The sequence below is a fragment of the Mesoplodon bidens genome (genome assembly GCF_964165515.1).
Source record: "Mesoplodon bidens genome assembly, chromosome: 4".
Lineage (NCBI taxonomy): Eukaryota > Metazoa > Chordata > Mammalia > Artiodactyla > Ziphiidae > Mesoplodon > Mesoplodon bidens.
The window spans coordinates 38,030,663-38,102,751 of record NC_138160.1 but is presented as its reverse complement, the minus strand read 5'-3'; positions in this window follow the sequence as shown (position 1 = coordinate 38,102,751).

The following is a 72,089-nucleotide window of genomic DNA, read 5'->3' as shown; positions in this document are numbered from 1 at the left end:
TGTAATCCTTATTAGGATAGTGGTATTAGATACACTTATATTTCTCTTATGAGTTTATTTTGTGAATTTAATGTTCTTAATAAAAGAATAAAGTTCTACCACTCCATCCTTTAACTCTCATCTCAACTCTTGCTGTCCCTAAGAAGTGTCATTTAACTTTTTGGGCTTATTTATTTTTCTGAGCACCCTTTATTAGATATTTCTTTTACAATCTCCCTTACTTTCTTTTTGTAGCATGTAGTAAACTAGAGGGCATGTAATATTGTACAAAACTACTACTTGAATTGAAATAGAGTTTTGACATCTTAATGGGTTCTCATAAACCAGTGAATTTTCATATACATATATATGTATACACACTCATATATAAGATTTTCTGAGCAAGATAATTAACTGACCATAAAAGAGTGTGAAAAAAAAATATATATATGCATTTATGCACCTATTACAATGGCCAAAATTCAGAACACTGGCAAAACCAAATGCTGGCAAAAATTTGGAGCAACACGAACTCTCGTTCATTGCTGGTAGGAATGCAAAATAATACAGCCACTTTGGAACACAGTTTGGAGGTTTCTTACAAAACTAAACCTACTCTTACCATATGATCCAGCAGTCACACTCTTTGGCATTTACCCAAAGGAGCTGAAAACATGTCTACACAAAAAACCTGCACACAGATATTTACAGCAACTTTATTCATAATTGCCCAAACATGGAAGCAACCAAGAGGTCTTTCAATGGGTGGTACATCCAGACAATGGAATGTTATTTAGTGCAAAAAAGAAATGAGCTATCAAGCCATGAAAAGATATGGATGAAATTTAGATGCATATTACTAAGTAAAAGATGCCAATCTGAAAAGGCTACATACTGTGTGATTTCAACTATATCACATTCTGGAAAAGGCAAAACTATGGAGACAATAAAAAGATCAGTGGTTGGCAAGGGTGAGGAAAAAGAGAGAGATGAATAGGCAGAGCATGAAGGATTTTTAGGGCAGTGAAAATACACCCTATGATATTAAATTAATGGGTATATATTATACATTTGTCAAAATGCATAAAATGTATAACACCAAGAAATGAACCTTAAGGTAAACTATGGAGTTTGGATGATTAGATGTGTCAATGTACGTTCATCCATGGTAAATAATGGGGTTTTAAACTGTTTCAGGCTCCTTAGAATAAAAGCCTAAGTCTCCTACCCTGCTGAAAATCCTCTGAGTTCTGCAGTGAACCATAGAAATGTTCACAAACATTTTCGCTTTTCTCTTCTGAGCACACAGTAGAATTGCTCTGTCCCACTTGCTTTGAAGTATGTGCAGCCATAATATGTGTTTTGGCCAAAATAGTTTGACCAGAAGTGATGTGACAGGAGTTTTCAAGCCAATGTGCAATTTGCCATATTTTCTTCCCACTGCTTCAGTGATTTTGAAGGCACATGTCAAAAATGACTCCATTGGGGGCTTCCCTGGTGGCGCAGTGGTTGAGAATCTGCCTGCCAATGCAAGGGACAGGGGTTCGAGCCCTGGTCTGGGAAGATCCCACATGCCGCGGAGCAACTAGCCCCGTGAGCCACAAATACTGAGCCTGCGCGTCTGGAGCCTGTGCTCCGCAACGAGAGGCTGCGATAGTGAGAGGCCCGTGCACCGCGATGAGAAGTGGCCCCCACTTGCCGCAACTAGAGAAAGCCCTCGCACAGAAACGAAGAGCCAACACAGCCATAAATAAATGAATAAATAAATAAATAATTTAAAAAAAAATGACTCCATTGGTCCAATTCTTTGAGTAGATGTGGTGAACAAAGAAAGTCCTTGACCAACCCACATTAGACATGTAGCATGAGAAAGTAACGTATTTTTCTCTATATAAGCAACTAAGCTTCTGGAGGTTATATATTTTTTGACGACAATATAACCTGCCATGACACATCCTAATACAATTATTGAATATATTTTTATTAACTTACATCTTGCTTAATTATATAGTTTGTATGTTTCTTACAACCTGACTTCTAATGAGTGACCTCAGACCAGGTGAAACTTTGGGGGACACAGTGGATGCTGACATAAGAGAGTATGATGGCCCTGAAGAGTGCAAGGCCTATCGGGGGTGAGGAAGGGGAAGAGTTGCTTCTAATCACATGCATGGCTTAAAGAAAAGAAAATGATTGACAAAAGTCTCAAAATCTCGATTTCAGTCCAAATACCAGGGTTTTTATACAAGCATGCTAAAATATTATCTTTTGTCTAGAGTCCTCAGGGCTGCAACTGCCAAAACAAAACTTAAAATTTGATTGTTCAGGTTGCCAGATTATCACACTAATTGAATTCACTAGGTCTTTGACCTGGGGAAAACTGGGATTCTGAAAACTGGAATGGGAATTTATAGGAAGAAAACACTGGAATTGGGTTCTCCTTTTTGTCGTTTAGGTCTTATTGGAGGGCACTGAGTTCCCTGACGGAAGGATCATACCAGGTACTCATGACTCCTTACTTAGTCCCCAGACCTATAACCAGAATCAGAGTCAAGAATATTTGGGTAGGGAAATCACACACACACACACACACACACACACACACACACACACACACCCTTGGCATAGAAAGCTTATAAGATATTGATAATTTGTATGATTTATATGGATATAGATGTGGAGAAAATGTGCAAGAATGGAAAATTGTAGATCTAAGAGGGGGAGGAATAATTTTAGAATGGGTTAAATCAATATACACTCAGTTACCAAGCTGATTCTTGGTTCACTGTGCCAGCTTGAGCAGTTGAGTGTGGGTTTTTTTTTTTTTTTTTTCAGTTTGGTTAACTTTACACTGAACTCAAATTCTTTGGCATAATGTAGATGAAAGAATCTAAAGGCTCACGGATTAGCAAATGTTAAAGAAGGTTGAACACATTGAACGGCTCAACTGCTGCCTGACTATGCTCTCTGAAGGTCCCAGTAAACATTCACTACTCCAAGTTTTTGAGAAATATTCTAGGGAATGGAGTCCCCACATCTCTAATAGATACTGCAGGGGGGTGCACTCTGGAGGAAAGTAGTGCTTGTTCAAGATACTGCAGTCAAGGGCTCCCTGACTTCAGTGTGATACTGGATCCCAGGATGTCAGAAGGTAAGAAATGGTGCATCACTGTTAAACTAATCAGGTCATAGTGGCTATAAACAGCAGCAATATGATCAAAGGGATCAGAATGGTGTGTTCAATAAGGCATTTTGTGGTGACATATTGATCATAGGGTCCTTGATATGAACACAGAACTGCATAAACCCTAGACCTGATGAGTAGAGGCCTTACTTAAGCCACCACAATTTATAACATTTCCTCACCCGATTTTTAGAGCTGGGTCAGTACAAATATCTCATGACCCTTCAACCAAGGGAGGGATAGATAATTTTGTTTGGAATCTGTTATATCAGAAGTACATACTCTGACTCTACCTCTTAATGTTTTCCCAAAGAGAATTGTGTCTATTTATTAGAATAACTGCATCTTTGGAAAAGATAATTATCCATAACTTTCAGGAGTTCTTGGACACTTGGTTCAAGGTAGATCCTGGAATAAAGCCAGAATATCACTGTACCTGTCATAAAGGGGTTTATGGGAGTCAAGACCCAAGTCCATCTTATGTTAGGCTCAGTGAAGCCCCAAACCTAACCTACATTTTATTCTCTAGTTTCCAAATGGAATTAATATTCTAAACAACTGACAGAATTCCCACCTTTACTCATAGAGTAAGGATTATCATGATAGAAAATGCTAAAGGGAAACCCCAGAACCTCCCTATCCCATACCAAAATAGTAAAACAAAAACAATACTGCAGCTCAGAGAGAACAGTAGAGATCGATCCTGCTATCAAAGACTTAAAAGATTAAGAGGTGATGATTTTTGTGTGACCACATTGAACTTTCCTCTTTGACTGATACCAAAAATAGCAGTTGAATTACCTTTAGTTTAAGCAGTAATTCTGATTGCAACTGCAGTTCCAGATGTGGTTTCTTTCTTGGGTTGTATCAATACAAACCTAGCAACTAGTATAATCTGGAAGTTTTATACATATATATGTAATTTTTACCTGTCATGGACAGAAGTACATCTTCAATGTCTTGCAAAAGACATGTACTATCTCCAGTTATAGACCACAATTGAATTTGCAAGGAATTTAATCTTCTGAATATCATCTTGGCCCACTACTTTGACAAAATCACACTGTTAATACCAGGGGAGTAGAAGTTTGTTGGTGCTTTATTAGAAGATAGTAGATAAATTCATGAAAATATGTTATCCTGACACCTTGGTGAAGTTTCCAGAGACCCACGGATTATAACGTGTGGAGGTATGTACTCCCTACAGAATGGCAGAGCAATAGCTGGACTCTGCGTTCCCTCCCACTAAGTAGGGATATAGTATTTGGTGAGCCTTCCTGGATTTAGAGGCAACAAACAAATCTGTTTATTGTAAGACCCAAAAGTTTTACAGCTTTAAGTGGGGGCCAAAGAAGACCTTTGCCATGTGGCTCTTAAGACCCAGTGAAATCAGTGATTCATGAAATGTCTGTGGGATACTATATGGAGCCTTCAGCAAACCCTGATAAGGGAACCTCAGTGGAGACCCCCTAATGGAGATGTGCTCCAGCCTCTGCCAAAGATGCCGTATATTGGAATATAAAGTTAATTACACCCCCAAAGAGGAATATAACAAAATTCATTCTGAAGATGAGGGTAGATATGATGATAGAAATTCTGCCCCATCTCCACAGGCAAAGTAATCAAGCATCATTCTTCAAGGGCAAGCGTGTATGTCCCTTTTTGGGGTAGAGCTTACTTCTATCTATGCTGGGGACAGCAGAGGAGATCTGTGGCCAACTGCCGCCCAGACTTATATGTTCTGCAACATTATCTTGGAGTTTTTCCTGGCTGTGTGGCCTCTCTTTGGTCATCTTGCAAACTCTGTGAACTATCCAATTCTTTTAGCATAAATCATTTTCTGCCAAATATGTCCAGAGTTGGTTTCTTTTGCTTATGACTTTGACTGATCACTAAATATGTTATTAAAATACTGAGAATACGCTGGGAAAAAAAAGTTGGCTTATAATACCTACTAGTATGTACATTAGGTGGAAAAAGAACTCTGGAAAAACTAGGACTGTTGAAAACATTAATGGGCCAATAGATTTCAAACTATAAAGTTTAAATCACTCTAAACTAAGGATTTCTCATAAAATTATGAACCATTAGTCTTATAAGGTGAAATCAATAATAGTAAATTACTAATCCCCCTGAGTAAAATCTGACCCCCTTCTCAAGACACGTAAAGCAGAGATTTAGCTTTTATTTATTTTATTTTTATTTATTTTTGGCTGTGTTGGGTCTTTATTGCTGCGCGCGGGCTTTCTCTAGTTGCGGAGGGAGGGTCTACTCTTCATTGTAGTGCGCGGGCTTCTCATTGCAGTGGCTTCTCTTGTTGTGGAGCAAGGGCTCTAGGCGTGCGAGCTTCAGTAGTTGTGGCGCACGGGCTTTAGTTGCTCCGTGGCATGTGGGATCTTCCCAGACCAGGCTTGAACCTCTGTCCCCTGCATCAGCAGGAGGATTCTTAACCACTGCGCCACCAGGGAAGCCCTGGATTTTATTTTTTATGTTTTTAAATCATGTGTCTTCCCTGCTTAGAAAGGTACAATGACTCCCTAATAAAAGATTTGCAGGGCTTCCCTGGTGACGCAGTGGTTGAGAGTCTACTTGCCGATTCAGGGGACACGGGTTCGTGCCCCGGTCTGGAAAGATCCCACATGCTGCGGAGCGGCTGGGCCTGTGAGCCATGGCCGCTGAGCCTGCGCGTCCGGAGCCTGTGCTCCACAAGGGGAGAGGCCACAGCAGTGAGAGGCCCGCGTATCACACACACACAAAAAAAGATTTGCAGTTTATTTCAAGTTTTAACACCTCATTTTTTTTTTGTTTGGCTTCATAACATTTTCTGCACACATTTTCTAGAAAACACTCAATAAAAGTAATATTGTTTTCAAATTTTCCCGACACTTGCTAAAGCTTAAAAACAGAACTAGAAAAAAAAAGCTGTGCTTCGATCAACTGGTCCTTCATCACTTAAGCAGTTAACTCTTAGTAAGTTAACTCAGATTAGACTTTAGCCAAGCAAACATGTTTAACATCACTTACGTACGTACAGTTACATGTGTTTCTCTATTACCCCATCACATACCATTGCACCCATACAAAATTCCTTTACTTTTCACTCTTTAAACTATGATCTTTGATTTTAAAACACTAATCATGCACTTTCTGGATAAATATTACTTACCAGGCATGCATCTTTCCTTCAGGACCACTGTCATCATGGGACATCTGTGGTATAAAGAAAAAAAGGATTGAATTAATAATCAAGTTTTCTTGATTTTATTCATTATTCACTCATTCATTCATTCATCCAACCAACCTTTGTTGAAGGCATCCTGCATACTAAGCACTTTCCCAGGTGCTAGAGGTGTATAGGTGAGTACCTGACTTCAAGGTGCTGATGCAATAGAATTATGAGTCCTACCTTTACCAGGTATTAATTGTGAAATCTTACAAAAGTAACTTTGTTTTTCTGACTCTCATTTTTTTTCCTATAAAAAAGGCAAGAGTAAGGTTTATGGGGTTATCACTGATCAAAGATGTGAATATAATTGGACATAGCAACAGATTGAGGTGGGAATCAGAGTTGACTACATCTCCTCTGTTTGCATCTATTAACTTACATCAGGAATTCGTATAGTATATCAGTTAAAGAATGAGGATTTGACTACCTAGGCTTGAGTTTCAGCTTCTCCACTTATTAGTTGAATGAACATGGGAAAGTGTCTTAATCTCCCTGTGCATTCACTATCCCCTAAAGATAATGAAGATAGTAATATTTGTGACATTTAGTGAAATAGTCCCTGTAAATCACTGCACTCTGTGCCTAGTACTTTGTGTACATTCAATAATAAAGATGATGATGATGATGATGATGATACAAGATTTTTTTTTTAGAGAAGAGGAATGAGTATTTTTGCTGGGTCAGTGGTTTAGGGAAAGATGGGGGGGCAAGGGTATAGGATGGAGGATCATAGATAAGTATAATCCTCCTGTGTGGCCCTATCAAAAGGAGCAGCAGAGGAATAGGAGCCAGACCAGAAGCAGAAGGACATAAAGACATATGTCACACAGTGATCTTGACTGACAGTCTGGATTGAGGGTGAGACATTTTGGGGGGAACTCCTCAAAATAGCTGGAGTATATATTTTCAATGGAATTAAAGCATTACATGAGCAGATGGCACAAGATGAGAAATTTGTGGTTTGGGGAATTAACATGATTTAATATTAGTATGATTTAATTTGAACCACAGGTAAGGCCTGATATTATTTGGTTTATATAAAAAGGAACATTTATACAATAAAGTGTTAAATCTTTGTATGTTATAATTACTATATATGCTCATTTCTATATTTCTTTTAACATATTTTTAATCCTTTTTTATGTGCATTCTTAATTATTTTGTGAACACATTAGCTAGTCTCCTTTTTGAGAGGAAGGAAAAATAAAAGAGTGTGTTTTAGGTTCCTGCTAGAGTACTTAAAACTGCTCCCTTGACAATGATCAATATATATTAACTGATTTATTTCAGAAAAGATTTAAGGCAATTTATAAATATACCTGTGGAACTACAGATTAAAAAAATTAAGTGAAGAAGTTTAATGTGAAAAAGAAAACACAGGCAAGAAAATTAAATTAAAATTAGGATAAAGATTTTACCCAAAATTTCTTGTATATTTCCTAGGGTTATGTTATACATTTGACTCTATGCTTTACAGTAGCCAAGATAAAACTGCAATCTTGATCAGTTATATGTATCAACATCCACAAAATCAAAACTAATTTTCCTGAAGACATATAATTAATCCTCCTATTAAAACCTGAGGGAAACTTCTTCCATAAAAATGAGGCCATGCTGTATAGTGAGCATCAACCATATTGTAAATATGATGATGAGATTCTTAGAGATGTTTATTCTAAGTTTAAGCGTAGGCTGAGAGATAATAGGAAAGCCAAGATTAGTAAACTCTAGTCTTTGAGGGACTAAAAAATGTTGCATGCCTCTCAACTCCCTGCAGGTCTGGCTTCATCCCAGGATAACATTTAGAATGTTTAGAGCAATCAGGCAATCTTTAGGAATGTCTTAATTTACAATCAGGACTATTAAATTTTGTCAGAAAAAGTTTCAGGTTATAGTCCTCAACAATGCCCTAGAAAGTTGAGGTAATTGTCAAGTATACTCCAATAAAAGAACAACAGTAACATCAACAAAAACGTCATTGTTGTCTTAATTAAGATCTTTTTGATTAGGGTTGTATCAGGCAGAATGCTGTGAAGGCCCTACAGTTACTGCCTACAGTCACTTTCAGCTTAATCTCTTCCACTTAAATGTGGGCAGGGTATGTGAATATGATGGATATCACTCCTGTGATTAGGTTATGTAACTTGGCAGGCAAAGGTGAAAAGATTTGCAGATGTAATTAAGTGTATAAACAGGTGATGTTAATATGATCAAAAGGAAATAATTCTGGGTGAGTCTCAAGCAAGCTCTTTTTAAAGGACTCAGAGTACTATTTGGTTGTATATATGTCCATGCCACTCTCTCACTTTGTCCCAGCTTACCTTTCCCCCTCCCCATGTCCTCAAGTCCATTCTCTAGCAGTTTTGTGTCTTTATTCCTGTCCTGCCCCTAGGTTCTCCATGACCTTTTTTTTTTTTTTTTTTTTTTAGATTCCATATATATGTGTTAGCATATGGTATTTGTTTTTCTCTTTCTGACTTACTTTACTCTGTATGACAGACTCTAGGTCCATCCACCTTACTACAAATAACTCAATTTCATTTCTTTTTATAGCTGATCAGCTCAGTGCTTTGTGACTACCTAGAGGGGTGGGATAGGGAGGGAGATGCAAGAGGGAAAAGATGTGGGGACATATGTATATGTATAGCTGATTCACTTCGTTATAAAGCAGAAACTAACACACCATTGTAAAGCAATTATACTCCAATAAAGATGTTTTTAAAAAAAAGACTCAGAGTAACAGCTACAGACCAAGAACCTGCTTTCCTTGGCCATGAAGAAGCAGTTTTCCCTTTTGTGCATCTTGTACATGAAGGTGGCCTGTAGGAGATGAGAGCAATCCCTGGCTAACAGCCAGAAGGAAAACAGGAACCTCAGTCCTACAACCACAAGAAGCTGAATTTTGTCAATAACTTGAATGAGCTTGGAAAGGCACTTCTTCCCTAGTCAAGACTCCAAGTGAGAACATAGCCCACCCATTGATTTCAGTTTTCTAAGACCTCTCAAGCAGAGAACACAGTTGGACTATGGTCATACTTTCATCTAACAGACCTCTGAGATGATAGGTAGGTACAGTTTTGTGGTAATTTGTTACACAATAAACACAAACACAAGGGTATTTAAACCAAAATAATAACTAAACAGAAACTCCCCACCCTCTCCTATATGAGAAAAAAAAAAGCTTATCCCCAAATTTATTTAGATACATTACTAATCAAAATCTGATATAAATTATAAACAATAGGCTTACAGAAGATTAAATGATTGTTAAGCAATTATGTTTTTAAATTTTTAAATAATATTTCCTTGAAATAAATTGATAGAAGATTCAGAGACGTGGCAATGATAAAATACTTTAGATGCTTCCAAGCTTTGAAAATTAAAACAACACAGCAGAGGGACCTTCTGAGGTTTCTGTTTAGATACTGTGGGTTTCAGCAATTGCTATCTCTAACTTCTTGGAAAGAGTGAAACATAGATTAGAAAAAAAGAATGAGGAGTTATTAGATGTCAAACATTTTAAGAACTCTGTTGACCTGATTTAGGGTGTAAGCAAAGCATAACATGATGCATAAAAATACATTTAGATGCATGCAATGAACATATTTAGTGATAACAGTTTGAATATTTTGAAGGATTTCTATGAGGAGAATAGCCAGGAAGAATGAGGATAATTAGGAAGTAGTTCTCTGAAATATCCCAGGGTTATTTTTTTTAAAGGCAGGGTTAGGGGGAGAATAATCTGGTGTCAAGAAAAATAGCAGTAGTGGCTCGATGCAAAAGCCAGACTGACTCAGCCAAATTGTTGAGTAAATGTTGATCAGAGTGAGACTTTTATTCATCATGGTTAATAAGTACCTAATTAAATCAGTTAGGAGGATCTATTGACCCTAGAACTCCCTCTGGCTTTGTATAACCTCTTGCCTGGTCTTTGGGAGGGTGCAGCTTTGCCCTATGGACAGCGGTCAAATGTTAATGGGCCATATGCACTGAGGAGTAATGCTTCCTATAATAAGGAGGCTGCCCGGAATACATACAAACACAAACAAACCCTCTGGTTGCAGGGAATCTGAAAATGTGATTGCAAGCAGTTGTTCCCTCCAACAATAAAAACCTTGTAATTGGGCCCTGCCATGGTCCCCTTGAGCTGGCCAGGCTGTTTGTGGCTTTGTCCTTACTCTACTCTGACAGCTAATATACACATGCTAATGCAGTAACAGAAAGAAAGGGAATTCAGAGGAGAGACATGATACAAGGTGATCAAGCCCAAAACAAGGGAAAAAAGAATTAAAGACAGGGTTTAAGGTACATTTTCTTTCAGACTTCTAGATGCAACAATCCTCTTGACAAGAGGGAATTAGAACGTTATGACCATGTATTTTCTGCTAAAAAAAAATCACACTTATATTATACTTTTAATAATTAATCAGTCTGTCTTCCACTGCATGAAAATTGGCAGCAGAACTGTTTTCACGAGCTGCATATGAATCACGTGTTAATATATATATATATATATATATATTTTTTTTTTTTTTTTTTTTTTTTTTTTTTGCGGTATGCGGGCCTCCCACTGCTGTGGCCTCTCCCGTTGTGGAGCACAGGCTCCGGACGCGCAGGCTCAGCAGCCATGGCTCACGGGCCCAGCCACTCTGCGGCATGTGGGATCCTCCCGGACCGGGGCACGAACCCGTGTCCCCTGAATCGTCAGGCGGACTCTCAACCACTGCGCCACCAGGGAAGCTCACGTGTTAATATTTTTAAGCAATAGTTATTTTTATCGTGGAAAGGGTTGATTGAATCTCTAAGGGCTAATTCCTTTTGATGTGTTAAAGATTTTTACAGTAATTTCTCATTTTTTCTCATAGAAACCTTATGAGATAAATATGACTAGAATCATTATTTTTATTTGAAAGACAGTAAAATTAGACTTAAGCAATTAAGAAACAGCTGAGGTGGTATGGAGAAGCTAGTGAGAGAAGCTAGATTTGCTCCCAAGACAATACTTTTTTGTCACAGGATGACATTTTCTTGCTTAAAAAAATATAAAACATTATTACTATGGTCAAGAGAAAGCCATTTCTCAGGAATATTATTAATTTCATTTCTAACTATAATGCTATTACTGTGATATTGGCGATAAAGCAATTTAGCTTTGTTAGGAACAGTAGAAAAAAAATTACAGGGAGTGAAAGCCATACTGTAATTAACAGTCATAGATTTCTGACTTATTCTCCACCTCTTTCCAAGCACAATTAACTCTTCAGCGTACTGAGTTTTAGTGAAACAAATAGCCTTTTTAATGTAGAGTGCTTATTTAACAAACTGAATAACAATACAGTGAAATACACTGAAACTGAAACAGTATAGTTGATTTTGACATTTGCAGATTTTTGATACTTACTTTTGACTCTGAGTGAGCTTGAAGATATATGACGTGGAATTTCTAATTTCATCAGGTAGCCTTTTGTATCATCTGCATGGATAACCTGGTAAAAGGGTAATCGTGTCTAGTGCTATATTCCATTGACCTTTTGGGATGATATAAAATCACCTTTAAGTATCTTAGGACTATTATTATAAATGCAGTTTTACAGTACTGCAGATGTGTTAAGGCATTCAATAATAATGCAAATGTTAGATAAACAAGCTTTTTCTGTATTAGGGAGAAACAGAAACAATTTTAAATGTTAGTGTAAATTAAGTTTTGGGGATTTGTTTTGTTTTGTTTTGTTTTGTTTTTTGCGGTACGCTGGCCTCTCACTGTTGTGGCCTCTCCCGTTGCGGAGCACAGGCTCTGGATGCACAGGCTCAGCGGCCATGGCTCATGGGCCCAGCCGCTCGGCAGCATGTGGGATCTTCCCGGACTGGGGCACGAACCCGTGTCCCCTGCATGGGCAGGTGGACTCTCAACCACTGTGCCACCAGGGAAGCCCAAGTTTTGGGAGTTTTTTAGTATGTAGTTTTAAAAACTTCACCCTGTGTATTCTTTCTAGGTCACCAATAATATGTGTGTGTATGCAAATCCCAGAGGCCGTTTTTTTTTGTTGTTCTCAATCTCTTTGATGATTCTATATCCTCTGAAATTGGTGACTCTACCCTTCTTGAACTTCCTTACTTCACTTGCGTCTGTGAAATAATGTCCTACTTTGCTTCCTGCTTCCTTGATTAATCCTTTGTTTCCTTTTCTGGCTTCTCTTTAACCACTGAGACATCCAAGTTTCAGTTTTGGGAACTTGGTCCTCTTATATGTATTTGTTTCTCAGCTATGTTGATGACTTTCAAATCTGCATTTCCAGAATTTTCTCATCTAGTCTTTGGCTCTCTCTGTATACCTTCTGATATTTTAAGATGGGTTCTCTGCAAACTCAACATGTTCAAAGGTGAACCTATGATCTTCTTCACTTCATGTCCCTCAATCGGTTCTTACCTGGGACTGAAGATAAGTTGTCTAATTCATACCTTTCTTTGACATATGTAATTAGTAAGTAATCAAAGTGCATCCATATTTTATTGGAATTTTTAATCCAATCTTACTTCCATCTAGATACATTTCTGCACTAGAATTATTTAGAGGAATTCCCTCTTGAAAAACCAGTGCCAGCCTGATTTTTGACCTACCACTCCGATAAGGTTTCTCTTCTACTCAGAAACCTGCAATAGCTCCCTATTTCTTATCAAAGTAGTTTTGACCTGGGTTTAAGGCTTCCTTACCTGATACTACACTACCTGTCCTACCTTCTTCTCTTTATTGTCTTGTATACACATTTCTCTTCTATCAGGAAAGACTCCTTTGTTTCCTCCAGTGAGCAGACCACTCTCATTCTTAACTCTTTGTCATTGCTTTGATGGTTGACTTGCCTGGCATCCTCCTTCATCTTCTTCACCTCTGCATCTGCCATCTATCTTCCAAGTTCCAGCTCAAGTCCAACTTCCTAATTACAGTAGTACTCTGTAAATATGATCTTCTCTGATGTCACTCAAAATTTAATATGATGTAAAGGGTATATCCTACAAGATATCACTGAATCAAGTTGTTTCATGTAGTTTAGTTCAGATTGGGAATCCCTGGAAGCAGGAGATAATGGTTAATAAGTGATGGGTCAGACCCTGGCTCCTAGATTAATGTATACAAAACAGATGGTCAATCATTAATTGTTGATTGAAAACTGGTTTCTCAGATTTCCCAGTCATTCATGTTATTTCAATATCACACCTGGTCATTTGGAAAGATAAAATAGTACCTCAAAGCTTTAAGTATAAATGTAATTATATTCTCTTGTTTAGTTAAGAACATAGCTTTCAAGTTCACCTTTGGGAAAAGAGAATAAACATTAAACCCTTGACTTTTTAATTAATGGAAATTATTTCACAAGTATGGCCCTTAGTTGAGTCTAATTTATTAACAGGAAACACCTGAGACTAATTGCTTTCTGGTCTGCAGAATCCTGCTTTATTATTTTTTTAGACTTTTACATTTAAATACACATATACTTTTGATGAATACGTAATCACTTATGGTTAGAAAATATAGCACTCTTTTTTTCTATGGCTGATTGAAATTCTTTAATTAAAGGTGATTTTAATTTGGAAATTCAAGATGTTATGAATTAAATTCTACTGTATTTAAAGGAGAAGGAAAATATTTGAAGTACTGCTCTGGGTGTTCTACAGACTATGGAAAAAAATGCTCAGTATAATCTTAATTTATTCATCAAACTGAAACTTCTTTTGTGGCTTTATAGAAGTAAATTTTTACTTTGTACCTGTAGCTAAGTAGTTTATGTTCTTCCAGATTTCTCATAAAGTTCTTTTATTTAATGCTTCAGATTTTTTAGGCATACCTCAAAAAATCTTGAGTAGCATATCTTTTATACATCAACATGAGTTCAAGTAGATGTTTTTGTTTAATTCTTGCAAATTCCACATAAGAATAGAGATTCCATCACCAAATGTTATAGGGTTTTGGTGCGGATGCTGTGGAAGCGACTCTTAGCTCTCTCATAAAGTAGAAGAGCACTCCTAATAGAATCCCCAGCTGAGTAAGAGTGAGTGTGACACATTATCTGTAGGCTGTGACCTTACATTATTTGAAGATCAAGTTGCTGCTCAGTGGAAGGGTGACATATTTGGCGGCACTTTAGTGCACTTCTCAGGACTCCCACTTTACGTTTGGCAAGGATACACTCTAGACATACCCAGCTTTTTTTTTTTTTTTCAAGATTTGGTGGTGAGACATTGAGTGAGAAGAGGGGTGGTGAAACCTGAACCTCCCTTTATAGAAGTCTTTGATAAGTCTGATGTAGAGGAACCCTCTATTAGGAAACTAAATTTTGAGAATTAATTATCGTTTACACTAGTAGCACACAAATACATGCTACCTGAAAAAAACTGAAAACATTAAAGATAAAGCTAAAATCCATTTTGAGAATATAATTTTCAGTTGTAGTCCCCTGTGTTCTTCCTCAGATATACAGTTATCAACTTGGCGTGTGAGCTTTCCCAATTAATTTAGGTGCATATATACGCCCTTATAGAAAATATGTAACTTTGTTTTATAATTATACTTCTAACAATTTTATTGAGATATAATTCACGTCATACAATTCACTCATTTAAAGTGCACAATTCAATCATTTTTAGTATGTTTACTGAGTTTTGTGTATATCACCATATCCAACACTAGAACATTGCTCCAAAAAGAAACGCTGCTCCCACTAGCTGTTACTTTCCCAATCCCCAAGCCACAAACATCCCCCTCAGCACTAGGCAACCACTAATCTATCTTTATAGATTTGCCTATTCTGAATATCTCATATAAATGAAACCATATGTGATCCTTTATGATTGGCTTCTTTCATTTAGCATAATTTTCAAGGTTAATCCATGTTGTAGCACACATCAGCACTTTATTTCATTTTATAACTGAATAGTATTCCATTGAATGAATATACATTTTATTTATTCATTTATCAGTTGATAGACATTTAATTGTTTCTACTTTTTGGCTATTACTTATAATGCTGCTGTAAGCATTTGTGTACAAGTTTTTATGTGGACATATGTCTCCTTTTCTCTAGCCTAAATACCTAGGAGTAGAATCGCTGGGTCATAATGGTAACTCTATATTTAATCTTTTGAGGAAATGCCAGACTGTTTTCAAAAGTAGATGTTCCATTTTACATTCCCACCAGCAGTGAATGAGGGTTCCAATTTCCCTTCATCCTCACCAATACTTGTTATCATAATTGTATCTTTAAAACATAACATTACATTTTTGGTTGTTTTACAATTCTCCTTTTTTACTCAAGAATATCTGAAAGATCTAAATGTATACCTCATTTGTTTAATAACTGCAATTTCCTCCATACTATGGATATGCAATACTTTCTTTAGTCCTTCCTTTTTCCACAGACTTTCAATTTGCTTCAAATCTTTCACTGTTAAAAGTGCTAATACCTATACAATGAAGATCCTTGTAAAAGAATTTTTTCTTGTATATGTGAGAGTATTTCTCTAGAATGGGAAACTAGAAGTTGAATTGCTGGTACATAGAATATGCAAAATATTTTCTTTACATTATATACAAAAATGGTCAAAATACACTGTCAAATATGGCTGTTCAAAGTACAGTCTTGCTGGCATCTGTTAACCATGCTTTCACCAAACTGTAACCTTATTAAACTATTTACGTTTTTGTAAATCTAATAGATTAAGATGTATGTTATCTTAATGCGTTTCCCAGATTACCAGCTCTCAAACATCACTCATGTTTATTGGGCATTTCTTTTATGATCACTGTCAGTTTTCTCTATCTCTTAGTGATATGTAGGTATTCAAATACATTTGCATATTAATCCTTCAGTGTAATATATTAGTTTGTTGCTTATCTTTTAATTTAGAAAGAAACTTTAGAAAGAAACTTTAAATTTATACATAACCAAATGTATCAACTTTCTCTTTTTTTGTCTAATTAAAATTATTCCTAACCTAAATTTATAAAAACATTTTCTTACACTTTTTCCAATACTTTTATAACTTTCATGATCAAATCTTTGAATATCTGAGATTAATTTTACTAAAAGGTATGAAGTAGGGATATTTTTTTTTAAAGATAGACTATTCAGTGTAACTAAGAAAACTGTTTTGAGCAACTATGAAATGCTAGGCATAGTTCTAGGTACTGGGAATCCATTCAAAAGTATGACAAGTTGCTCCTATCAGGAAGCGTACATGCTGGCCAGCATTTTTCAGTGCCATATACTGACTAGGTTGTTCTTTCTCCATGAATTTGAAAAGTAACATTTATCACATTTTAAAGACACACACAGATATATAGATATAGATATAGATATAGATATATGGCAGCTATGGGAACACACCACTTGGATCTGCTACAGAGACCATAGTTGATTGACAGTCCCAGCTGCCAACCCTTGGGATCTACCACATTCCTCTGGCTAACTCCCAATCAATCCCTCTCAGTGACTAAGCACAACAATGATGCTAACACAAGCTTGTTTCTGTGAGTCAAGGCAATCCTCAAATGGGCAACTTTGGCTCAAAGACTCCCCATTGCCCAGTCTGAAAATTCACTAGAAAATGTATTAAAAAGGTGCTGCAGTCTGGGCTCTACCTACCAAAACTTCCTTCGTCCTTTCCTTTCACAGGCCTGCACTGCTGTACAAAGTCTTTCCCTGTCTACTCTTGCTTCTTCCACTTTATCCTTCCTATGTGTTCCCTTCCAGTAATTCTCTTGCATGTCTACTCCTTTCTTGGTGTCTGCTTCTCAGGGGATCTTGACTTACACAAATTGAATGACTAACAGCTCTGTCCTTGTCAGTACTGGCCAGAATCATGACAGATTAGCTGAGGAAGCCACTGCTTGAGGGAGATGTAGAAAAGAATTCAGAGCAGTGGAGGATAAGTTCAAGACAATAAATATGTACCTATCCCTGTCTCTGATGATGTTAAATGTCCCCTTTCTATTAAATGAGGGGTTTCTCATTGTTTTGGAATTATAATTATATAATAATAATATATAATAAAATATATTATATAATTAATACTGTCTAACCCATACACAGAGCTACTACCTGGAAGGACCCCTTCATCTCATGATGGTTGAGTGAAGTTCTCTCCACCTGTATCAGGATGAGGACAGCCAGCATAAGGTCTTAAAACACAGTATGCGAACTTGGAAGTGCAATATTTTTTTCAAAGGGCAGAGAAGGGGTCCAGCTCCAATGAGGTGGCCACCAACAATGAATGAGGAGGCAGCAGTGATTTGGGGTATGTGTCCCTCATCCCTAGGCTCAGGGTGAGATCCAGACTTCCCAGCCCCCTGAGAGTCATAGTAGAGGTGAAAAATAGATGTGGTAAGGTATATCTAGACTCAGGGTCCTGACTGCTATTGTGTGGTCCAGGCCTCTCCCTCCTTCCTTACAATGTACTCCTAGATTCTCATCAGACTGCTGACAGCACATGGAATCTGTGATGAACAGTTTTCTTCAGAGCATGCTTAGCATAATTAGCTACAGGCGAACATCCAGGCAGCCTGTCATGGGGGGCAAAACACTGGCCTGGCGAAATATGCCTTTGTTAAACTATTCCAGGGATCTCTAGTCCAGCTGCTCCAAGGATCATAGAATAGCTACCTTATTCCTTGCTAGGGGACCAACGTCTGTGTTGCTTGGGCAATGAAAAGATGTCCATTTTCTAATTAAATATTGTTTGCAGGCCACCATTATAAATGGAGACTACCCTTCAATACTTGAACTGTGTTCAGGGGCATTTGTATTCGAACAACCAATGCTTCTACCTCAGTGGCAGAGTCATCACATGACTAGGTTTTAATAAAAGAACTGGGGGTTGCCCCACTGGATTGGCTTCTTTACTATCCTAATACATCATGAGGGAGTACAGTTATGGCATATCCTTTTCCGTCTTTTCTATGTCTTGAACCCTCTTCAAATATCTTTTAAAGTCTTTTTTTTTTTTTTGCGGTATGCAGGCCTCTCACTCTTGTGGCCTCTCCCGTTGCGGAGCACAGGCTCCGGATGCGCAGGCTCAGCGGCCATGGCTCACGGGCCCAGCCGCTCCGCGGCATGTGGGATCTTCCCAGACCGGGGCACGGACCCGTGTCCCCTGCATCGGCAGGCGGACTCTCAACCACTGCGCCACCGGGGAAGCCCTAAAAAGTCATTTTGATCGTTGGTATCATTCAGTGATCTGAAACAGGGATCCATCCTTTGGTAACTTTTTTCCCTGGTTAATATTTTCCCTTTACAGGCCATTTCTGTCTGGATGACTCATTTCAAAAACTATATAATAACAAAAAACAAGGAATTTCATGGGTAATCTTATGTCATTTTCTCCCCAGTCCTTTCTTTAGCCTTCCATTCCTTAGCATTTTGAGAGTTCATTCCCTCTGTTAATCTGTGATCTGCTATTCCAGTGACTGGCTATGCTGTCCCAGACATACTTTCATGCTCACCAAGTGGGTCTTTCATATCCAGTCCTTTGATTCTCTTCCATAATGGCAAATGATATTGATTGCTCTTTCATATGCTACTTGTTGGATCCAATTTATTAACATTTTGCTGAAGATTTTTGCAATATTTTTATCTGGTTTTTGTATTAGGGTAATGCTGGTCTCATAGAATAAGTTAGAAAGTGTTTGCTGTACTTCTATTTTCTAGAAGAGATTATGGATAATTGGTATCATTTCTTCAATTCACCAGTGAACCCTCCAGTGAAATCATCTGAACTAGTACTTTTAAACTTGAAACTTAAACTTGTGGTCTAAGAACATACTTCATATGATTCCTAGTCCTTTATATTTGGTAATATGTTTTATAGCTTAGAATTTGGTGTCTTGATGAATGTGACTTTTTCCAATCTGTTGCACTTGTCCTTTTTTTCTATATTTCCTCTCTTTTTCTACCTTTTGTGGTTTTAATTGACATTTTATATTCTTTCATTTTTTCATCTTTCTTAGCCAATCAATTATACCTCTTAAAAAAAATTGAGTGGTTGCACTACATTTTGAAATTTATATATTTATCTAATCTAAATCCACTTTCAGAAAAGACTATTCCATTTCACATGTAATTCTGGTATTTATAACAGAATATTCCTAATTCCTTCCTCCCATTTCTTAGAATATTGCTCTCATACTTTCCTTTCTTGCCTCTCTTTTAATTATTAATTACCTTGTTATAGTCACTTGGGTGCACATAGATAGTTATATGCAAATGATGCAGTTTAAAAATATTTATAATTAATTTCTGTTTTTTATCTTGTTGAATTTGTTAAGTATTCCAATAAAATATTACATGGAAGCAATCATGGATACTTATAGCATGAACTTAGAAAGCATAAAAAATTTCTGCTTATCACTGTCTAAAAAAAGGTTTAGGTGTTAAATTTCATCCTTTAAATTTACAAACATACAAATATAACTAACTGAAGAACCAAAACTAGCTATGTAGCTTTATTGGGAGGAAAAGAAAAGAGAGGTATTTTAGTTTAATCAAGCTAAATCTTAATCATTCGTAGCAAAGAATAAATTGATAATATCTAAAATTATAGATAGTAATAGAAACTATTTAGTGGAAGAAAGATACCTATTGAAATAAAAAACAGCAATGGTCCTTAGAAGAAGTATGGGCAAAGACTTTTTAAAGAAATATTCTATAAAAAAGAAAGAAAGAAATATTCTAAGAGCCAATTGGTTAAAAATTCATATGCCTGCATGTATTACTTCAATCAAAAGTTTTAGGGGCTTCCCTGGTGGCACAGTGGTTGAGAGTCCGCCTGCCGATGCAGGGGACACGGGTTCGTGCCCTGGTCCAGGAGGATCCCACATGCCATGGAGTGGTTGGGCCCGTAAGCCATGGCCGCTGAGCCTGTGCGTCCAGAGCCTGTGCTCCGCAACGGGAGAGGCCACAACAGTGAGAGGCCCGCATACTGCAAAATAAATTAATAAATAAAAGTTTTAAAAATTAAGCTTTCCTACAGTACATTCAGTGTAGCTAAATTTACATACTATGTCTATCACTATTTTCCCAGTTACAATTCTAAGAATTGAATTTTTATGTAAAGGGTATATATAATATTTTCACATTATTACTAAAGTGTCTTCAAAGGAATTTATTTTTTCCATGATTTTTCTTTACATCTTTCCCTTTCAACTATTGTTCATAAAGTTTTTGTAGTCATGAGAAAATGTCTAGAATAAACTACAAATAAATATTTTTATAGTATATATCAAAAATCTAATAAAAACTACATTACAGAGAAATAATCATTAAATATCTAAGATTAGTTCACACAAAAAAGATAAGTTCCTGACAATTATATAAATATAGCTTATTTTTCTGTTCTGACACCTAGGAAAGATTTCTCCTTTACTTCTTTTTTTTTTTTTTTTTTTTTTTCGGTACACGGGCCTCTCACTGTTGTGGCCTCTCCCGTTGCGGAGCACAGGCTCCAGATGCACAGGGTCAGCAGCCATGGCTCACGGGCCCAGCCGCTCCGCGGCATGTGGGATCTTCCCGGACCGGGGCACGAACCCGTGTCCCCTGCATCGGCAGGCGGACTCTCAATCACTGCGCCACCAGGGAAGCCCTCCTTTACTTCTTTTATTTGGTTCTTTTTTTATCTATTTGAGTTGAGGATTTTGCATTTACTTCAGTCTTGACTCCACCTGAATATCTTATATTTTGTCCCCTGGAAGGTTAAAAATAATCCAATAGGTAACCCAAACAGCTACAGGAATCTATTTTCTGATGAACTTAGATGTAGCATCATGACAGCACAGCACTTTGAGCATCTGTCAATGCACGGAAATTGGCCCTCAAGGTAAACCTTCGCATTTCCTATGCTATGTTGTATCTGTAGGCAATAAAAAAAGACCTGTATATTTTACTGGAATTTCGAGGTCAACATGTCCAAAAAAAATACTTTAAAAGAATACTTCAATTCTGGTAATGGAACTAATTTTTAAACAATTTTTCAAATTATAATCTAAGTCAATTCTATCACTTCTCTCAACCCATCTGTTCACAACATTCTAATAATAATATCACCTCTTAAATATTTCTTAAGTCATTCCCTCTATGGGAATCACCTTAAAACTAAGCCTTTTCTCTTGCCTTGACTACGAAAAACTTCCCAAACTGGTATGGTTGCCTAGTGTCTCTTCCCCTTTCAATCCTTCCTCCTCTTTTCCAAAAGACTCCTCTTTTAAAAATAACAGATTTGCATTTGATTTATCCTTCAGTGATATTCTACCTGTGTCATAAAGCCAACACTCCACTGAATGATCATTCGTGATCTGGCCCATGTCTTGCTCTCTGGCCTCTTTCCAGATGCTGTTTCCTCAGACTGAATGTTCCAGCAACCCAAACTATATTTTCCCAACTACAACATGCTGTTACAGTTCCACTGCTTTGCACATGAAATCATCTTTACCTGAAATACTATCTCCTTTTGCCATCTGCAAATATCTAATAATGATATAATCTTTAAAATAGATATATGCATTATACTAAATCAAGAAGGAATGAACAATGCGTATGACAAATTAAACCCTATAAAATGGTCATTTCTGCTTTAATGAACTCTGTGAATTACTTGGCTTTCTTGCATTTGGATGACCCAAAATTACATCAATATAAATTCTAAGTATATTCTCACTCTGCCTTCTCCATTATATCTCTAGGTTTCTGTATGAAATAATACCATTAAATAAGTACACAAGTATGGCTTCAAATTGGAAAAAACCTGTATTTGAATACCAGTTTTTATACTAATTCTACAGCTCTAAAGCATGGTTTTCCAATAAAAAAGTAATGTTAATACTAGCTCCTCATCCATAGGATGTGGGAATATTAAATGAGATAATACATCTAGAGAGTTTATTACAGTACCATGTACAAAGTAGGGACCTTATAATGTTATTCGACATCAGAACATGCCAATTTAAAGGCTTATCATTTTTTATTTTACTTTATCCCCGGTCATCAAATATGGTAATTTTGTGCTGCATCAGGCATGAGAAATGTCAACTCTTGCTACTCTAGGTTTGGTCTTCAAACCAGAAACATAAAGCATCTCCTGGAATTTGTGGAGAGGCAGATTCTTAGGCACCCCTAGTATTCCTGAATCAAAGTTTATGTTTTAATAAGATCTCCAGATGATTTGTATGCACATTCAAATTTAAGAAACTAAATTTTAGAGCATGTTTCTTATAAACCTTCTACTTTGTTTGTATGTGTTACACCTGGTAAGATTTACTCCCCTGAACTGCTCACCACATGTTTTCCTGACAAGCTCTATAGTACAGTTGTAGTAATAGGTATTATCATCATATATATCAAATACTGTATGTAGATTGCAGAAATCCTGGGAATATCAGTGGTTAACTGTACATTTGCCACATTCATCATCATGTAGGAGGTTAGGATCACTCTCTGAAGTTGCTCTGGTTGCACAACCTTTGTTCTGGTTTCAGAGGATCCCAGATTTCTGAGATATATATTAATTTAACGCATTTCAGATTCTGCCTTGATCAATATTGTATATGTCTTTTTAACACGCTACTTTCACACATCTTAAGACTTGTTCTTTAAAATCATGCTTTTAGGGCTTCCCAGGTGGCGCAGTGGTTGAGAGTCCGCCTGCCGATGCAGGGGACACGGGTTCGTGTCCTGGTACGGGAAGATCCCACATGCCGCGGAGCAGCTAGGCCCGTGAGCCATGGCCGCTGAGCCTGCGCGTCCGGAGGCTGTGTTCCACAACGGGAAAGGCCACAACAGTGAGAGGCCCGCGTACTGCAAAAACAAAACAAAACAAAACCAAAAAACCCAATCATGCCTTTAGTTACTTTGTTTGAGATAAAGTTTTCATACAGTCAAATGCATCTTAGAGGTAAAATTCAATGATGTGCAGCACAAAACTTAAAACACCCTTAACTAGAGAAGCCCGCGTGCTGCAACAAAGACCCAGCACAGCCAAAAATTAAACAAATGAACAAACAACCAAACACAAAACACTCTTAAGAAGACATTAAAGTATTTTCAAAATACATGTAAACATAATAGTCATTAAAGTTTGCAATAATGTTGATACGATTCACCACTTCATAAGTTGTAAGTTGTAACTATAATTCTGAAGACATTTATGCACTTTAAAAATACCCATTTATCTGTCATGCTTTGAAAAATTACTCACCCAATCAAGAACCTTAAGGATCTTAACTACATAATAAAATTTATTTTAAAAGGAACATCCTTGAAACTACTCTAGCAATACAGCTTTTTCTAAATATCTTGTCATAATTTAAATTCTAGCCATTTAGTTTTCTTCAGACTATGATGATTCATTAAGGTTTTTGTATATATAGATTTTAATATTCCACTCATAAATTAGCACTTATAAAATGTATTTTTTCTTGTTCTTATCTTTTGTGATACAGATTTTTACAGGGAAAGAGACAGAAAATATGTTAGGGATTAAGTTGTGCTCATGTATGGTATGTATTTCTTCTGATTTTTGTGATTAAAATTGTGTTTTGAGGTGATTGTGAGGGATGAGAGACTGGGGAACAATCCTTGAAAGCTGGTCCTTATCACATTTTAAAAATTATTTCAAATACCAGAATGGCACCTTCCAGTGGATACATGGTTTTCTGCAGCATCTGCAGCCTGGAGACAAACTGTTCTGGGTCAGCCAAGTGGGGTGACCATTCTTTGAAAGCCTCAGGGAGGATGTGCCCAAGGCTGTCACTGAGCATTCCACCAGCTTGCTTCTTTCTCTTTGGCTCTCCATCTGTGTTATTTTGGTTTGAGCTCAAGCAGTTCTCAATAACAAGGTAACATTTTCTGATTTCTTTGTAACTACTTGCCATCTATGTTTCTGAGATTGAATGAAGCATGGAAAAAGTGAGAGGCCTGTTTGTTTTGAGAGGGCAGGAGATACCAGAGGCAAGTAGCAGTGACCAATGCACTCAAAACAAGGCCAAATTACTCAGCCATAAAAATAAACGAAATTGAGCTATTTGTAATGAGGTGGATAGACCTAGAGTCTGTCATACAGAGTGAAGTAAGTCAGAAAGAGAAAGACAAATACCGTAAGCTAACACATATATATGGAATTTAAGAAAAAAAAAATGTCATGAAGAACCTAGGGGTAAAACAGGAATAAAGACACAGACTTACTTGAGGATGGACTTGAGGATATGGGGAGGGGGAAGGGTAAGCTGTGACAAAGCGAGAGAGAGGCATGGACATATATACACTACCAAACGTAAGATAGATAGCTAGTGGGAAGCAGCCGCATAGCACAGGGAGATCAGCTCGGCGTTTTGTGACCCACTGGAGGGGTGGGATAGGGAGGGAGACGCAAGAGGGAAGGGATATGGGAACAGATGTATATGTATAACTGATTCACTTTGTTATAAAGCAGAAACTAATATACCATTGTGAAGCAATTATACTCCAATAAAGTTGTAAAAAAAAAAAAAAACAAGGCCAAAAGACCTTGAGTGCTGAGACTTTACTTAGGATGATGCAGGGAGAAAATTCAGATGTGATCTTGGTCTAACATCCTAAGAAGAGGGTGTTTGTTATAGACAGTAAGCTCTGCCATTCAGAAATTCCTCCTTAGCAACTCTTTCATAAACCAGACGCATCCACTTTCCATCTGCAATCACTCCTCTGTGACCACCTGGAAATAGGCAAGCAAACTTCTTTTTTAAAGAAATATAAGAATATATTTTCAAAGAAAGCAATCAATATGAATATAAAGTAAAGGATACAAATAATTTTAAGTTGTATAAAACATTTTTAAAAGAGTGCTTAGTTCCCTAGAAATTGATATTCTCAAATTAGTGGAATGTTTTTTATCCTCAAATTTAAATGGTATACTCTCCTTTTTTCTCTATTTATAATACCTCCAAGGACAGACATATTTTTTAAGTAACACACGACAGTTGAGATATTTAACCTTAAATGTGTGAATGCTTCTTTGACTATCAGAGTCTGGATTATGATTCTAAACGCAGAGAAAGCATGTATAAGAAAAAAGAAGAAATAAAAAACAATTATTTATAGAAAACATTTATGTCCCGCCACAAAAGATAACTATTCATTATATGAAAATGTTCAGGATTTCCCCCAGGGAAGTAAGTCTATGAATTGCTACTTTCACAATGTGCAGACCTACTACGGAGTTCAGAGACTGTAATCCCAAGTGTTCTGCACCTGAGATGTGAAGCAATGACATGAAGTATGGCTAACATATGTCCCATATTAGTTTCTTATTCCCAGTCAAATGAAATCATCCCTTCTAAATCCAATACCTGTTCATTATAGAATAGTTTTGCCAATCTCAGGAGCCTTATGGCCTACATTTATCCAGATGTTTTGATTTTTCCAACAGATGGCCCTCACAATTTTATTCCTATTTCAGTTGCTGTTGCCACTTTAAGTGTTTCCTGAAGATCTTTGGCAATTCCTTCTAAGGGCTTCATGGCACAACAGTTAGGTATCCAGGCCTTTTAGGTTGTGTTACTCATATCGTCGCACAAAACGTAATGAAATACATACTGATACAAAGCACCAGAGATGTAAACTATTTTATTTATAAAAAATGTACTGATATTCATGAGAGGTTTATGTGCTCATGTTAGATCACGTCTACAATGAAGAATTATAGCAAATGCACATTGCAAAAGTGTCAATTATACATTTATGAACATTCAGTATTCCAAACAAGTAGCTTGATTAATGATTTCACTGTCCATTCCACTGGACTTTTAATCATTTTCAGCAGTTTATACTATCTATTGGTGGTTAAAGTCCATCGATATAATGTTCAATTTAGATTTATTTGATGCAGAGAGGTTGCTAGTAGTTCACTTTAAAACATAACATTAGCACTTTTAGCATTTCCCCCAAGTGATAGCTCAGGCTTATTAAAGGCAGAGAGTAATCAAACAATCTATTCTTTGCAGATTAGGTTTAAGTTTGTTAAGGTTTTGCTAATGTAGGCTATATATAATTATGCACATGTTTCTAGTTTCCCGAATTGCTCATGTTTATAATAAGAATTCCTATCATGATATGAGTTTTTCCCTTTTACAACTGTACATATTTTATACTTTTTTTCATTATCTGAAGAGAGTTCTATAATGATTTAGAACTAAATATATTTTAATGCTTTCAGGGATATCAGAAAAATTACTTGGAACAATCTTAACTTTTGAAAATTTCTAGCAAGTATCAAAGTATTTGAGATTTTTCTTACTTTTATCATTCTTTTCAGAAGTGAAGGGCCAAAGTTGTTAATTGATTACTAGTATAAGCAGGGCTTCCCTGGCGGCGCAGTGGTTGAGTACGCCTACCAATGCAGAGGATACGGCTTCGTGCCCCGGTCCGGGAAGATCCCACATGCGGCGGAGTGGCTGGGCCCGTGAGCCATGGCCGCTGAGCCTGCGCGTCTGGAGCCTGTGCTCCGCAACGGGAGAGGCCACAACGGTGAGAGGCCCGCGTACCGCAAAAAAAAAAAAAAAAAAAAGTATAAGCAGATGGGAGGAAAAAGAGAATAAGAGATATAGTGTGAGATAGGCCATTAAGTGTAGGGCTTAAATAATTGAAAGTCAGGTCACATATGGAATGGCTTAATGCAGAATGCAGACAAGAAATAAATGGGGAAAGATTAAGGATACTGAAAGAAATGTTACAGAACGAAATATTGATTTTTTTAAGTTGAACAATATTGTTCGGCACAAAGAGCAAATAAATAATTAAAACAAAAGAAAACATCCACAAATTCAACTGCCTTATAACTGAACGGTTTTGCATTTTTATCAGTTCCTCACAAGTTCTTCTCCACACCTACAATTTACTCATAATTATAATCACAGTGTGGTTATATTTTTACTCTGCCTTTTCTTATTTATCCTCTAGCACAAGATACTCTCCAGGCTACTGCTATTATATTTATATACACTATTATGGTTCTATAACAGGACTTAAACTGCAGCCTATAGGCTAATCAGCCATTTTTGTAAATAAAGTTTTATTGGAACACAGCCAAATACATTTGTTTCTATATTGTCTATAGCTGCTTTTGTGACACAACAGAACAGTTGAATATTTGCTACACAGACCATATAGCCTGCAACCCAACTGATTTAGCAACTTGCTCTTTAAGGAAAAGTTAGCTAATGTATCATAGTATCCTTTTTCTGCCATTGGACATTAAGTTCTTTCCAAGTCTTTTCCATGTTATAATAAAATCTGTATGACCACTTCTTTTTTAAAATGTTATTCCTAATGAAACATACTGAGGGTTACTGAATTAAAACATATGTGCATAATTTTTAATTATAAAAATTAATTTTAGAAAGCTTTGTACATGTGGCTACAAGTACAAATTGCCAAAAGTATTGTCTCAGAGTATGAGGTTTAATAGAATTTTGCCAGTATTAAACATGATTATATATTTTATTTTTTAATAGTTTTGTCATCATTGTACTTTTGATTATAAAAGAAATTCAATGCTGACAATTTTTTAAAAATAAAACTTGGGCTTCCCTGGTGGCGCAGTGGTTGAGAGTCCGCCTGCCGATGCAGGGGACACGGGTTCGTGCCCCTATCCCGGAAGATCCCACATGCCGCGCAGCGGCTGGGCCCGCGAGCCATGGCCGCGGAGCCTGTGTGTCCGGAGCCTGTGCTCCGCAACGGGAGAGGCCACAGCAGTGAGAGGCCCGCGTACAGCAAAAAAAATAAAAAATAAAAAATAAAATAAAACTTGATAAACTGATTCTAAAATTCATCTAGAATAGAAAAAATAGAAAAAATATTTCTGGGAGTTGGGTGAGAGGAAAATTTTACCAAATGTCAAAACCTACTGTAAAACTATATTAACAAAATGGTATGGAATTAGAACAGAATAAGATCAATTAAACCCAAGACTTCTGAAAATATAGACATACATAATTTTGATAATTTTGTATATATTAAATATGTGATTTAATACCATCCTATGAATGATATTTTAATAACTGACTATCTGTTTGGAAAAAAAAGTTAAATCCTTACTTCACACCATATACAAGAAACAAATTCTAGAAGATTAACTAGTTACACATTTTTAAAAAACTATAGAAACAATAATTATAAGGAAAAATTAACTTGGATTAGTGAAGGCCTACTTAATTAATTAGCAAAACATAAAACAAATATATCTCAAAGAAAAAGACTAAGATGTTTGCCTACATTTTAAAAGAAAATAAAACTTCTCTATAGGAAGATAATCATACTCAGAGTCTTAAAAAATAACAGGGAGAATGTATTTGGAACCTATTTATAATATATACAGATTAATAGGTAATATTAATATACACATACAACCATTAAATCAGTACAGATATAAATTCATCAACTTTTTAGAAGAGTGTTTGGAATTACATTAAAATGTAAATGCCTACCCTTCAATTTAATAATTCTACTTCCAGATATACTTACACAAGAAAAGTTATAGGCTTGTAATAATGAAAACTGTAAATAAACTAAATGAATACACAATAATTAAACATAGTTAATGTATCCATAATATGAATTTCTATTAAATACTTTGAAAGAGCAATGTAGATTTATATAAACAAACTAATATGGAAAGAAACTCTCCAACATATATTGGGATTCAACAAAAGCAAATTATAGACAATGTTTAGCATAAGATCCTACTTATATAAAGTACATACATAAAAAAATATGTTTATATTATTTAGCTATGTTTCAGGACTTATTCCAATAATTTCCATTCCATTTTTAGATGCACATATGTACAGATATATATATATATATACAAGCATAGATAAAGCTATTTCTAATGGATTAGGAAAGGCAAATCCAATTCTTCTTTTGGATTAATTATGGAAAGTGTTGGGAAAAAATCTGTCTTGTAAGTCTACGATTCAGAAGAATTATACAATTAAGGACTAAAGAGAGGATGTACAGTCCTCCCACATGATGCTTGCAACAAATCTACTTTATCAGTAATATTCTTTGTGTCCCTCCACTCTGCAACCTTAAAATACCTGTCAAATGACTTTAGAATTAATGTAAGTCTCTTCTGTCCTGTTGACCACTGCATTGCCAAGCAACCAGGATAATGTCTGGTGCATAGGAAGCACTCAATTAATATTTGTTAAATTAGTGCAATATAAGATTTAATCTTTAGATTACTAACATAAAATCATGTTTAGAGGCAGGGTTTATAAAACTAAACTGCAGTTTGGACACTGCACACATTCTTCATCTATCTATTTGTTAAACTAACATGTATGTATTTATGTACATATGTATTCATCACATCTTTATTATACATAAGTCAGTCATGGTTTCTGCTCTCAAGGCACTTATACTGTATTGGTGGCTGGGGGTGGGGGGAATAGACAATAATCAAATAAATCATTTAACAAGAAAAGATTAAGTGATTAATGTGCTTTATGATAGATAAAGATATCTATTTATCTATCTATCTTTATCTATAGATAAAGATAAAGGGGAATAGATAGTGACTCGGGGGCTACCTTTGGCTAAGGAATGAGGACAGGCTTCTCTGAGAAAGTGACCTGAAGCCAGTGATTTCAGTGGTGTGTTTGGGGTGGGTGGTGTGTGATTTTGCCCACTAGGGGATATTTGGTCATGTCTCTTCACAATTTGGGGGCGTGGAGAGGTGTTCTACTGGCATCTAATAGAAAGAGTCCAGGGATACTCCTGAATATCCTGTAAATCACAGGATTCCTGTCCCCACCACAAAAAATTAGCCAGACCAAACGTTAACAATGCAGAGACTGAGAAGTCCTGTATGAAGGTAAAATCTATAGGGCAAAATTTAATCAACCTTAAGTTGCTTGCTGGAAAAGCATCCCAGCAGAGGAAATGGCTATAGCAAATAACCTAAAATAAGAACATTCTTAATGTGCTTGAGGAATGAATGGGAAGAAACCTATCTTGAGAAAGTAGAAGGAAAGATAGAAAGGAAACAGGTAGAAAGGGTTTGCAGGAAGGGGTTTGAATATATTACAAATGCAATGGGGAGATAAGGGAGAGGCTTATTCTGGAGAGCAGCATGATGTGTTTTGCATTTTTGGATGCTTCCTGCAGGAAAGAAAACAGGAAGAGAGCCACAGCATTATGTGAAGAGAAGAAATAATTTCAAAGGGAAAAGAACACATTGGTCACCTGTGTGAAATGCTGCTAAAAGTCCAGTCATTTTGTGACATTAACATTTTTCCTTTTTCCTTTGCATTATCTGGTTCCACCATACACTGAGTTCAGTCTAGTGCTGAACACTGTGCTAACAGGTATACCTACATTATGTAACAGAACCTGTGTAACAACCCTGTGAGGAACATACATATTACTATCTCAATTAACTAATGAGAAATCTGAGATCAAACAAATTTAAATAATTTACCTATTATCCCTGAAATAATAAGTGGCAGAGCTCAGCTCATACCTACATTTCTTCAATCCATGTTCTTAAACACTCTGTATGAACTTCTAAGTGAGTTAAGCATAGGTAAGAGTTACATATTGCTTTAGCAAGGAATCCTAGATTTTTTACATGACATTTTGGTCTCAACCAAATGACATGTAACAATTTTTAGCATTTATTTCTTCAATCAATAATACAGACATTGAGCAAGACTGTATTTTATGATAATCATTGGGTCTTCAAGTTTCCCAGAAGTTTCTTTTTTTCTAGATCTTGAGTAGTACAGGTATTGCCTTCAAGGAGCTGTTACTTTTAATAACACATCTTTGACCACTTTTTCTCCCCCAGTATCCCATTTTACAACTTCTATTGTTCTGTGAGTTCTCCTGCTACCAGTGGTATAATCCTTATCTTTTTTCCTCCCCACTCCCAACTCCATGATGTTACCTATCAGTTGGTCATGCATTTAAGTAGCTATAGCTCTTTGGAATGTTCTACCCTTCATGAGTACAAAATAGAGCTGGATCCTGACAATGCCTCATTTCCAGGTTTTTTTTTAATTAATTTTTATTGGAGTATAGTTGATTTACATTGTTGTGTTAGTTTCTGCTGTTCAACAAAGTGAATCAGTTATACATATACATATATCCATTCTTTTTTAGATTCTATTCCCATATAGGTCATTACAGAGTACTGAGTAGAGTTCCCTGTGCTATACAGTAGGTTCATATTAGTTATCCATTTTATATATAGTAGTGTGCATATGTCAATCCCAACCTCCCAATTTATCACTCTCCCTCTCACCTTTCCCCCTTGGTAACCATAAGTTTGTTCTCTATATCTGTGACTGTTTTTCTGTTTCGTAAATAAGTTCATTTGTACCATTTTTTTAGATTCCACATATAAATGATATCATATGATACTTGTCTTTCTCTGTCTGACTTACTTCACTCAGCACAACAATCTCTAGGTAAAAAAACTGAAAAGAGAGCTACCATGTGATCAGGCAATCCCACTCATGGACATATATCTGGAGAAAACCATAATTCAAAAAGATATATGCACTTCAGTGTTCATTGCAGCACTATTTACAATAGCCAGGACATGGAAGCAACCTAAATGTCCATCGATGGAGGAATGGATAAAGAAGATGTGGTACATATATACAATGGAATACTACTCAGCCATCAAAAAGAATGAAATAATGCCATTTGCAGTGACATGGATGGACCTCATCCCAGCTTTGAGTAACTATGAGAAGTCCCTCCAGGAACAGGGAAGGGAGAATTTGATGGAAACCACCCATTGACATATATGAAAAAAAATTTTTTTTTTCTTGTTAAATAAGAATGAGTCAGTATCTCTGACCACCTTCTACCTCCTGGTAATTTCCTTGCTATCCCTGGACATCATTTTGCTTTCCCCACCCCAACTGTACCTACTCATTTTTTTAGAATAGCTTTCATGACTCTCATTTTATTTATGTTCATGAGACTTATTCCCAGTGTCTCTGGGACCTGCCTAGCATTTATGCATTTGCTGAGATTCTATTTCATTATATCTGCATGAAGTCTAACAAATAAACAGGAATCCTAATGGCCTTCTGATATTAAAAAGTGCTAGAGGGCTTCCCTGGTGGCGCAGTGGTTGAGAGTCCGCCTGCCGATACAGGGGACACGGGTTCGTGCCCCGCTCTGGGAAGATCCCACATGCTGCGGAGCAGCTGGGCCAGTGAGCCATGGCCGCTGAGCCTGTGCATCCGGAGCCTGTGCTCCGCAATGGGAGAGGCCACAACAGTGAGAGGCCCGCATAACGCAAAAAAAAAAAAAAAAAAAAAAAGTGCTAGAAAGATATATGAAAATTAGATCCTCTCTGCGATCTATATCTCAATAGTGATAACCACTAAAAAGTAAACATGTACATTGAAATGGCCACTAAAAAATAGGATATAAGTAATCAATAAAACTAAGCCATATTCCAATCCTTTCCATTTCTATAGCTGTTGATCCTTATAACAAATATTTTCATTGTTATTCAAGAAAGTGATAGACTACATGTGACTCTAAATATTCTAAACAAATTTCCAGACATTATGAAATCTGTTTCTTATGTTACCACATTTACTGCACATAAGATTTACAGAAGGTCTCTAAAGCTTGCAGATCTGTTTCTTCTTTTCGTTTTTGTTTTGTTTTTGAGACATATGCCTAACTACACCATAGAAGTGTTGTGATAATTGAAAGAGATAAAACAGTTGACGGTGCTTTGAAAACTACAAAAAATAAAAACCAGGTTATTCATATATAGGAATGGAAATTATCTGCATATTTGCAGTTAAGTAAAAATAAAGTGTGTATTTGTAGATGCTATATATTTAACAGTTGTAAGATAATCACCATCCAGTCTGAAAAGACAAAAGACACGACCTTCTACAATAAGCGTCCTCACCTAGCAGAGATCAAGTTCTATTCCAACCAGTTTGGCACCTGTGGAAATCTTTGTGTTTGATGATGACATTCTATTGTAAGCATCAAAGTTTTACAGGAATGAAAGAGAAAAAAAAATTAGACATTGGTTTACCTGACACTGAGGCATGTATAAATAAGCTGAACTCCCAGTCTCTAATAAAAAGCTAATGCTTTGTTCTCAAAAGGGCTTGTGACAAGGTTCCTCCTTTCTCCAATACTGAAATAAATGGAGGATTGTAGAGGAAAATACAAGAGATTAAAGGCCTTTATTTCTATATTGTTAAATTACAGCAGCTTGAACATATCGTTTGGTTGTCATCTAATTGAGAAGTTCATTCAATGGAAGTGGTACCCAAACTCACCTTGACACCTGATTTGTCATGGAAGATAAAAATCGAACATTGTTTGGACCAGTTTTAAGAATGTGGCTAAAGAGGATTTCTGTCATATCTTTTTTGATCCTTCCTTGCTTGCAAAATTATACTTCACTATTCACTATAGTTCGGTAAGTAATGGTGATGACATATGAAAGTTCTTCTCTAACAAACCTGATTATCTACTTTTTCCCAAAGGAATTCCTTTGATGTTGCATCATGTAGAGGGTGGCTAGCAAAGGTTAAACACATGAAGAAAATTCTTAACATTTTTACAACTGTAATTGCAATTTGATGCAAAGTTTTGTATAAGATCACTAAACCTAGAAAAGCAATGGAATAATTTTGTAACTCTTGTTGGTCTTTTTAAAATGAAATTTCCTATATCTTTATCTAACACTAATGGAGCAATATATAGCTTACCTCTTCTGTCCGGATTTATTAAGCAGTTGAATTCAAGAGGTACCGATCCATTGCCTATGGAATAGTAGAGGTTTTTGGACCTAGGCTTATGATACAACATAGGAATATGCAACTATATCTCTTTACCGGCTGCATCACATAATATGAACCAATGAATTTAGCAAAGGCCATTTCCATGCTGTAATTGATGAACTAATATTTCTTAGTGTCATATCCATAGCAACATCATAAAATAATCGTGGCTGATCCTAATTTAGAGCTATCTGGGTTAGCGAATTTAGGTATGGCTAACAAAATGTGTTCAATAAAAGCACTTGCCGATTTATTTGACATTCAGTTTACTGTGCCAGTTTTAAAACATTTTAGTATGGAATATATAATATGAACTTTTTAATCATCTATGAGGTAGTCTGAACAGTGGATGAAGAAACAGACTCAGAGAGATGCAAGGTTATGAGCCTGGAGGAAGATATGGTAGCATTCACTCTTCCTGTGCAATTTCATTTCTATACAGTTTTGGTTGCTTATTTTCCCTTATAATGTTGTGATTGAGGATTTCTCTTTCTTAGTGTTTAGCTCCATATAAAAATTATACCTTCCCCTCCACCCCCACTGAGGCAAGTCCTTTTTACATTTCTGTCCATGTCTCCTTTCTTCCTCTCCCTACTTTTTGTTTCCTGGAGGCCAGATCTGGAATGTCTTACTGAAACCCTGGAGTCCTGGGCTGTAATCGTAGTCTGTCAGCTCTTCAATGAGCATCAGATTTTGCACTTGTGGTATGTGGCTGATAACTCTAATTCAGAGGGTTATTGTGAGGATGAAAGGAGCTGGCATAAGTAGATACCTCACAGGTAACATGTAGAAGATTTGACAAAAAAAAAAAATACTCCTCACACTGATATGCAGAATTTACAAGTCATTTGAACTTCCCATACCAAAAGGTTTAGTTGCTTCTTATATAAATACCCTATATTACCAGGTAGATTGTATGCTCAGAGATCATCTGTGTTGTACACACAATCAGTATCCTTCATCTAACAGTATTTTCTATACAGAAGGTAAATAAACAAATGGATAGCTGACTGGATGAATGAATGAAGGTCCTTGTTTTGATCCCCATTTTGACAGTTATTTCAGTGTGAAAGAGACTCAGTGTACATTTGTTGGTGCCTCCATTTTAGGAAGAGTAATATAGAGATGAACTATGTTTAGGATCTACATGACCAAGATAAAGATGATTCCTGTGAAGGCTGTCAGGGTGCAATGAATATCTGGGAAGCTTTGGGATATTTTGAACCAAACACCAAGTATACATTTTAACTCTCTCACTTCATGCTCTATTCCCAACTAATTAGCTTCTGATTCCACTTAAAAACATAAGCAAAAATAATTCCCTGAATGATAAAGGTCAATCAGGTTTTTCCTGGCTAAAAAAATGTCTAATTCTATATACTTTATAATTAGAGGAGATTTTTTAAAATTCAGCATTTCAAATTTGAAATGCAAGTTCATATTCATTTCAACTCTATTTCCTTTTCATTTTACCAAAGATAAATTAATAACCGGGTTATTACTCTAGTAAAGAAGCCATGGGAAGAATTGTTTTTCTCTCTGACAACACAAACTTGAGGTTTATATGTATCTGTTTTCCTTCAATCTACTGCATGCCTTATATCAGGGCCCCCTTCTGTTACCATTCAGGATGTTCCTGAGCCACCTTCTCGACTGGCATTTGGTCAGTTTGGCATTGAGGTCTTTTCTGTTAGTGTGCTACTCAGTGCCTTCTGGCAAAAAAAAAAAAAAAAACAACCAACAGGAAGCAAGCAAACAAACAAAAACCCCAGCAGCAGCAGCAGCAGAAAAAACAACGACAACAAATAATGCCATAGCTTCCAAAGGTCAACAGAGAGGATTTTTGGATTATCCACTATTTGGGATAATTTTCACTCCTGATCTCCTCCAGTATTAGCGTGCCTAATCGAGAATTCCTTGCATGTGACCTGACTTCTCTGCAAAAGAGCCATAAAAATCTCTGGCCCTTAGAGCAGTTTCTATGAATGAAATTAATTAAGAAAAAGAATTTGAGGTCCTGGGATGGGAATCATTGCAAAGCATTTTTAAATTATAGTGTCATGACTGGATATTGGAGTAAATTCTTTGATCTCTTTTCTCGTTAATGAGATGATATGATATTTAAAGGCAATCATTCCATTTTGAAGGTCTGCTGACATCACAAACCATCAGAGCACGGACGGTATGGAAATAAGATACCCACTTCTCTCTGCTTCCTCTTACTGATTTCATGCAATGACCTTGCAGTTATTAAATATAGGCCAACTTGCACTCTCAGACCTCAGGCAACCTCTTTTTTAAGTGATCGCTTACTCCCCAACATTTCTACTAAAATTTGATGCTTAAAGATCACTTAATGGAGGCAACCAATTTATCCCTGTCCCTTGGGTGGTCCCCCAGGGCAGTTTTTGCTGGTTCAATACAATTACAAAATGCTTCCAGGCTCTGTGAACTTGGTTATACAAGAAGGTTATGGCAACAAAGACTGTTTTCTTTGGAAAATTGTTACAAAGTGCTGACCTTCCTAAAGTATACAGCATTCTGAAAAGCCTAAAAGCCCAGATGCTTAACACTGTGAGAGGCAGTGCCAAATTCTGGAACCAGAGACAGGAGTTAAAGTGCAGGATGAATTGAACCAAGACAAGAAGGAAGAGAACGTTCTTTCAGGAACACTTTTTTCAGGTCCTGTAGCCTGGATTCAAACAAAATTCCCTTGTTGACTCAAAAGTGTGTTTAGGAGAATCTGACTTAGGAATGGGTTGAAGTCTCATACATGGTGCAGAGAGTTGAAGAAAAGCCAGGATGATTTTGGAGACTATAGTGAGAAGCAGAAGCTCATTTGATGCATGGCTGCTTTCATGTTAAACATCAAGGGCTTGATTCAAACCACTAAGTATACAATCAAGGCAAGACAATGGATAAGTAAGACAAAAAACATTGGGTATAGCCTCAGGTTTTCTCCATATTCATTACAGGGTGTCCACATGGAAGGCACATATTATTTACTGAAAAAGGCATGTTTCCTAACCTTGCAGACAGCTGTGAGGGAGTATGTTCTCTGCAGGAAGGGAGGGGCTGGGAGGGGTGGAGAGGTCAGTGAGAGTGAGTCCCCCTCCAACCACAAAAGCAATTACTGTGACAGCAACAGTACCCCCTCCTTGCTTACCCAAGGGCAAAACACTATGGGATCCACTGGACACTCTTCTCCAAATCCACAGGGATCTCCCATTTCCATTCAGTTTATTTAGTTCTGTTCTGCCATGCAATGAGGACACATAAATGAATAAGACAATAGCCCTCTCCTTGATACCTGGGGGTTTCATCAAGCACCTTTGCAGAAACAAGTGGCCTAGGCAACACTGCAAGCAATAGACTTAAGGTTAGAAAGTCAATATTTGTAGTGTAGTGATTTCATGATACATGGATTTTACTGGAATTTTAAAATGCATTCAAAGCAGTTTAAGTGGTTATGATGTAACCAGGACTAGAACTGCATCCAGTTAATGTTCTACAATTTACTTAAACATTTCCTTATTAACAGGCAATTTCATTAATTTCTGTCTTGTATTTTTTTATTTTCTTACATTTTATTATGTATAATATGAACTACATTGTCCTCTGTCAAGCATTTTTCTTGTGTGGACTGTTTGTAGGGCAAATCCCTAGGACAGGAATTATGGAGGCAAAGCACATAACTACTCCCAGTGTTCTTGGATATATTTAGATAGCCTAGGGTTAAAGAATAATAGAAAGAAGGTATATTGGTTCTCTTTTTGATTGCTTCAATTTCCTCTTGAGTACAATTTTCTACATGCTGAGAAACATAAAACAAACATTGGTAAGAGAGCATTACAGTTTTAGGAGTTCTGTTGATAATCATCTACCCTTTAAGTGAGGTCAAGCTTTCAAGGTACTTAGAGAATTGCAAAATAGATTGCTAAATAACTGTTAACCGGAAAACTTGTGGAGAGATCATGGAAAACTGGAAATGTCAAAAGGTAAGAGATTGTAACTTCTTTTAATTGGAAATAGAATATTTTTAATAGTTTGATGTTTTCAATGATGTCCACTGAACTTGCCAAATAAGACTCTTCAGAACATTTTTTCTCATAATGAGTGAGGACCCTGAGAATTTAATGGATCCTAATTTCCCGGAGTAAATAAACATGTCCACACTTGAACATTTATTTGAGTGTGTAACATAGTAGTCAAACTCCATGGGATTCTATTGTGCAGAAGCTGCTAAATGTGTCAAATGATGTGGCCATTTTGTGATACAAGGTAACTTCTACCACTGATAACTTGAGACCTATAATGCTTATTTAATTTGTGATCTACTGATTTTGTTTAAAAAAGATCATCCAAGACATTTGTCTTTGTCTTTCTGACTTACTTCACTTACTATGATAATCCCTAGTTGCATCCATGTTGCTGCAAATGGCATCATTTCCTTCTTTTTTATGGCTGAGTAGTATAGTATATATGTACCACATCTTCTTTATCCATTCATCTGTCAATGGATATTTATGTTGTTTCCATGACTTGGCTATGGTGAATAGTGCTGTTATGAACATAAGGGTGTGTGTATCTTTTTTTATAGATCTTTATTGGAGTATAATTGCTTCACAATACTGTTAGTTTCTGTTGCACAACAAAGCGAATATGTTGTAAAGCAGAGACTAATAAAAATAAATAAATAAATGAATAAAAATTAAAAATAAAATATGGCACAAGTGAACCTATCTGCAAAACAGAAACAGACTCACAGACATAGAGAACAGACTTGTGGTTACCAAGGGGGAGGTAGGTGGGGAAGGGAAGGACTGGGAGTGTGGGATTAGGAGATGTAAACTATTATATACAGGATGGATAAACAACAAGGTCCTACTGTATAGCACAGGGAACTCTATTCAGTATCCTGTGATAAACCAAAATGGAAAAGAATCTTAAAAGAAGAATGTCTATCTGTGTATAACTGAGTCACTTTGCTGTACAGCAGAGGTTGGCACAGCACTGTAAATCAACTCTACTTCAATAAAATAGTTAACCAAAAAAAAGAAAAAAAAAAAAGATCATCCAAGACAGAACAGAATAAGAACTCAGACATCCTCAGATTTTTGCCTAGTTTATCTACAAGTGATTTGTTTGTGGGATGTAATTATACCTACTATTACATCCTATTACAAAAGTGTATATAATTTAGGAGTCGAGTATCCCAGTAACCTCACTGAACTATGAAATCACCACTGACAGATCTATATTGACAGTTTGTGGCCAAATTTGAAAGACCTAAATATTTGAAGATACCATACAAGTTCATAGAATATATGATCTACAGATTCAGCTGGTTCTAATCATGGTATAGTATTTGCATTCTGTGAAGTGCAGAAATCACTGGAGACATATGATGCAATAATGGAACAAACATTGACTGCATGCTCATCTACTGACCAGTCAGGCACTGTTCTAAGCATTAACGTGTATTAATCCCATTTGATTCTAATAACAGTCCTATGCAGAAAATGCTATTAAATTCCCCATTTTTACAGATGTGATTACTAAGGCATACAGAATTTCAATAGCTAGCTGAAGTTTACCCTGTTACAAAATGGCAGAGTCTAGATATAATACAGTAAAAAGAATATGGAGTTCCAGATGAGAAAACCAGGTTTCAATTCCTTTCTCCATTACCTGCTTCTTGTGACATAACAGGAAAGTCCTTGAAACTCTGATACGGAGGGTCTGGGTTTGAGGGAGACTTCCACCTGTTTGCCTTTTTAAATTTTTGAATTTTCAAACACCTCTTAAAATTTCTAAGTGAAATTTCAAATGTAGTACTTCGTAAGGTAAATATTATAAAATGAAAAATGACACAATTGAATTTCAAGTGTCTTTTCTTATGTTTTTGTGCTTTAAAAAAAAATACTCAGTGAATTACAAAAGTACCTGTGCAAAAGCACTCTGTAAATTGGAAATAACCTTGCAAATGTTAGCTATTATTGCTACTGCTGTGCTTTCTGTTTAGGTGTTTATGCTAATGAGACGTGGTCAAATATTTTAATCTCTTGCTATTTGAGTAAACATTTACTGGTATAACCTCAATTTCAGATTTTGATGAATTATACAGGAACTAAAATACAGAAAGCATTGGCAAGCATTATTTATTAACTAAACATTTCTATTCCTTCCCAGCAATCAAATTCATCTTCCCCATTAAAAAGAAAAGAAGGAAATTGGACCAAAGCCTCCTTATAATTTATATTCTGAATAATCTACTCTGTCACTAGAACACAAGTCACTATCCTACACCAATCACTATCTTAGTAATTTGATTTCAGGATTTAGTTTTGGAGTTAGGCAGACATGGAATTTAAATCTATCTTGGCTATAAATTGCTGCATAATCCACTCAAATTATTTAATCTTTCTAACTCCCAATTTATTAATCTAAAAGATAAGAACAAGAACACTGAATTCTCATGCATTCTGAGACATTATCATTACTCAATGACATCATCATTACTCAAGAATGCCATCCTTAAGCTATCAACATGACATTTTAATGACTCTTATTCTTTTTTTCTATAAAAAATAGCAGATCTCTTAAAAGTGTTGTATAAACCTTCCTACCTTCCTGAAACAGAAAAAGAGAAGCCATAACTACCAACCTGCCTAGTGAATAATGCTGACAATTGAGTATCAAGTTTTACCTGGAAAATTCAGTTCACTTACTCCCTTTAAAAAACAAGTAGCAGGAAGCCATTGATAATCTATTATTCTAAATACAACATCTAGAATCATGCTTATAATATTTAGATCTCAATTGAGTCATAGGCCTAAAATGATGGCCTAACAAATTTCATAGGAGTTTGCATTTATTTAGTGAACGCTGGCTTTTTCTCCAAGGAAAAAAAACAAATGTTTAGAGAAATCCAGGATAAATTCTATGATAGATACAATTTCATGTGGAATATACATATGGAAAAGATGTTAATTAGTTAAACTCATGGGAATTCAGAAAACGCTCTGCCAAATGCAAAAGACTGTGTAATAGTGCAGCTCATTCTTTTTGCCCCTAAATTTTAAAGCAGCAGTCTACAACAGGACTGAACTTTAGAGTCATCTGGGGAGTTTTTGGACTCCCCAGATGCAGACCCAAAACCACTTGGAGCAGGCATCAATGATTATTAAAGTGGCCGGAAGATTCCAATGTGTATCCAAGGCTGAGAATCTCTAGTTTAAGGCAGTTTAGTCCGTGTTTTCACCTTCAACCTGTTGTTGTTTTTTTTAAGGGTTTTTTTTTTTTTTTTACTTTTATTTATTTATTTTTGGCTGTGTTGGGTCTTTGTTTCTGTGCGAGGGCTTTCTCTAGTTGCGTCGAGCGGGGACCACTCTTCATCGCGGTATGCGGGCCTCTCACTATCCCGGCCTCTCTTGTTGCGGAGCACAGGCTCCAGACGCGCAGGCTCAGTAGTTGTGGCTCACGGGCCCAGTTGCTCCACGGCATGTGAGATCTTCCCAGACCAGGGCTCGAACCCGTGTACCCTGCATCGGCAGACAGATTCTCAACCACTGTGCCACCAGGGAAACCCTCAACCTATTTTATGAGAAGCGCATGAAGATAACATTTTTGAGAAACCAAGGTAGAGCACTTTATAAGAGGAACAGTCCCCAACTGAATATTTTAGAATCGGCCCTTTAGAAAAGCTTATGTAAAACTCTAAAGACATTACTTTTTTTTAAAGAAATAGTCAGCGGGTAGTAGAGTGGGTGCAACACAGATTTCACATGATGTCAGCATCACCCCATGTCACTACTTTAAAAAATGACGGAATCATCTGCTTCTATTTTTCCACTGATAAAAACCTCATGTCAGAGTGAGGCCTGATGACTTGAGCCTCATTTAGCCATACACATAGGAAATGACAGACACTTCTGCTGGATGTTTAAGAAAAGCCAAACCACTCTGTGCAGCTTTCTTTGGCCTCAATGCAAGTAAACAAGAATTCATCTGTGCCCAGTGGTATCTGATGGGCCACTATGGAATGCTCTCAAAATGTGTGCAACACAGAGTAGTTCAGCTGCTGCTAGTTAGGCCGGTTAGTTGGAGTACAGTACTATGAAGCCAACGTATGGGTCTGGGCAATTTGAATTCCTCTGTTCCATGGCCACAGACTTTACCACTAGCCTCAGCCAGCTGCTCCCAAAATATGTACCCTTGGTCACAAAGCAGACTGGGTGAGAAAATGCAGATGAATCAGTTCAAATCTTTCACCACAACTAGAAAAACAATTCGAAGCACATGCTCAGCTGACTATAGAAGCATTGCATTATCTTCACACACAATGCAGAGCCATCATGCTCCATCCAGTTGTGATTTTGTTTGCTGCCATTTCAGTACATTGAGAGAATGTGATACCACTTTCTACTCTAGTAGTCTATAGGCAGTTTATATTCTGTATGTACTGTGTGTCTGCTTTTAGAATATGATTATGAGTAGTAGTTATAATCATGTAGTAAATCTCACTGAAAACTCATCTTACAGGAACAGAGGAGTACCAGACACTTCACCTTACTTGCTCTTTTCCCTTCTCCCTTTGTTTAGATATAGAGATTAAATGGTTCCAAGACCACATTCTACAAATGAGTCTTGAACTATCTACCACTGGTAAGCTCAGAAATTTCATCTCCTTAAACCATGATTAAGGTGTGGCCTTCTTCCTTCATCTTTGTTATAAGAGTTTTTTCACCTTAGCACCTTAGTATTATACTAAGTTTAATCATCTTCTGGAGCAACTCAACTCTGAAATAATAGGAGGAAATCTCACAAAGCAATTGACATACTGGTAAAGAATTTGCTAGTTCTCAGGGTACTTACTTATATAGGTTTCCTGGTATTGTAAAGGCCGCTTACATTAACATTTTCATATCATACAAATTATAAGATCAGTGCCCAGAGTAGGGAAGAATAAGCAGTCTATTTTTAAGACATTATTCCCAGCTATAATCCATATTGAACTTCAATAAACACACAAGCAGATGCACACACACACATATCAATTTCTAATATAATTTAAGAAATAAGATCTGTAGTGATTTGGATAATACTCCTAAAATGAGTGAAAAGTCTATGCTTTTATGTTTTTTGTTATGTGAGCATATTGGCCTACCTTTTCAAATTTTCACAATAAAATACATATCACCAACAAATAGTAGATTGACTTACTATTACACATAATTCTAAATTAAAAGACAGTGACCTTGTTATGGGCGTTAACCATAAAAGGAATTGGATGTTATTTCTTTTGCTGTCTTTTAGAATTTCATTTGTAAAAGATGAGGAAATCCAATTAGGCAACCTTTTTGCTACTATGCCTGTTTTTCAAAGTTGTCTCTCTACTGAACTTTGTAGTTTGGTTCTAATGGGAGAAGTGCTAGCAACATTAAACTGAAAGATGAGAATATGGGGTGAACGGGAATTTGGTGGCTTGGTATATAACTTTAAAATAGCATGAGTATAAAACATTTTAAGACTAGTAAAAATTTTAAATCATGACAAACAGAATGAGTCTATTAAAAATGTATTCCACTTGGTTCAACACATAAGCTGTTGTAGACCCACTTTCATTGTTTACATTTCTTTCAGCAAAATATTATTGAGCATGTAGAATATGCAATCATTCTGTCATGTGCAGGAAATACAAGCTGATTATGATAAGGTCTCTTCCCTCCATACATAGCAATATCCAGTGTAAAACAAAATGCAATTCACCATGTTGAGTTCTATGATAAAGCTATATACAGGCGACAGTGGTGCCCTGAGGACTATTATTAGCAGAATGGAGGAACAGGAACAGCCCCACAAGCATGATGCTTGAGTTGTAAATTTTTAAGAATGAGTTGCAGATAGGTGTTGAGAATTAGAGCCGGCCAACTGTACAGCGGTTCAGACCCCAGACTAGGATCCACAAACCTTGATTCAATTCTTGGCTCTGTTATACTTCCTAGTTGGATGATGTCCTTCTAACTTTGCTCTGTTGGCGCTCAGTTTTCCAAGGTAATATTCTTTATAACCCTGGTTTCAATGATCATTTATTTCCAAACGATTTACAAATCTCCAGCCAAGACCCCTTTGCTGAATTCCCCAACCATGTATCCTACCACTCATTTCACATTTCCACTTAAATATCCCTTAGGCAATTTAAGCTTAGTATGTCCGGTACTGAATTTATCATCGTTCCCAATACACATGGTTGTATTTCTTTTCTTTCCTTCCTTTTTTCTCACTTGATAAATGAGTCTACCACACAACTAATCACTTAAGCAGGAGACCTACGATCATTCCAGGGGGTTTTCTTCTTCATTCCTTATCACAGCTCTTTTCTCTGTATTCTGAATATGCTCAACTATCTAATACATATACCCCTCTTCTTTCTTGTCACTTAAACCTTGGTTGAGATTTGGGAGGGTGGGGAAATTGTTGCAATATCCTCCACTGCTCCTTTACTTTTTTCCCCACTTCTTAAATTCTCTTTGTTACCTGTGTGGAAAGCTACAACAGCCTTCAAGTTTTCTACCTCTGGCCTATACTCAACTCCAATATCTTCTCTTCACTACTTCTAGAATTACCTTTCTAAAACATCAGCCTTCAGCTCACAATCCTTCCTATGTCCTTGCAGATAAAACCTAAACTATTATATTTTTTTTCCAAGGTCCATCATAATTTTTCCCCTGACCTCTTCTCCAGCTTTGTCTCTTTATTACTCTCCCATTAAACATCTTTGCTCTAGCAAGGTAGAATTACTTACATTTTTCTAAACGTACCAATGTCACATTTTTGCCCTTTCTATCTGTCTTTATCTGTCAGTCTCTTGCTTTCTCCCTCATGTGTGCCTGTGCCCATGCCCATGCACACATACACACACACACTCAGAAACACAGAAACACCCACTACACATTTCTGCACTTGCTGTTTCAGATAAGTACACTGCACCTGTTTTTCCTATAAGAACAATAACCTTCCCACATCCTTCCAAATGTGATTAACTCTTATTTGACCTTCAACACAGAGGTCAATCTTCTGGAAAGCCTTTCTTGTTGGCTTCTCTCTCTTCCTCTTTGAATCAACTGGGTTAAGTTCCCTTACTGCAGTTCATATGTGACTGTAATTGTTTCCTTTTCTAATTCCTCTACCAGACTGCAAGCAATTTAAATGCATCACTGGTCTAAATATCTACAGCAATAAACACTGTGCTTAGCACATAACACCAACTTAATAAACATTTCCTGAAATAAAATCAAAGACAACTCACAATTTCCCAAGTGGTAACTGTGTCTCTCTATAACATGACCTCTTCTATTTCCAAGTCTCTTCCTTAGTTCATATTCCCTCCCCCTCCAGTGCCACCAGATATTTCTCCTAAACAACACTTCTCTTCTGCAAAGCCCCTTTCATTTACCCTTTGCTTACAGCAGTGCTTCTAAGATGGGGATGGTTTTACCCCCAGGAGACACTTAGAAATATCTGGAAATGTTTCTGATCGTCACAACTGAGACGGGGGTAAGGGATGCTACTGGCATCTAGTAGATTGAGATCAGGGGTGCTGGTGAACATTCTACAATGCAGAGGATACCTTCCCACAACAAAGAATTATTGAGTCCAAAATGTCAATAGTGTCAAGGCTGGGAAATGCTGGTCTCTAGTATATGAACAAACGTGCTCACTATCAATCTGCATGTCTATGAAACATTCCCTCAAGTAATGTAGAAAATATGGTGACTAAAACTCACAACAGCTGGCCAGCTGCCCATCTGCTAGGCTGTAAAAAACAGAGATGCTGCATTGGCCTCAGACTTCAGGATAATCTCTTGTGGTCCAGGAGGCAGTGTCATAAATAGGCACTGGCAGAGCACAGGACAGATTTCACATAGGCAAATACTGAGAAAACTGCTTGCCTTGACCTTGCAGCCATACACCAGTGAGGTTTCCTATAGGAAAGTCTTTGAACACTAACATTAAGGATTTTTAAATGTTTTTTATATGTGAAATAGTATCTCTGCAACAGGATGGAATTGACAGGGCTCTGTGACTGTATCACCAGGGATCAACTCAGGCACTGTAGAAAATGAAGCTCAATAGTCTCAAGAAGGGCTTCCCTGGTGGCGCAGTGGTTGAGAGTCTGTCTGCCATTGCAGGGGACACGGGTTCGTGCCCTGGTCCGGAAAGATCCCATATTCCGCGGAGCGTCTAGGCCCGTGAGCCATGGCCGCTGAGCCTGCGCATCCGGAGCCTGTGCTCTGCAATGGGAGAGGCCACAACCGTGAGAGGCCCGCGTACGCAAAAAAAAAAAAAAAAAAAAAAAAGAAAAAAAAAGTCTCAAGAAAGCATTAGAATTGATTAGTTATCATCTCTATCATTCAAAATTTACTATAGAATTTGAACTCCAAGGAATTTACCGACCCAACTCTATTTTCCATCCTTTTTGCTGTAATAATTTTAAAGTAATGGGAAATAACTAGGGGACAAAAATATTAGATTTTATTTTTCAATTTACCGTAGCCAATGCGAATCTAGTAGCAAATTGGGCTTCAGGTTTACATGTTAAGTTGCCAGCTATTAAATTTGTCAGGATTTTTGTGTGTGTGTGGAAGAAAGAACAGTTATGCTACTTTGACTTGGCAGTGAGGCAGTGGTGGGTAACTTGTTCAACACTGTGGAGTAATAACCAGGTAATAACCAGGGCATTAGGACATTGTAATAATATCTATGTTTGCTCTGGGAACACTGTAGTTTTCAAAATTCGCACTGCAAAAAAATTGGCAAATGAAGTTTTGGGGGTAAGCAACATTACCCAGCACAGTGTTAAGCCTTGTGGGGCTTTTCCAAGGCATCAATTTAAGAACATCTGCTTTTAATTTCTGTATGTTCTGTTTCCCTGGAAACTTGAAATACTCTAAATTTAACATAAACTGACCCTTTTTGTAGCTTATTTTATTTTTAACAACTCTCCGATAGTCTTTCATTTCAAACAGACATTTTAAAGGTTTTCTTTTTTCTTTTTTATGAATGACAGTGAATTGCAATGTAACTTTCTAAAAACAGTTCCAAAAGTTAAACTTCATTAACTCAACTTACTTCAATTCCCAATCTGGGTTAATTTGGAAATCATTCATACATCTACGTAAACCTTATCTAGGAGAGGAACTCTTGAAATGGAAGGATTTAGGCATTTGAGCTCCATTTTAAAAGCTAAAAAACAAAGAAAAAAAAACCCATCAACCAATAGTCTGTTGCTTCTCTATTTACAAGAATCCAAGGGACAAGATGTCAAAAGGAAAATGGTAAGAATAATGAACAAACAGGGCTATCTAATGTCAAAAAGGGAACAGACCTATGACTTAACTTTAAGGTTCACAAGTTTTTGTGAATATCAGTCAAAAAGCTGTTGCTAACTATACTGCCCTCCGCCTGTTAGCAATTTCTCTGGCAAATGTTGATTTCTCATAATGATGGTACTCTCACTCTTCCCCTTTTCTTCCCTCACGAGCTCACATGACATTGATGGGCTATCTGCCCAGGTTGCATATGATTTTCAGACACTGATAATGCCTACTGAAGGGGCCATGTATTTTCCACCAATTGTCCTTCTCTGTACCTAACATAGAACTTCCCAGGTTTCCTTGGTGTTACCAAAAAGGAAGCTTAAGAGTTCTTGTTAGATTAGCCAACTCTAGCTTTTTCAATAAACTTTACTGTTTTCCATGGAATAGTGAAATATCTTCCAAAGATTATTACTTTATTGTCTCAGTAGAAGAAATGCCAGACTTACCATATCTCATAGAGTTGGATGTATGATTTTCCTTAAATAGTCACATTCTCCTACTCTCTAGAGCTCTCTACATAAGAACCTGCTTAGATTATATGGTGTCTCACAGAAAAGGAAAAAAGGAAAAAAGCCAAACTCAGCTTTTGCAGGTGATCCCAGGCTTTAGATTATCCCCCAAAGCACTTGGATATATTACACAAGTTGAGTTTCTATATATAAAACTAGCAAGTGTTAAATGGACATGAAAATTATCAATAGTGAATTTCTAAACATTTTTTTCTAGTATATATTCAAGGTCTTACAAGTCTTGAGACTAAAATCAATAGAGTATTCAAAGTTAGGACAAAACAAAATTTTCACCTTTCCCCAAAGCTTCAGTTTCAGGCATCCTGCAAAAGATTATTGACTAGGGTTTGTAGATTTGTTATACAGTACCTTATTTGTAACAAAGACTAACTCTAAATTAAAAGTCTGTCATGTACCTTTACCTAAGCAAAACCATTTAAGTTTAACATATACCCACCTTTATTGCTAATTAATGAGATTTCACTCTTGTCTGTAATGATTAAATCCAATTCCCAGCAAAAGCAGGCCAGAGAGAGAGGCCCAGCCAGGCAGTTCACAGATCACTATAGATTACATGAGTCTGATATCTATGTTTAGGAGACATCAAAATGATAGCCAGACCATAATTAGGCAGTAGAAGTGAACTTATATGGCAAATCATGCCCATGTAGATTATATCCTATGGGAATACTTAGGCCAAATACAAATATAAAATAGGAACGTCATTCAGGAAACTGAAAGCAGAGGTTAAATTATGCTATGTCTACACAACAATGCTATGTCTACACAACTAAGGATATTAAGAAAAGGAGTGTGGCAGCAGCAGAGTGAGTGAAATCTATGAAATAACACACACAAAGGGCAGACAGAAGCCAAATGATCACAATAGGAAATTCTATTCCAACTAAGTGAAAGTCATAATTCTTTTAAACAATAGATTAATATGGTCTGGCTTTCTATTTTGATAGAATATTCTGTCTCCTGTGTAGAAAACAAACTGGGAGGGAAAAAGTCATGTATATAAGCATGAAGATATGCATATCAGCTGTCCAGGTCAGAGATAATTGTGGCTTGAACTAGAATGGTGGCTGTAGAAATAAGTGGAAAAAAATTCAGGTATTTGAGATACATTTTGGATGTAGTACAAAAGAGCTTGATGAAAAACTAATGGGTTTGATGAAGGATGGTGAGAGAAAAGGAGGACTCAACTTTCTGGCTTGCTTGCTTGAATAGATGGTGATGGCTTTAACTGAGATGAGGGCGACTGGATGAGAAACAGATTTTGTAGGTTAGTACATTTTTGGACATGATAACTTTTGAGTCATCCATCAAACAGACAGATGTATATACAAATACGGAGTTCAGTGAATGATCTGGCCTAACAATATCAACATAAAACAGGAAAATCATCAGTATTTGATTATGTTTAAAGTGAAGAGGCTGGATGATATCACCTAGGGAGAAAGTATAGATGAGAAAGGAACAGAACTCAGGAAAGAAAGTTGAGGAACTCCAACATGGAAAGTTAAAGTTGAAGTAAACATAGGTGGAGTAAGAAAAATTGCACAGGAGATGTAAAGGCGAAGCCTGGGATATAAAAGCAAAAAAAAAACACAAAAAAACAGAAAAACACCAGGAGTCCATGGTGTTAAGGATGACAAGAAAGGAGGGTATTCTAAATAACTGACCTTAAGTACTTAACTGTGTAACAATACTGAGGAATTGAGGGAGTTGAAGATTGAGATATGTCTATAGGAATTAGTAAAGGGATGATTTTGGTAAACCCAAGAAGGGAACTTTCAGTGATGGTGGAGATGAAAGTGAAATTAAAATGGGTCAGAATCTGAATGGGAGGTGAGAATGTGCTATTACAAGTGTATGTTATTTATTTAAGAGACTTCGCTCTGAAGCTAAGCAGAGTAATGGGCATTAGCTAGAGGGGAAAATGGCATTAAAGGGAGGCTTATTTTTTTTAGGATAGAGCACACTGAAAGTTTTAAATACTGACAGGAATAATCCAATAGAAAGAAAAGCAATATTGATGATGCAGAACATATAAGAGATGATTACAGAGGCAAAATCCTTGAGAGGGCAAGAGGGGATGAGATCCTTAGCACCAGTGGAGGGGATTTTATTTGACAGGAGCAAGGATATTTCCTCCGCTGACTAGGAACAGGAGAATTTACCTTCAAGCAGGTAAATTTGGTGTTATGAAAATAAGACCGTTTTCCTCTGATAAAATTTGTTGAACTAATTTAAAATACATGATAATTTCTGGCTTTTCAATGCAGTGTAGGACTATGGAGACTGTTAGTTGGGTATGTATATATGTTTGTTTAGTGAGGAAAGTTGGAACGGGTTTGAAAAAGAAAGGAGAAGGTATAAAGTTGTTGCTTTGGAAAGGAAGAGGAGATTTACAGTAAGTCCCCTACAGGATGCAAATGTGCATCTTGTTCCAGCAAGGAACCAGAACCTGTACCATCAACATCAGGCGTGAGTGAAATGGCAGCTTGCCCTCTGTCTCTTATTGCTGATGATCCTTCAGCTCTACCATCTCCCACTTCCTCGCTCTCCTCCAGTCAGTAACTCTTCTTGCTTGTTCACTCGATGCCAGCCCTTGTATGCCAGCTGTTGTACTGTACTACCGTACTTTTCAAGGTAATGTACTGTAAGACTAAAAATGTTTTATTTTTTGTGTTATATTTTGTGTTTGTGTGTTTGTCTTTATATTTTGTGTTTGTGTTTGTTTGTTTTTTATTTGTTATTTGTGTGAAAAGTATTATAAAACTATTACAGTACAGTACTATATAGCCGAGTGTGTTAGTTGGGTACCTAGGCTAACTTTGTTGGACTTACAAACAAATTGGACTTTCAAACGTACTCTCAGAATGGAACTCGTTCATATGTAGGGGAGTTACTGTACTAAGGAAAGTGGTATTTTAAAGTACCCTTTTAAATTTGCAAGTGGTAATTTAAAATATAATGAGTCAACCCACTTATATCATTTTATTCCATAATATTCACAAGGTTAAAGAAGGCAGAAAATTGGGTCAGATTGGGAAATATCTGAAATCAGGATTTCAAATGTGGTACAGTTACTGCTGATAACTCTGATCCAGAGCATGGCTTTAAGAGTGAGTAGCTTTGGCTACCAGGATTAAAGATTGTAGCATTCAAGGCAGGTAAGGAAATGAATGACTAGTGTTGCAGTTACCACTTCCTTGGATACTAAAGTCATCAGGAAAATGGAAGGGCTGGAGGTAGAGAGGAGTACTCTACTCGAGCCTTCAGTGAATGACAGAGAGTGACCATGGAGGTCTAGATAACCATAATATGAGAGAGAGAGTTGGATGAATTGAAGGTTGAAAGAACTGGGGTTTGGAAGGAAGAGCAAAGGAAATGGAATGGTTTCAAGCAGCAATGGGTAGCAAGTGGTCACCTAACACAATACCCAGTTCTGGGGTAGGTGAGAAGGAAACAGAGTAAATAATCTCCACTTGAGAGGTCCTCAGGAGAAGTAGCTTCATCTGGGTTTAGTCAAGGCAAAAAAGAAGAAATAACAGTTTAGAAGAGAACGAGGATATAAGAAGCTATGTTAATCACAGATGGGGTATTTCAGGGAGCACAGGAAAAGGGTCTGGGAGTGAGAGGAGGGTTGGAGGGTATGTCAAATCAGAGGATGACGATGGCATCATTAGACTAATGCACACTCTGCAGAGTTTGGGTTTCTTGTGCTGCCACAGGGAAAACCAAGAAGTGAGATATGATGCTGTTAGTTCTGAAAGACTCTTAGAAGATGGACAGAAATCTACCAAAGGGAGTCCATGATGCCACAAAGACTGCTTATTGTTACCTCCTGCAGTTCTGGATATCCTAAGCTCTTAGGTTTCATCCATTTTATATTACATATTGCAGAATTATACAAGGGTGAGTCAAGCATTTCAGGTGGAAGCAAATTAGTGTTAAAAATATTTTATTCTACATGTCACCTTTTATGAAAAATATTAAATACTTCCCCTTCTTTTGTAGGATGGAGGAGATTTTTTAATTTAGTCAGAGTTTAGACTCTGGTTTATATTTTTATCTCTATTTGTTTTCATTTTCCAAATGAAACCACCTATAATACACTTTTCTCCTCAAAAATTTTAGTTGAGAAATGATATTCTCATCACTACCCTTTTATTAAGTCACCCCAAGAGGTGATTAAATACACAGATACCCTGTTAGTTATGTAGGCTTGGAATTGGGTATCTCTACAATTTCATCACTGATGCCCTCCCAAGACTATTGATTCCTCTCAGGAAATTTAAAGCTGTGAACAACAATTGATGGTACTGGAAGAATTGCACAGTCAGTAATCCATGATTTCATCAAATGTTCTACTCAGAGCATAGCCTCATTTTTCACTCTAATGCAGATATCTTTTTACTCATCTGATATTAAGTCAGATATTCTATCTCAATGAATGGTACATCTTCCCATTTGTGGCTAGGGACATAGGTAGAAACGAATTTCATTGAGGCTGTAGCTTGAAGGCAGAAAAGGATTTTATGACAAATGGTTGATTCAAATGAAGTCTCAAGAAAATAGCATTTCTCTGGTCAGAAATCTCTCTTTTGTCTATTTCAATATAGAGTAAGAATGTCTCTTCACTTGAATTAGCAGCAAACAGAAACCATCATCAAACCATGTAGGTGGTGGCATTGGAACAGGGTCTTAAAACATGAAAAGGAGCTCTGGAAATACAAGGAAAGCCTGACTCAGTGTTTGCAAACTTACGGATGCCTGAAGAAAAGATGACATATTTAAAAATGTACTGAAGAGTTCATTGTGGCCACAGCAAAGGGTGTGTGTGTGCATGTATGTGTGTTAGGAAAGAGGAAAGATATCTGGAGACAGGAGATACCACACCATAAAGTAAATTCTCACATGTCAATTCTATCAAGTCAAGTGGTTTGACTTTTGCCTAGTTCGTCATTTGATTATATTGACAAGTTGAGTGAATCGAATTATAAAACTAGTTGAGAATGAAGACATATACATTGTTGCACTAACTCATGTCTTCTCTTAGTATTAACCTCTTTATAAAGAGGTTTCTTTCTTATATATATAAAAAAAGAAAACAGCACATTCTGCCTCTTTTTACCTTTTTGCAGTTTGTACTGAATTGAGTAGTTAGTACACACACACACTCATATATTATTAATTACGTATATAATATTAATCAAGTCAGTTATTTAATCTCTTATTTTAGTAAAATTCCTCTAATTGAATATATATATATATATATATATATATATATATATATATATATATATATATATATAATTATTTGAGATAATGGGTAATGAAATTAGATCATATTTTACAAAACATATCTCAAACACTTTGCACTTTTGCTTTTCACAAGTTTGGATAATTTCTGCACTGATTCTTTACCTTAGAGGTGAAAATCCCCACTCTTTAGTGGCATTTTAGGGTGCCACTAAAGAGCCACCAAACACCTTCATATTTGCTTTCTTCTTAACAAGATGTTTTTAGTAGTATATGAAAAATTAATGATTCTAACATTTTAAAATATTTAAGCCCTAAATTTAATTACAAGATAGTAAAGATTTCTTTAGAATTGGGTAGATATATTTAAATGGTAGTTTTTTTCTCTCAAAATGTAAATAAAATATTTATCTAAAATATTACATCAGGGGCTTCCATGGTGGCTCAGTGGTTGAGAGTCCGTCTGCCGATGCAGGGGACACGGGTTCGTGACCTAGTCCAGGAAGATCCCACATGCCGCGGAGCAGCTGGGCCCGTGAGCCAGGGCCGCTTAGAGTGCGCGTCTGGAGACTGCTCCACAATGGGAGAGGCCACAGCAGTGAGAGGCCCGCGTACCACAAAAAAAAAAAAAATTACATCAGGAATTTTAGACTTTACCTTTTTTCTGTGAATAAGTGGCACACTAACATGGTCTAAAAAATAATTTTGGAAAATTTTGGTTTTCTAAACAATTTCAGCGTAGCTGGGAAAGCAGAAGCATGAGACCTGAGAAGTGATAGGTAAATGAGATACAAGAGCAGGATGCACCTGAAGGCTGTGGTTGTTAATAGGTTGGCGACAGGTGAAGGTAAAAAGCTGGGACTTCATGCCAGCAAAACCAGCCAAATAGGCCCAAGCTCAGGATGTGAGGCAAGGCAGGAATATAGTGTAGTCCTGTGCTCATTTCCTCCCAGCAACCTGATCACCAACAGGACACAAGAGAGCAGAGCTCTGTACCAGCTGCCTGGTTTCCAATCCTCACACTACTATTGGCTGGCTTTGCAGGGGGAAGGTTACTTACCCAACAAACCCCTCTGTTCTTATGTGCATAAGTGAGAAAATAGCAAAACCTAACATTTTAGTAAAATGTGAAGAGTAAATAATATAATGTAGTAAAGGGGACACATGATAAATGTCACATAAATTCTCAGTACATATGACAGCTATATTATATTATTGTTGTTATTTTTATCACATAATCTAGGAGGGCAACATCAAAGTGAGAATAGGGGACAGTATGTCTATTCCTATGCAAATGAGAAAAAATAACCTCTCCAGTGTTCATTAGAGCTGTCTTAACAAAGTTCTTCAAACTGGGTGGCTTAAACAACAGAAACTTATTTTCTCATAATTCTGAAGACTAGAAGAACGAGGTCAAGGTGTCAGCATAGTCATTTCCTTCTGAGGACTGGAAGGAAGAATCTGCTTCATGCTTCTCCCAAGCTTCTGGTGGTTTGCTGGCAATATTTGTGGTTCCTTGTCTTGTCTTGTGTATCACCCTGATCTCTGTTTTCATCTTCACATGAGTTCTCCTTGTGTGTGTGTCTCCGTTCAAATTTCTCCTTTTTGTAAAGACACCTGTGATATTAGATAGGGGTCCACCCTGCTCCACTATGACCTCAGCTTAAGTAATTATGTCTACAAAGACTCTACTTCCAAATAAGTTCACATTCTGAGGGACTGCTGTTAAAACTTCAACACATGGATTTTGGGGAGATGCAATTCAACCTATAACACTTACCTTTAAAGCACTCCTTCTTGATGGTTCCATCAGCTCATATAGTCCTTATTACAGTCTATTCTTTGTACAGCTTCTTTCCTTTTTCTAGTGGCTAAGGCTCAATCCTCCTGGGATCACAGGTTATACCAATAAGTTAAAAATTGTGTGTGTGTGTGTACACACACTGTTTTCTCAAACAAGTAAATGGAAAACTGCTAACTTTCACCAAAAGGTATTGAAGCTCCATGCAAAGGCTAGGAGATAGAGAGTATCAACATTATCTATATCATTGGTTCTTAACCTCTTTTAGAGTTTATGGAAAGCTAAGATCCTCCTTTCCCTAGAATACAAGTGAACATGAAAACACACACCATTTTGTGTACAGTCTCTGAAAATTACTAGATTACTTCTCATAGTCTTTTTTTCTAGCCCCCCTAGGGTCCATTAACCCTGGAGTAAGGATCTTTGGTCTATTCTAGGGTTTCTCAATCTCAATACAATTAAAATTTTGTACAGATAATTCTTTGTTGTGAGAGGCTGTCCTGTGCACTGTAGGATCTTAAAAACATCCCTAGGCTCTACCCACCAGATGCCAGTAGTATCCCCTGAGTTGTGACAATCAAAACTATCTCCAGACATTTCCAAATATCTCCTTGGGGCAAACTCACTCCATTTGAGAACAATTTGTCTACATAGAAGTTTGATCCTTGTCCTCAAGTAAATTTACATAAACATTTGGTAAAAGCTGTCAAGAACAGTGGTACATAAATAGGTAAATAAGAAAATCAGTCATTGCTAGATTGAGGGTATCCAGAAAATATGCACTTGTATGTTTGTTTGTTTGTTTTATCTTCAAAGAAGAAGGAGTATATAGCGCTCTGTGAGTGTCCAGAAAATACTTGCTTCTGTGTTTGTTTGTAGTTCTTTGTCCTCAAGCCATTCACATTTAGTGGGTGAGACAGAAAAATATGCATCTAACCAAAATAAACGTTACCCAAAGATTCTTCCTTTAGTGGGAGTGGTGGGGGCAGCTGGAAGGAATCTGACTATTTATGTCTGTGATAATACTGTAATACTTGGATAAAAAGGTGATATAACAGCAAAGAGACAACTGTACAGTCTGCGCAAGCCTGGGAAGTGGTTTATGGAAATACTGTGGATTGGGGCAGGGTGTGAAGGGGTGTATATGTGTCCAATGTTCCTATTTATTTATTTGAAGTATTGCTGACTTACAATATTAAATTAGTTTCAGGTGTAAAACATAGTGATTTGATAGTTTTATACATTACAAAATGATCACCACTATGAGTCTAGTTACCATCTGTCATCATATAAAGTTATTAAAATATTATTGACTATATTCTCTATGCTGTACATTGCATCCCTGTGACATTTCTTTTATAACTGTAAGTTTGTATCTCTTAATCCCCATTCACCTATTTCTCTCATCCCCCACTCCTCTCCCCTCTGGCACCCACTCTTTATTCTCTACAACTCTATGACTGTTTCTGTTTTGTCATGTTTGCTCATTTGTTTTGTTTTAGATTCCACATATAAGTGAAATCACATGGCATTTTTCTTTCTCTTTCTGACTTATTTCACTAAGCAGAATACCCTTTAGGTCCATTCATGTTGCCAAATTGTCTACATTTCACTCCTTTAATGGTTGAGTAATATTCCATTGTATATATAAACACCACATCTTCTTTACTCATTCATCTGTTGGTGGACACTTAGGTTGTTTTTAATTCTTGGCTACTGTAAATAATGCTACAATAAGCAATTGGTTCAAGATGGTGGAGTAGAAGGACGTGCACTCACTCCCTCTTGCGAGAGCACCGGAATCACAACTAACTGCTGAACAATCATTGAGAGGAAGATGCTGGAACTCACCAAAAAAGATAACCCACATCCAAAGATGAAGGAGAAACCACAATGAGATGGTAACGGGGGTGCAATCACAATAAAATCAAATTCCATAACTGCTGGGTGGGTGCCTCACAAACTGGAGAACACTTATACCACAGAAGTCCACCCACTGGAGTGAAGGTTCTGAGCCCCACGTCAGGCTTCCCAACCTGGGGGTCTGGCAACAGGAGGAGGAATTCCCAGAGAATCAGACTTGGAAGGCTAGCAGGATTTGACTGCAGGACTTTTACAGGACTGGGGGAAAACAGAGACTCCACTCTTGGAGGGCACACACAAAGAAGTGTGCACATCAGGACAATGGGGGAAGGAGCAGTGACCCCATAGGAGACTGACTCAGACCTACCTGCTAGTGTTGGAGGGTCTCCTGCAGAGGCAGCGGGCGGTTGTGGCTCACCACAGGGGCAAGGACACTGGCAGCAGAAGTTCTGGGAAGTACTTCTTCGTGTGAGCACTCCCAGAGTCTGCCATTAGCCGCACCAAAGAGCCCGGGTAGGCTTCAGTGTTGGGTTGCCTAAGGCCAAACAACCAACAGGGAGGGAACTCAGCCCCACACATCAGAGACAAGCAGATTAAAGTTTTACTGAGCTCTGCCCACCAGAGCAACACCCAGCTATACCCACCACCAATCCTTCCCATCAGGAAGCTTTCACAAGCCTCTTAGATAGCCTCATCCACCAGAGGGCAGACAGCAGAAGCAAAGAGAGCTACAATCCTGCAGCCTGTGGAACTAAACCACATTCACAGAAAGACAGACAAAATGAAAAGGCAGAGGACTATGTACCACATGAAGGAACAAGATAAAATCCCATAAAAACAATTAAATGAAGTGAAGATAGACAACCTTCCAGAAAAAGAATTCATAATTATGATAGTGAAGATGATCCAGGAACTTGGAAAAAGAATGGAGGCAAAGATCGAGAAGATACAAGAAATGTTTAACAAACACCTAGAAGAATTAAAGAACAAACAAACAGAGATGAACAATACAATAACTGAAATGAAAAATACACTAGAAGGAATCAATAGCAGAATAACTGAGGCAGAAGAATGGATAAGTGACCTGGAATACAGAATGGTGGAATTCACTGCCATGTAACAGAATAAAGAAAAAGGAATGAAAAGAAATGAAGACAGCCTAAGAGACCTCTGTAACAACATTAAACACACCAACATTTGCATTATAGGGGTCCCAGAAGGAGAAGAGAGAGAGAAGGGAAGGGAGAAAACATTTGAAAAGATTAGAGTCAAAAACTTCCCTAATATGTGAAAGGAAATAGCCATCCAAGTCCAGGAAGTGCAGAGAGTCCCAGGCAGGTTAAACCCAAGGAGAAATGCACCAAGACACATAGTAATCAAATTGACAAAAATTAAAGACAAAGAAAAATTATTAAAGCAACTATGGAAAAGTGACAAATAAAATACAAGGGAACTCCAATAAGGTTAACAGCTGATTTCTCAGAAGAAACTCTACAATCCAGAAGGGAGTGGCACAATATATTTAAAGTGATGAAAGGGAAGGACCTACAACCAAGATTACACTACCCGGCAAGGATCTCATTCAGATTCGATGGAGAAATCAAAATCTTTACAGACAAGCAAACGCTAAGAGAATTCAGCACCACCAAACCAGCTCTACAACAAATGCTAAAGGAACTTCTCTAAGTGCAAAACACAAGAGAAGAAAAGGATTTACAAAAACAAACCCAAAACAATTAAGAAAATGGTAAAAGGAATGTACATATTGATAATTACCTTAAATGTTAATGGATTAAATGCTCCAACCAAAAGACACAGGCTTGCTGAATGGATACAAAAACAAGATACATCTATATGCTGTCTATAAGAGACCCACTTCAGATCTAGGGACACATGTAGACTGAAAGTGAGGGGATGTAAAAAGATATTCCATGCAAATGGAAATCAAAAGAAAGCTGAAGTAGCAACACTCATATCAGATAAAATAGACTTTAAAATAAAGAACGTTACAACAGACAAGGAAAGACACTACATAATGATCAAATGATCAAAGAAGAAGATATAACAATTATATATGCACCAAATATAGGAGTACCTCGATATATAAGGCAAATGTTAACAGCTATAAAAGGAAATCAACAGTAACACAATGATTGTGAGGGATTTTAATACCTCAATTACACCAATGGACAGATCATCTAGACAGAAAATTAATAAGTAAACACAGGCTTTAAATGACACAATAGACCAGATAGATTTAATTGATATTTATAGGACATTCCATCCAAAAACAGCAGATTACACTATCTTCTCAAGTGTATACGGAACATTCTCCAGGATACATCACGTCTTGGGTCACAAATCAAGCCTCAGTAAATTTAAGAAAATTGAAATCATATCAAGCATCTTTTCTCACCACAATGCTACGAGATTAGAAATCAATCACAGGGTAAAAAACGTAAAAAACACAACCACATGAAGGCTAAACAATACGTTACTAAATAACCAAGAGATCACTGAGGAAATCAAAAAATACCTAGAGACAAATGACAATGAAAACACGACAATCCAAAACCTATGGGATGCAACAAAAGCAGTTCTAAGAGGGAAGCTTATAGCAATAAAATCCTACCTCAAAAAACAAGAAAAATTTCAAGTAAACAATGTAACCTTACACCTAAAGAAACTAGAGAAAGAAGAACAAAGAAAACCCAAAGTTAGTAGAAGGAAAGAAATCATAAATATCAGAGCAGAAATAAATGAAATAGAAACAAAGAAAATAATAGCAAAGATCAAAAAAACTAAAAGCTGGTTCTTTGAGAAGATAAACAAAATTGATAAACCTTTAGCCAGACTCATCAAGAAAAAGAGGGAGAGGACTCAAATCAATAAAATTAGAAATGAAAAAGGAGAAGTTACAACAGACACTGCAGAAATACAAAGTATCCTACGAGACTACTACAAGCAAATCTATGCAAATAAAATGGACAACCTGGAAGAAATGGACAACTTCTTGGAAAGGTAAAAGCTTCCAAGACTGAACCAGGAGAACTAGAAAATATGAAGAGACAAATCAGAAGTAATGAAATTGAAACTGGGATTAAAAATCTTCCAACAAGCAAAAGTCCAGGACCAGATGGCTTCACAGGTGAATTCTATCAAATATTTAGAGAAGAGCAACACCCATCCTTCTCAAAGTCTTCCAAAAACTTACAGAGTGAGGAACACTCCCAAACTCATCCTATGAGGCCACCATCACCCTGAAACCAAAACCAGACAAAGATACTATAAAAAAAAGAAAATTACAGACCAATAACACTGATGACTATAGATGTAAAAATCCACAACAAAATACTAGCAACAGAATCCAGCAACACATTAATTAAAAGGATCAGACCCCATGATCAAGTGGGATTTACCCCAGGGATGCAAGGATTCTTCAGTATATGTAAATCAATCAATGTGATACACCATATTAACAAATTGAAAAATAAAAACCATATGATCATCTCAATAGATGCAGAAAAAGCTTTTGACAAAATTCAACATCCACTTACGGTAAAAACTCTCTAGAAAGTGAGCATAGCGGGAACCTACTTCAACATAATAAAGGCCATATACGACAAACCCACATCAAACATCATTCTCAATGGTGAGAAACTGAAAGCATTTCCTCTAAGATAGGAACAAGACAAGGATGTCCACTCTCGCTACTATTATTCAACATAGTTTTGGAAGTCCTAGCCAGGGCAATCAGAGAAGAAAAAGAAATAAAAGAAATACAAATTGGAACAGAAGAGGTTAAACTGTCACTGTTTGCAGATGACACGATACTATACATAGAGAATCCTAAAGATGTCACCAGAAAACAACTAGAGCTAATCAATGAATTTGGTAAAGTTGCAGGATACAAAATTAATGCACAGAAATCTCTTGCATTCCCATACATTAACAATGAAAGATCAGAAAGAGAAATTAAGGAAACAATCCCATTCACCATTGCAGCAAAAAGAATAAAATACTTAGGAATAAGCCTACCTCAGGAGGTAAAAGACCTGTACTCAGAAAATTATATGACACAGATGAAAGAAATCAAAGATGACACAAACAGATGGAGAGATATACCATGTTCTTGGATTGGAAGAATCAATATTGTAAAATGACTATACTACCCAAAGCTATTTACAGATTCATTGCAATCCTTATCAAATTACCAATGGCATTTTTCACAGAAGTAGAACAAAAATTCTTATAATTTGTATGGAAACACAAAGGACCCTGAATAGCCAAAGCAATCTTGAGGGAAAAAATGGAGCTGGAGGAATCAGACTCCCTGACTTCAGCCTATACTGTAAACCTACAGTAATCAAAACAATATGGTACTGGAACAAAAACAGAAATATAGATCAATGGAACAGGATAGAAAGCCCAGAGATAAACCCACACACCTATGGTCAACTAATCTATGACAAAGGAGGCAAGGATATACAATGGAGAAAAGACAGTCACTTCAATAAGTGGTTCTGGGAAAACTGGACAGCTACATGTAAAAGGATGAAATTAGAACACTCCCTAACACCATACACAAAAATAAACTCAAAATGGAATAAACACCTAAATGTAAGACCAGACACTATAAAACACTTAGAGGAAAACATAAGAAAAACACTCTTTGAAATAAATCACAGCAAGATCTTTTTTGACCCTAGAGTAATGGAAATAAAAACAAAAATAAACAAATGGGACCAAATGAAACTTAAAAGCTTTTGCACAGCAAAGGAAACTATGAATAAGACAAAAAGACAACCCTCCAAATGGGAGAAAATATTTGCAAATGAATCAATGGACAAAGGATTAATCTCCAAAATATATTAACAGCTCATGCGGCTCAATATTAAAGAAACAAACAACCCAATCAAAAAATGGGCAGAACACCTAAATAGACATTTCTCCAAAGAAGACATACAGATGGTCAAGAAGCACATGAAAAGCTTCTCAACATCACTAATTATTAGAGTAATGCAAATCAAAACTACAATGAGGTATCACCTCACACCAGTTAGAATGGGCATCATCAGAAAATCTACAAACAGCAAATGTTGGAGAGGGTGTGAAGAAAAGGGAACCCTCTTGCACTGTTGGTGGGAATGTAAATTGATACAACCACTATGGAGAACAGTATAGAGGTTCCCTAAAAAACTAAAAATAGAATTACCATATGACCCAGCAATCCCACTACTGGGCATATACCCAGAGAAAACCATAATCCAAAAAGAGACATGCATCCCAATGTTCATTGCAGCACTATTTATAATAGGTAGGTCATGGAAACAACAAATCGGGTCATTTGTAGAGATGTGGATGGACCTAGAGACTGTCATACAGAGTGAAGTGAGTAAGAAAGATAAAAACAAATATTGTATACTAAGGCATATATGTGGAATTTAGAAAAATGGTACAAATGAACAGGTTTGCAAGGCAGAAATAAAGACACAGATGTAGAGAACAAATGTATGGACACCAAGAGGGGAAAACAGGGGGTTGGATGGTGGTGGTGGGAAGAATTGGGTGTTTGGGATTGACATATATACACTAATGTGTATAAAATAGATAACTAATAAGAACCTGCTCTATATAAAATAATTAAAATAAAATTCAAGAAAAAATGGGCAGATATAAATAGACATTTCTGCAAAGAAGACATACAGATGGACAAAAAGAAAATGAAAAGATGCTCAATATCACCAATTATTAGGGAAATGCAAATCAAATCTTCAATGAGGTATCACCACACACCCATCAGAATGGCCGTTATCACAAAACCTTCAAACAGTAAATGCTGGAGAAGGTGTGCAGAAAAGGGAACCCTCTTGCACTGTTGGTGGGAATGTAAATTGGTACAACCACTATGGAGAACACAATGAAGGTTCCTTAAAAAACTAAAAATAAAACTACCATGTGATCCAGCAATCCCACTCCTGGGCATATATCCAGAGAATATGATAAAATACATGCACCCTAATGTTCATTGCAGCACTATTTACAATAGCCAAGACATGGAAGCAACCTAAATGTCCATCTTCAGATGAATGGATAAACAAGATGTAGTACATATATACAATGGAATATTATTCAGCCATAAAAAAGAATGAAATAATGCCATTTGCAGCAATATGGATGGACCTAGAGATTATCACACTAAGTGAAGTCAGACAGAGAAAGACAAATATCATATGATATCACTCATATGTAGAATCTAATTAAAAAATTATACAAATGAACTTATTCACAAAACAGAAACAGAGTTACAGATATTGAAAACAAACTTATGGTTACCAAAAGGGAAATGTGGGGAGGGAGGGAGGAAAAAATCAGGAGCTTGGGATGAACGTACATACACTACTATATATAAGATAGATAACCAACAAGAACCTACTGTATAGCACAGGGAACTCTACTCAATATTCTGTGATAGGGACTTCCCTAGTGGTGCAGTGGTTAGGAATCCACTTGCCAATGCAGGGGATATGGGTTCCATCCCTGGCCCAGGAGGATCCCATGTGCTATGGAGCAGCTAATCCTGTGTGCCACAACTACTGAACCTGCGCTCTGGAGCCTGCAAGTTACAGCTACTCAGCCCATGTGCCGTAACTACTGAAGCCTGCAGGCCTACAGTCCGTGCTCTGCAACAAGAGCAGCTACCTCAATGAGAAGTCTGTGCACCATAGTGAAGAGTAGCCACTGCTCACCTCAACTAGAGAAAGCCCACATACAGCAACAAAAACGCAATGCAGCCAAAAATAAATTAATTAAATTTAAAAATTAATATTCTGTGATAATCTATATGAGAAAAGAATATTAAAAAAGAATGAATATCTGTATATGTATAACTGAATCACTTTGCTGCACACCTGAAACTAACACAACACTGTAAATCAACTATATTCCAATAAAATAAAATAAGGTTTCTTTACATCAAAAAATAAATAAATAAATAAATAAATAAATAAATAAAGATTGTCCAAAGGGGGGGAAAAATAATGCTACAATGAACATAGAGGTGTATATATATTTTTGAACTGGTCTTTTCATTTTCTTCAGATAACCACCCAGGAGTGAAATTGTGGAATTGTATGGTAGTTCTAATTTTAATTTTTGAGGCAACTCCATGCTATATCCATAGTGGCTGCACAAATTTATGTTCCCACCAATGGTGCATGAGGTTTCCCTTTTTTCACATCCTTTCCAACACTTATTTGTTGTCTTTTTGATAATAGCCATTCTGACAGGTATGAGATGATATCTCATTGTGGGTTTTGACAAAATTCAACATCTATTTACGATTTAAAATATCCACAATGTGGGTATAGAGGAAACATACCTCAACATAATAAAGTCCATATATCACAAGCCCATAGCTAACATTGTGCTCAATGGTGAAAAGCTGGAAGCATTTGCTCTAAGATCAGGAACAAAACAAGGATACCCAATCTCACCACTTTTATTCAACATGGTGTGGAAGTCCTAGCTACAGCAATTGGACAAGAAAAATAAAACAATCCAAATTGGAAAAGAAGAAGTAAAATATCACTATTTGCAGATGATATAGTACTATATATAGAAAATCCTAAAGATACAAACAAAAACCTATGAAAACTCGCCAACGAATTCAGTAAAGTTGCAGGATACAAAACTACTTTGCAGAAATCTGTTGTGTTTTTCTGTCTCTTTTTTTAAAATTTTTAGTCATGTTTATTGAAGTTGAATTTACATTCAATAAAATTCACTTCAAAATTTGACAAATGCAATCACCACCATCATCAAAGTGTAGAACAGTTCCTCAAAGCACCCCACCCCTAAACACCTATGCAATGAACTCCTCTCGATCCTTAGGAATCCACTTATCTGTTTTCTGTCAAAGGGGTCAAATTTAATCATCAAAATGATCTATTATAGAAAAAATTGTAAACACAAAAATCCAAGTTTTTAAAAGGATACTTTGAAACATACAATGTTTCGAATAGTCAAAAGAATGGGATTTAAATCTTTGTACATTAAAGCAGCCGACAAAGTTGTCTTAAGATAGCTGTAGAATAGCTAGTCTAGTTACTGTGTCAAGCTTCAGGCTCAAGCTGGTTGGAAAAAACTATTTTAAATAAGGGAATTCAATTCTGTAGAAATTCTCTATGGGGCAGATATATGTTCTTAGAGAGATTTGGCACCTTTTTGAAAGTTCACCCTGCTACCACCATGAAAGGGACAAAGAAAGCAAAAACCTCTCAATCATCACATGTTCAAATACACCTTATCTCCTTGAAAAGCTTCTTTCAAGCACCAGCCCTGAAGTTTGTCAGCATCTTGAACTGGACTGAGCCAAGTCATGCATTACGGCTGAAAGGCTGTGTTGTGTTTTTACACACTTACAATGAACTATCAGAAAGAGAAATTCAGAAAGCAATCCCATTTACAATTACATCAAAAAGAATAAATTACTTAGGAATAAATTTAGCCAAGGAGGTAAAAGTCCTGTACTTGGAAAACTATAAGAAACTGATGGAAGAGACTGAAGGTGACACTAACAAATGGAAAGATATACTGTGCTCATGGATTGGTAGAATTAATATTGTTGAAATGATCATATTATCTAAGGCAATCTACAGATTCAATGCAATCCTTATCAAAATACCAATGGCATTTTTCACAGAACTAGAATAAATAACTCTAAAATTTGTATGGAAACACAAAAGACCCCAAATAACCAAAATAACCTTAAGAAATAAGAACAAAGCTGGAGGTAGCATGCTCCCTGATTTTAAACTATACTATAAAGCTATAATCAAAACAGTATGTTACTGGCACAAAACCAGTCACATAGATCAGTGGAATAGAATAGAGAGCCAAGAAATGAACCCAGAATTTTATGGTCAACTAATCTATGACAAGGAGGCAAAAATATACAATGGGGAAAAGACAGCCTCTTCAACAAATGCTGTTGGGAAACTGGTCAGCTACATGCAAAAGAATCAAACTGGGCTAGTTGCTCACACCATATATAAAAATAAACCCAAAATCAATTAAAGGCTTAAATGTAAGACCAGAATCCATTAAACTTCTAGAAAAAAACATAAGCAATATACTCTCTGGCATGGGTTTTAGCAATATTGTTTTGGAACTGTCTCATCAGGCAAGGGAAACAAAAGCAAAAATAAACAAATGGGACTACATCAAACTAAGCAGCTTTTGCACAGCAAAAGAAACTCTCAACAAAATGAAAAGGGCACCTACTGAATGGGAGAAGATATTTGCAAATGATAAGGGGTTAATATCCAAAGTATATTACATATATATATGTAATATATATATATATATATATATATATATATATATATATATATATATATATATACAACTCAACATCAGACAAACAAACAACCCAATTAAAAACTGGGCAGAAGATCTGAATAGACATTTTTTTCCAAAAAAAAGCCATGCATATGGCCAAGAGGCACATGAAAAGGTGCTCAGCATCACTAACCATCAGGGAAATGCGAATCAAAACCACAATGAATACGTCTTTTCAATACTTAATAACAGGTGATACCTGTCAATGGTTGGAAGTATGGAAGGTACAACAAATACCTTGACAATCAGCCCGTTGTTGAGTAACTTTTGCAATACAAGGTGCACAACTGTCAGATCACTAATGGCTCAGAAAGTTGAAAACATGACATAGATGAGTTTCAAGGGCCACAATGTTGCTGCCAGTGTTTGCTGATCAAACAGGAAAAGCAACACCATAACCTGAAAAAATGTCAGTGTTAAGGCACCTTGGAGAGTCCAGAAGCTCAAAATTCAGCCTGAAATGGAAGGCCCATGTTATGTGGCCTCTCTCACCACAAGGCAAGTGACTAAACTTTGAACAGGAATTGATGAGGGGCATGCAGTGTTAGTGTTTCTCTTTGAACTGTCATGGTGGTTTTCGTTTGTGCTTTGCGGGGTGGGGGGGAGTTGAGGTGGCGTGATCCTTAATGGCATGCTTCCTTGGGCACAGGGATACTCATGTCACAAGTGCAGACCATCTCAGGTGCTTGAGGACGCTGCTCTGAGAGTAGGGCATGCATGTGGCTGCTGTGTTTCCCTCCCTCCAACCGCCAGACAAAAGTGCTATGCCCTGGTTGGGGGCAGGGAAGTGAAGCCAGATAGTTCCTCTTCCCATGGCTGGCAGTCCCAACCCACAGTGGTAGTATGACCCCCAAAGCAGGATTGCAATCCCAAAGCAGGGTTTGATAAATGCCTAAATAGGGGCTGGGTGAGAGGCCTGTTCTCACTGATCTCTACCCAGTGCAATATGGCACTGGTAGCCTGGAGCATAGATCCCTGTCAGTTGTGAAGGAGGACAGCAATCACTTGGGCTGGGTGGGGTGCAGGGGATGGGGAAGCTGGTGGCCAACAATCAGTCCAGGGGAATCAGAGACACAGTGGGAGGTGGGATCACTGTGGGCCACGGCTCTGGGTCATTGGCACATATTCTACTGTCCTATCAGAATTCAATTATAAGACACAAACTCAGAGACAAAATTATTAAGTATTTTAATATGGTGACCACAGAGCATGAGGCCAGAGAGCACTGGCCTTCAATAACTGTTACCACTCCTCTGTTTACACTCTATGTTTTAGCAACACAACTCCCTCCTGTTGGCTTTTGTAATGACTACCCTTGATCGGGATTACTTTGGTTCACTTACTCCTCCATAAACTTGAAGTTTAAGCTTGGGTGTTATTTCTTTTGTGATGCCTTTTACCTCTGGAGGTAGTTAGGAGGTACCTCACTGTGTTTTCATAACACTCACTTGTTTCCTCTATCATAACACCAGTCACTGGAATGTAATTATCTGTTTACTGGTTTGCTTCTCCTTCTTCACTGTAAACCTCTGTAATGAGAGGTGGATAAATATTTGTTGAGTGAGTAGCTCTGTTGAAGGGTCATTTTTCAGACAGTTAAAATTGTAGCTAAGAGTTTATAGAACAATATTTAACATTTAATCAAGCACTTATTTTGTTTGATGCAGCGAACATTATATTCTACACAGATAAAGCACTGGTAAATTTTAATAGCTTTGTCAGTTTTGGTCTATTGGGTTTTAAAATCCAAGTAGTATTACCCTAAGTAAAAATAACTTTCTATTGAGCATACCCATACTCTGGATAGTGTATTTTTGGAATCTTTACACAATCAAGAAAATTTTTCATCACAAATGATAATTAGCTGAAGGGTAAAACTCTTGGGTTACAAATTTTCTTTCAAAACTTCATAGATTTTTGTTTCATTAGCTTCTGGCTTTTAATATTACAAAGTAGTCTGAATCTTAACCTCAATTTTGCTTGTTTGTATACAACCATTTTTTCCAGGTACTTATAGAATGTTTACCTGTTCTTGAAATGAAAAAAGTCTCAAATATCTGTTTACATGGGTTCTATATTCACCATCTCTTTTCTGAAAGAAGCAACTCCTTTCAGTCTTCATGCTTAAAGTATTTTTTAAAGTTAGGAAGGTGTTAATACTAATGAGCACTTTGATCACTAATTCTCTTACAATTTTTGTAGTTCTTCTTTAGGATCATTTATAATTCTGTTTGCCATACCTATTATCTTCATTTTCATGGTTTTTATGCTATTCTTCTTTTCCTCTGCATTCAGACCCATATGATTTAAATTTTCATAGTGCCTCTTATAGTTCTTATATTTTCTAATGTGAATCTTATTTCTAGTATTTTGTTTTCAGTCTAGATGTAACCTTTCTTTATCTTAGGCATTTACTTTTTGTACTTTTTGGTTATAGTTTAACCTCAACCATTTTCCTTTGGATAGCATTCAACTTCATAGAGTTGCACACTGTTTAGCACAGTTCTTAGAACATAAGCATGATTTAATCCCTCAACAAATGACAGTTATTATTAAAAGCAGTTCTCAGTAATTGATATCACAAAAGATCCTGGAGTTGCCTTCAGGCAAATACTATTCACTTTTGTAAAATTCAGGCCCCAAAGAGCTAGAAAAATGAAACTGCTCAAAATCACAAAGATAGTTAATACTAAATGAATATATTCAGCCCCAGGCTTCTTAAAGTCAGAGTTAAATATATTTCAATTGTTACATAACAAGTGTAGGATCCATGTTAAGAATGGAGATGAAGTATGTGATTTGACTCCTTGAACTTATTAATGGGATTTCATTCAGAGATGTCTGAAACAAAGCCATACAACTTCACACTGAGCAATTTCACAAGAAATATGTCAGGGTTTCGGTGTTCAAGCACTCATCTGAAATATCTAGACCTCCTACATTTGTTGAATATTTTCTTAATAAAAATTTGGACAGTCCAATAACTCAGTAGTATCCTTAAGCAGTAAGCATTGTGCAATGGGGACAAGACAAGCCATTCTCACATTAGAAGGGGCTGTGTTCTTTCCTTTCCATTATTATGAGACAAAAAATGGGTGGAGAATCAATGAGGCAAATATCATGGGTTAATTGCAGCATTTTCCCTTATATTCCTCTCCCTTGACTATGAACTTAATACTGGAGAGGGCATGTTATATTGGGTCAATTCATGTAAAACTTCAAAACAAATAAATCCAAAACAATCTCTCATGCCTAGTGCTTCTCTCTAATTAACGTGTTGGAACTCATGTTGTTGTTGTTCTGCAGCTACTCTATGGGTCAGTTAAAGCATCTGGCCTCAGCATATCCAGAGCCCAAACTGAGCAGTTGTTCCATTGAGCACTTGGGACTGTATATTGGCACAAATAACTTCAAAAACCCTACATCACCATTATCGGAGTGAAAAACAGAATATTATCTTTTTTCATGGTTGAGAATCAAAATTCTTTACCTGATAACTGAAATGGACTAAATATTATGGGGAAAATAAAACAAAATAGAAACATTTTCCAGAAAGCCAAAAGGGTCTTTTTATACATGGATGTTAATTAACCATGAAAGCATTGAATACTAAATAAAGGACATTTTCTACATTATAAGAGGCTCTTTCTTAGGTAATTATGATATTTCACATTTTTTATAATCCAGTGCAATTGACAGTGACTTGAGCTCTCAAGCAACCCCTCTTTGGGCTCTCAGATTTGCCTCATAACAGGAGAGGTTGGATACCAAACCAAATGATACATATAAGACAAAGTGATATCCATTTGTGAGTACAGACACAAAAGCTGTAGGTTCCTCAGGGCTAAGAGAAGACACATGGTCTGATATTCTGCTGGGAAATTATGAAATGCTGAAAATTAAGGGTGTCACAATGTTTACCCAAACTTTTCTATTACTTCCCTTATAGAGCATGTCTTTTTTCCAAGGGAGACCATTTCATGGATAATACTGATTGCAATACTGGGGGAAAAAAGCAAATGCCTCTGAACTCCAGGGATTTTATTACGTTCTGTGTTACCTCTGCATCAATATTGGCATCACATGATTCTTCAGAGACAGTAAAGACCAGCTATTTCTTTCCTGATGTCACCACTCAAGAGCAGGAAACAAAGTCAAAGACAGGATCTTCTTCTAGTGGTTTCAACATTATAGGCATATATGTATATGCACATAAAATATTTTTAAATTGTGAGATATGCCATACATATAGAGTGCTGCATAAAGCCTGTATGTGCAGTTCAAAGAATACATATAAAGTGAACACTCATGTAATCTCCACCCACATTAAGATATAGAACATTTCTAGCCCCCAGCTCCACTGTGTGCCCTTTTCTGACCACAATTCCATTCTTTCCCTTCAAGTGATCATTATTTTCATCTTACTGATTTCTTTAAATGTTACCACCTACACATGGATCTTTTAATAATATAATTTAGTTTTGACTTAAGTTTGGACTTCTAAAAAAATAAAATCACAGTATATATTTTTCCATTCTTCTTTGAAACTTACTGCTAAATGTTTACCTGTAGATTTCTATTTTGGAATATAATGGAGTAACTGGTACTGGACTTGCTCTCCAATAACAAACAACTAGAAAACTACACAAAATATATGAAACAACTGCTTTCAGGCATTCTACAACAGGCCATACAGGGCTGTAATCCTTGAGAGAAGGGGTACAAACCCAGTGAGCCCAGTAACTGGCTCAGATTTCTGCCCGTGGAGGCTTTCTGGACTGTGAAAAGTAGGGAGTCCCCAAGCAAGCTAGTCTCCCTCATTAAAGAGACAGAAATCAGAGTTAAGCAAGACTAAGGCAGTAAAGGTTTGTAGTGCAGAAGACCAGATAGGAAAGTGCTCTTCAGAGAAAGAGTTCTAGAAATCTGCATAGCTCCTTTGAGTTTTTGGCTGAATATTAAGCTGTGTTTGTGTAGGGTGAAACTCCATAAGGCCAGGCAAAATATAACTGCTAGACAAAGAATAACTACCTGCAAGCTGTAGGCTAAACAATTTCAGTAACTTAACACTGGGTTAGGAGACAGGTTGAGTTCTGACTAGCCAAAATGAAACAAACTTGTTAAACATGTAGGGTACATAATAGTAACACTGGAACGGTCTTGCTTTAGTGGTAGAGCTAAAGTAGGTTTAGAGTAAAGGCTATCTAGATGACCCTGTCCCTAACAAAGTTGAAAAGTAAGCTTCAAAAAGTTCAGGCTGAACTATAATTAACTTAATTGCCCATCAGAACAAACTTCAACGCTCTTTAAAGGAAAACAATAAAATCCAGAGACTCAACAATATAGCAGTCATAATGTTAGGATCTCATAAAATATGACTACACATGTGTAAAAATAGGAAAATGTTTCCTATCGGCAGTAGAAATCTCAGTCAATAGAAACTGATTCAGAAATATTAGAGAGAATGAAATTAACAGACAAGAACTTTCAAAAACCTATTTTACATGTGTCTAAGCATTTGAAGGAAAACTTGAACATAATGAAGAGATAAATGGAAGATGTTTCTTAAAAACACAATGGAATTTCTAAAGATAAAAAAATTGAAAGGAGAAGTAGACC